This window comes from Phoenix dactylifera, unplaced genomic scaffold (genome assembly GCF_009389715.1).
Source record: "Phoenix dactylifera cultivar Barhee BC4 unplaced genomic scaffold, palm_55x_up_171113_PBpolish2nd_filt_p 000779F, whole genome shotgun sequence".
NCBI classification, from domain to species: domain Eukaryota; kingdom Viridiplantae; phylum Streptophyta; class Magnoliopsida; order Arecales; family Arecaceae; genus Phoenix; species Phoenix dactylifera.
In genome coordinates, this window is record NW_024068149.1 from 155720 (window position 1) to 218920 (window position 63201).

The window sequence follows — 63201 nt, forward strand, 5'->3', positions numbered from 1 at the left end:
CTGGAGAAATAAGAGCCGCCAGAAAACTTTCTCCCATGTTCTCTTTTCTCTTCCTCTTCTTCTCCACGAAAACCCTAGTTTGTGATTGTGATTCTCCATCTCTTCTTCCTTCTTTTCCCACGCGGCCTGACGCCCTAGGGTATGCCCTAGGTTAGCGGATATCAGGGATCCACACGCTTCCACACAGCGCCAACAATTGGTATCAGAGCAAGGTTTTGGTGTAGGAAAGAAGAAACGAAGGAAAGACATCAAGAGGAAAGCAGTCCGCTTATCTCCCTTCAAGGTGATTTTTCAAATCAGATTTGTGTTTATTTGTGAATGTGGTCTGGCCAATCATGAACAATAACATGAAGGTGGAGTTTGAGAAGTTTAATGGAAAGGGAAGCTTCTCTATGTGGAAGGTCTGGGTGGAGGATCTCTTGGTGCAGAACTATCTGGATTCGGTCTTGGAGGACAGGCTGGAGGGTATGACAGATAAGGAATGATTTTTTTTGGAGAAAAAGGCTTGCGCTGCCATCAGAGGATGTTTGGCGGATTCAGCCTTGTACAGCATCCTAGAGGAGAGACACCCAAGGGATTATGGACAAAGTTGCATACCATGTATATGGGAAAGAATATGTGCGACAAGTTGATGTTGAAAAATAATTGTACAGCCATCGGATGCATGAAGGTGGAGATATTTGATGACCCAAAGATTGATTCATAGATTGATTTTGATGATCACAAAACCTTGAAGTATAGATACTAATGTTTATGTTGCAAGGAGAAAGATATTTATTTTGCAAGGAACATAGCAAGTTGGGAGAACACAAGAAGGCCTCCAAAGCTCTCAAGTTGGAAGAAAGCTACAATTTATTGGCCCAAGCTTAAAGTTCAAAGGATTCAAATTGGAGGAGTAAAATCAAAGGAAAAATTTAAAAGAATAGTCTTCGAGTCGACTCCTGAGGAATTCGAGTCGACTCCAATGTTTACCGAGTCGACTCCGGAAAAGTATGAGTCGACTCCTAGGAGTCACAGGCAGAAAAGTCAGAGAGCAGTTTTCGGGTCTGAAATTCGAGTCGACTCCAGTGGAACGCGAGTCGACTCCGATGGTTGGCAGGTCGACTCCAAAGAAAGCAAGAGTCGACTCTCAGCGGTACATAAAGAAAAAATCAGAGGGCAGTTTCTGGACTCTGAGATTCGAGTCGACTCCCGCATTGCACGAGTCGACTCCGAGACACCGCGACCCCAAAGAAGACAGAAGACTAATTTGCTGACTCTGAGATTCGAGTCGACTCCCAGACAGCTCGAGTCGACTCCAAGGCAGCACTTCACCAAAGACACAGAAGACTAATTTTTAGAAACTGAGAGCCGAGTCGACTCCAAGGAAGTTCGAGTCGACTCCAAGACTGGACGAGCCAAAAGACAGAGGATCGGGAGTTCGGGCTCTGAGATTCGAGTCGACTCCCAGGACAGTCGAGTCGACTCGAGAGGACAAAATTCAAAATTCGATCCACGGACTTCAGTGGATGAGCCGACTCCGAAATTGCCAAGTCAGCTCCAGAAGTTGGCGAGTCGACTCCAGGTTAAGACGAGTCGACTCCCAGTCGAGGCAAGCACATTAATTCAAATTTGGAACAGTGGCCGAGTCGTCTCCGGTAAAACACGAGCCGACTCCCGCAACAGGCGAGCCGACTCCTGATCGCGCGAGTCGACTCCGATCCCAACGGTAACATTGTCAGGAAATGCAGACTGTGTCAAACGGCTCTTTTTCTTGTCTCTAACGGCTATATTCTTGTTTCCACGCCATCTAAAGCTATAAAAACAAGAAGAGAGCTAGGGGAGAACTCATGGAAGTGGGAGAGATCATCTAGGAAAGAGATCTCAAAGAGATTACAAAGGAAATCTCCCATAAGCACAAAAGGGCCATCCAAAACGAAATAGAGAGAAGAAGAGCATCCAAGTGAATCCGAAAGCTTCCTCTCCATCCGTGTGCTGCCTCGGGGATCCTCTACTTCATGCCAAATCAGAGGAGGATCAAGTAAAGAAGAAGCCGAGCTCCTCCATCTTCAAAACTCGTTTGAGGGCTTCTCTTTACTCTATTTGTTTATATTGTCATATTTGCTTGTTTAAGAAGCTTTGTTTTGTTTTATACTTTGTTTTAATATCTTGTAACTTGATTCAATCAAGGGATTGAATCAAGGGGTTAAGGTTTGTTGGTGAGCCAAAGAAAAACCAACGGTGTTAAGGTTTGTTGGTGAGCCAAAGAAAAACCAACGGTGTTAAGGTTTGTTGGTGAGCCAAAGGGAAAACCAACGGTGATAGGTTTGTTGGTGAGCCGAGGGTAAAACCAACGTGTAAGGGTTTGATTGTGATCCCGGGAAAACAATCGGGGAGGTTCTAGTCGGTGAGCCTGGGAAAACCGACCGAGTTCGTTGTGCGCTCGTAAAACAACAAGTTGGGTTGTGAGCTTGTAAAACAACCGGCTGTAATCGGTAGGATTATAGTGAAATTCCCAAGAGGTCTTGGGGAGTGGATGTAGGTGCTGGGGTGCACTGAACCACTATATGTCCTTTGTGTTTGTAATGCCTCTAGTTATTGTCTAACTAACATACTTACTTACTTAGATAAATTGCTTGCTTAATTCTTATCCGCACATCCTTTAGTTGCAAGCATATTTAATCAAGTCGAAGTCTATACATCAAACCCTTGCTAAGTTTAACTTTCACTGTGCATCTATACAACTTAGCATAGTTAATCAAAAAGTTTTAGAAGTAGCATAAAAGTTTTAAAAGACCCAATTCACCCCCCCTCTTGGGTTGTATCTACTGGGCAACAAGTGGTATCAGAGCAGGTGCTCAAATATTATTTGTAGTCTTAACCGACTAGAGCCAAAGATCATGACAACTCAAATAGATAGTTTTCTAGGAGAAGGACAATCAATTGATACACCTCCACTATTTAATGGCATAAACTATACACATTGGAAAATACGCATGCGCACATTTTTATACAATCAGTTGATTATAATTTATGGAGCATTATAGTCAATGGAACACACACAAACACTAGTCATAATGAGAAAATGGCTCAACAAAATTCAAAAGCCATGAACCTACTATATTGTGCACTAGATAGGAATGAGTTTAATTGCATATCTTCTTGCATGACTGCTAAAGAAATATGAAATATGCTTGAAGACAAATATGAATGCACTAACAAATCTGAAACATCATGTGTAGAAGGAGAGCAGTATCACATTGAAAATCCATGCTTGGTGGCACAAGAGGTACATGCTGAAACTGAAAGCAATTTTACATTTGATGAACTCCATGATGCCTTTTCTGATTTGTATTTAGAATATAAGAAACTTATTTGTAAGAACAAAAACTTGAAGATTGAAAATCAAATTCTAATAGATGAAAAACTGAAACTAACCAGTAAAACTGAAATCTTAATTAAAGAAAATCAAGTACTAAATCAAAGAGATCAACTTCTCACTGAAAGTCATGATAAACTTAAGAAAAACAATGAGTTACTTTCAGAAGATAACGGAAGATTAACTAAAGAAGTTGACAGATTAAAACCTGTTGTTGAAAGATTTACCCTCAGCTCTGAAAAATTGAACCTAATGATAAATAATCAAAGAGCTGAATTTGATAAAGTTACATTAGGATATCAACCTTGGTACACCCAAAAACCTTTTAAGAATATGTTTGTTAAAACAGTTTTTAATTACTCTAAAACAGATTCTTATAAACAAAAGCTAAGTAAAATCTCTTCTGTTGTTCCTAAATCTATACATTATAAATTTGATGAACCAAAAAGGGAGAAACAGAAAATTAAAAGTTTACCTACTACTCATGTTCGATCTAAGTTTGTTAAATTCAAAAAGAAGATACAGAAATACATCCCTTGTAATCCTAAAATCTGTAAATTCATGGACAAAATAGCTATTAAGAGAATATGGGTTCCAAAAGGAACAATTATAGCTAACCTACAAGGACCCAAAAGAGCTTGGGTTCCTAAATTGAAAATATGATTATTCTTTCAGCATGCATGTCTAGCTATCCAAGGTTCTAATGAAAGATGTTATCTAAACAATGGGTGCTCTAGACATGTGTTAAAGAATTGAATTTAAAATGTAATTTAAAAGAATGATTTAAATGAAAGAAAGAATGAAATAAGTAATTCTTACATCTTCTCGTATTGAAATTACTTTATTAGTTGATTAAAACATAACTTGAAAGTATTAATCATTTTTGTGATATAAGTGATTTTTTTTTTCTTGGGTATGAAAAGAAAATATATTCAAATCACTTCATTTTTATAGTATGCTCCACTCACTATTGGATAAGTTGCTAAATGATTAATTAATTTATTAAGAATAACTCTATGAATTCTCTATATGCTTGATTAAGAATTTGTATCCATGGCATTATTGTTTATTAATCATAAATATGATAATGTGTACTTGGTATGCTTTGGAATATATGCACTATGAATACCAAGATTAAAGAAACCATCTTTGGCATATAAAATCAACTCATGCTAGTATGTACTTAATCTCAAAAGACCTTGCCATAGGCTTACTTAGATTATCTACTTAAAGGTCAAAGTTTTGCTATGCATGCTAACTAAGGAAACAAACAAAAATTATTTCTAAATCTAAAGATGTTGTTTCCATCTCCAAGTTTTTCAAAAGCTTACATTGGATTTATTCTTGAAAAATAAAACTGAAGTATTTTTCTGTATTTACTAAATCTTGTAAAAGTGGTTCAAATGATAAAGGTTTCCAAACTGTGAAGATAAAGAGTATCATGGCACAGTATTGAAAACCAAAATCCTGATAAAGGTTATACAGAAAATAATATTAAATCCAATGATTTCAGCAACAAGGACACCATAAGCAAAATAGGATTAATAGAATTCTTGAAGAAATGAAAAAGACAATTATGTATGATAGTCATCTACTTAAATAATTTTTAAAAGACTATCATCACTGCTTGTCATACATATGATTTCTATTTTTGATGAAAATTTTGATCTTCTGAAAAATGGAAAATGAACCATTGCATATCTTTCATATTTTTCAGTCGTACATGTTATTATGAAAATAATGCCAAATCTGATAGAGATATGTCTATCCTTGGATATCATTCATCAAGCAATGCATATAGAATATTCAATGAAAAGATTTTAGTTGCAGAAATATCAAGTCATTTTATTCTTTATGAGACTAATGATTTATTATCAAGATACTAAGATCAAATTATATATGTATATGGTTAATCTTTTACATATAACAATCTAAAAATATGTTAATAATTAGAACCAAATTGAGTTTTTCAGAAATGCACTTAATGAAGAAAAATTGATGACTACTAAAAGACTAAATCAAGAAAAGATGAAATAGATCTTGATGAAATTTTTGCATGATTAGAAGTAAAGATCACCATCATCGTTTGCTTGCTTTATGAGCTTTATAGTCCATCAAATGAGTGTGTAGAATGGACTCCTATGTGCTTACTTTATTAAAGAAGATATATGTTAAATAACCACCATATTTGAAAACACTCATTACAAATATGATAAAGCAATATATGATTTCAAACAAGCATCAAGAGCATGATACATAAAAGCTTAAGTAACCTTTTTGATAGAAAGTAATAGTGATAAATCTATGCATCAAAAAGATGAATTTGTGATATCTTATTTGCTCAAAGTATGCATTGATGACATCATTATTGGTTCTACTAATGAAGAGTTATATTGCAAAGTGAGTTTGAAATATGATGAATGAATTAACATCTTCTCTCAAACTCCAAATTAAGACAAACAGGAAAGGGGATCTTCATTGACCAACGTTAGTCCACAAGAAAACTCTTATAGAAGATTGGCATGAAGAAGGTATATCTATGACCCCATCTTGTAGAATTTGAAAAGGATGAGCAAAGTAGATCTATTGTGTTAAAGCTGTATTGAAGCATGATAGAATAATTATTTTATCATACAACTAGTAGACCAGATTGTATGCTCATTATGTGACCTTGTGCAAGACTTCAATCTAACTTTAATTAATCATATTTTATTGATAACAAATAAATCATAATCTGAATTTTGATAGAAACAAATGTTTAAGATAAATTGATTAAAACATAGTTAACATATCTTATTGATAATTATCTTAAGCAAATAGAATCTAAACTAAATTGACTTGAACTATCTTGGTTAATGAATCTATCTCTTTAGTTCAAATGATATGTGCTTGCTTATATTTAGGCAATCTCTTGAGTAAAGTGACTCAACATGCAACTATTGTCATATCTTATATTGAGTCATCTAGTTAAAAAATATATATGTTGGGTGAATGCTTAGTATCTTAAAGAAACTAATGACCTTCCTTCAAGAAAGAAAAATGAGAAATTTCAACTTGAAGGATATCTTCATGTAAGATACACTAAACATTCACATGCAAACAAGAGAGAGGATCTTCTTCAGCCAAAAGTTCACACATAAGAAATCTAGTTTGGCTTGAAGAACATATAATGAATAGGTAATTTAGATACCTTTCTCACAAATTAGTTGAGCAAAGTCAGTAACTTAAATCTTATTATGGCATGATTAAATTCTTTAATTATTAATTTTTGATATCATGTCTATATGTGTATTGACTGACTTATACTTTTAGAAATTATTTCATGGTTTGCCCAAACTAAAATATATCTTTGCCTATGTCATAACCATGAAATACACAAGTATATGCTTAAAATGTTGATGTAAAATAACTTGTGAGAAGTTATGAATCCTTGAGCATAATGAAAATGTTGTTTGCATGATATACATATATATGATACGTAAGATTAATTCTCTATTCTGCTCTCTCATGAAAATTACTTGAGAATAACAAAAAGAGAGAGAGATAAAGAAAAGAAAATGGATATTATTCAAGAGAAGTAAAATCCAAGTAGAGGCAAACACTTCAACCTTAAGGAAAAGCAAAACAAACTTAATATATTCGACACATTTGTGAGACTTGTGTGAGCATTCTTTTGGAAGGGATAAAATCCATAATTAATTACACTTAAACAGGGAGGTTTTGAAGTAAACATTTTAACCTTTCTATATTGCTCATCATAGGGATGGTGCCAATGGGGAGGCTAGTGGTAGTACCCGGCACTATTTGACCCAACTATTCGGTGTAGGGCATATTAGGGACGGCACAAGAGGGAGGCTAGTGGTAGTACCTCGTGCCCCTTCCCAACTCCACCGGATAGGGAGCAAATAGAGTATAGAGCATAAGAAAGTTATAAATGAAAAACAAAGTAAATGAAAGTAGAATTAAGTCAAATTTTTAATCACTTGAAAACACACTTTAAGGATGAAATCATTGCAAGATTATATTTAAATAGGGGGGGTTTATTTGAAAAGAATTGATTTTGATCCTTGACATTCTTGTTCTTAGTATTTTAATGCATGACTTAACACATGGTATATTTTGCATATGGTATGATGTCTTGATTTATGGGTTCTCAATATTTTGTAATGTTTCATACTTGGACAATTTGATTGAATGTTTGAATTGCTACATAACATCTTTTGTTTAGTTTTATTGAAAAGAAATTTTAGATTTGTCATTCACAATCATTGTTAAAATCTGAAAGCTAAATAAAATTGTAGAAAGGAGAAGAGAAGAACATCTCTATTTAGGAAAAATAAATTGATATTGATCTATCTTTCTACTTGCCTAACTTTGATACATAATGTCCTAATACTTGTTAAAATATCCTTTATTTTGTATCGAAACTCAAAATTAAACACAAAGATTCTGAAAGTGCTTTAATGTTATTGAAATATGTATTTTTCAATCGTAATAATTTAAGATGAGCTATATTGTGAAAGATACATATCTCATATTATGACTTAGAAAGCTTCTATTAAAAATCCTATGTAATTCAGAATCCGATTTTGTATAAAAGTTTAAACTCCATATGATTACTAAATAAAATGTTAATGTAAGAAAAACAGAATTTATTTTGATTGCTCCGATACGCATCCGAAACATATCATTTCTTATCTTCAAAGTATACTAATTTTGATTCAAATGATGTGTCTTACAATGATCTTGATTGCAAGTAAATATTTTTAAAATATATGACTTTATTTTAATATTTAAAAATTTATTGAGCTTCATGTATACATCGCTGAAAAACTATGATTAAGAAATTGAGTTCTAAAAATATATATACCTCAATGATCATCTATATGTTTTTTCTCGCCTACATTCTTAAAGATTTCCATCAGAATATATATAGAGTGAATGATCTAAAAGCTAGAAATATTTCACCTCACTCAAATGACTCTAAAAGAAAGAAAATGTAAATGCTGTTGAAAGAAACTGAGCGTCAAATGAATCATTTTCTGATTAATATTTCAGTACATTTTCTCAAAGATTAAGAGGAAGCATAACTTGTTCTTGATAGATTAAAAAGGGTGATTGCTATAAATTTTGAATAATTCTTGATCACTCTCCATTCTCGATATCATAGAATTTCAGTTCTATTCACGTTTGTCATTAAAATCTGAAATTCAACAAAAGAAAAGAATGATTAAAGAAGTATGCATCTTTTGAGGGGGAGCTTTAGATATTCAGTATCTTATCCTAAAGTTACTTCAATTTGATGTATACCTTAAATCTTATGGATTGATTTTTATGAACTTCCTTATATTGCAAGACATGCTTTAAATTACCTTGAGATGAGTTCTATAAAGGTTGTCTTATCTCAAACCTTGAGTCTTATGAAAATAAGCTGAAACTTATAGAAAATATATTTTTGAGATTGACAATTTTATTGAACATTATCTTAGGATTCTAAACTCTTAAATGGAATGATCAATTGAGGGGGAGAAAGAAAATTTCAGAAGGAGAGGTCTTATGGAACTTAATCGTATAAATCTATAACTAAAGGAGAGAGAAAGAATACTAAATGAAAAGTAATTCTAATACTCTCCAATATGTATCATCTGAAATTTAAATCTGAAAATCTTTATGATACACCTTGAGGCGTGTTATTTGGTTAGTATATCTCATGCATCACTCTTGAACCAAATTGCAAATCTTAAGAGCCTCTAATTTAATGAAAAAGGAGGAGAATAATGTGTTAAATTTTCTTGAGTATCTCTTAGAAAATCTATTTTTTTTTAAACTTCACTAATGAGCTCTAATTGGCTTGCTTTTTGGAACTTCAATTTTGTGCAAATTCATTATTTTATGTATCAAATTGTGCTTATTTTCTAAAGAAATAAAAGAAAGTCTTTAAAAGAGCTCTAAGATGTATCAAAAATTGCATGAATGTATATTTTGATATTTGTGCCCCAATGCTCCTATTATCATAAAAGAACTTTGAAGTCATTAAGAGAATTAATTAATTTGCTCTCATGGTTGATAAAATACTTAATAGATTGGGCAAAAGGTCCTAAATGAAGAAGCTTTCATACTTATTATTGAAGAGAGGTTAGATTTCCATTCGTGTGGTACTTCTTGAATTAACTTAAGAAAGATTCCGCCTACACTTGCTTAGAAAACTATCTGTGGTATCACATTCGATGTGTTCTGCTCTGAAATTATCTTAATTGGCTCTGATCTATGCTCATTAATCTGATTCTAATATTATTGCCTTGAGTTATATGATTCATATCCTTGCAATAATTTGACTTGCAAATCAGAGTACAATAAGGAAAAGAAATATATGAGCATTCTGATCTTTGTGCTTAATGTTTCACTATCTTTTTGATGTTGTCAAAAAGGGGGAGAAATATCTAAGTATATGCTCATAATGCCTTTATGCTTTGAATTGAATACAAATCAGCTTAAATTGAAATATGTTGATTGTGTTAAGCTGATTAAATCTAAAGCATTATCATGAAGTATGTTTTTTAAATATATATGTTTTCTACTTCATGCAACTTAGCTATGTATTACTTCTAGAAAACAATATCTTTTATATTGCATATACTCCAAGTTTTGTCATCATCAAAAAGGGGGAGATTGATGACCCAAAGATTGATTCATAGATTGATTTTGATGATCACAAAACCTTGAAGTATAGATACTAATGTTTATGTTGCAAGGAGAAAGATATTTATTTTGCAAGGAACATAGCAAGTTGGGAGAACACAAGAAGGCCTCCAAAGCTCTCAAGTTGGAAGAAAGCTACAATTTATTGGCCCAAGCTTAAAGTTCAAAGGATTCAAATTGGAGGAGTAAAATCAAAGGAAAAATTCAAAAGAATAGTCTTCGAGTCGACTCCTGAGGAATTCGAGTCGACTCCAATGTTTACCGAGTCGACTCCGGGGAAGTATGAGTCGACTCCTAGGAGTCACAGGCAGAAAAGTCAGAGAGCAGTTTTCGGGTCTGAAATTCGAGTCGACTCCAGTGGAACGCGAGTCGACTCCGATGGTTGGCAGGTCGACTCCAAAGAAAGCAAGAGTCGACTCTCAGCGGTACATAAAGAAAAAATCAGAGGGCAGTTTCTGGACTCTGAGATTCGAGTCGACTCCCGCATTGCACGAGTCGACTCCGAGACACCGCGACCCCAAAGAAGACAGAAGACTAATTTGCTGACTCTGAGATTCGAGTCGACTCCCAGACAGCTCGAGTCGACTCCAAGGCAGCACTTCACCAAAGACACAGAAGACTAATTTTCAGAAACTGAGAGCCGAGTCGACTCCAAGGAAGTTCGAGTCGACTCCAAGACTGGACGAGCCAAAAGACAGAGGATCGGGAGTTCGGGCTCTGAGATTCGAGTCGACTCCCAGGACAGTCGAGTCGACTCGAGAGGACAAAATTCAAAATTGGATCCACGGACTTCAGTGGATGAGCCGACTCCGAAATTGCCAAGTCAGCTCCAGAAGTTGGCGAGTCGACTCCAGGTTAAGACGAGTCGACTCCCAGTCGAGGCAAGCACATTAATTCAAATTTGGAACAGTGGCCGAGTCGTCTCCGGTAAAACACGAGCCGACTCCCGCAACAGGCGAGCCGACTCCTGATCGCGCGAGTCGACTCCGATCCCAACGGTAACATTGTCAGGAAATGCAGACTGTGTCCAACGGCTCTTTTTCTTGTCTCTAACGGCTATATTCTTGTTTCCACGCCATCTAAAGCTATAAAAACAAGAAGAGAGCTAGGGGAGAACTCATGGAAGTGGGAGAGATCATCTAGGAAAGAGATCTCAAAGAGATTACAAAGGAAATCTCCCATAAGCACAAAAGGGCCATCCAAAACGAAATAGAGAGAAGAAGAGCATCCAAGTGAATCCGAAAGCTTCCTCTCCATCCGTGTGCTGCCTCGGGGATCCTCTACTTCATGCCAAATCAGAGGAGGATCAAGTAAAGAAGAAGCCGAGCTCCTCCATCTTCAAAACTCGTTTGAGGGCTTCTCTTTACTCTATTTGTTTATATTGTCATATTTGCTTGTTTAAGAAGCTTTGTTTTGTTTTATACTTTGTTTTAATATCTTGTAACTTGATTCAATCAAGGGATTGAATCAAGGGGTTAAGGTTTGTTGGTGAGCCAAAGAAAAACCAACGGTGTTAAGGTTTGTTGGTGAGCCAAAGAAAAACCAACGGTGTTAAGGTTTGTTGGTGAGCCGAGGGTAAAACCAACGTGTAAGGGTTTGATTGTGATCCCGGGAAAACAATCGGGGAGGTTCTAGTCGGTGAGCCTGGGAAAACCGACCGAGTTCGTTGTGCGCTCGTAAAACAACAAGTTGGGTTGTGAGCTTGTAAAACAACCGGCTGTAATCGGTAGGATTATAGTGAAATTCCCAAGAGGTCTTGGGGAGTGGATGTAGGTGCTGGGGTGCACCGAACCACTATATGTCCTTTGTGTTTGTAATGCCTCTAGTTATTGTCTAACTAACACACTTACTTACTTAGATAAATTGCTTGCTTAATTCTTATCCGCACATCCTTTAGTTGCAAGCATATTTAATCAAGTCGAAGTCTATACATCAAACCCTTGCTAAGTTTAACTTTCACTGTGCATCTATACAACTTAGCATAGTTAATCAAAAAGTTTTAGAAGTAGCATAAAAGTTTTAAAAGACCCAATTCACCCCCCCTCTTGGGTTGTATCTACTGGGCAACAATATTGTTCTTCATATTCAGAGGTTTGACCAGGTTTGCAATGACTTGCAGACCCTTAGGGTGAAGATGGAAGAGGGGGATAGATCTCTACTCTTGCTTTGCTCGCTGCCAGGTTCTTATGATCCTTTGGTTACTACTTTGCTGTATAGGAAGGAGACGCTAAATTATGAAGACATACTTTTTGTGCTAAGGTCCAATAAGCAAAGAGAAAGATTGACAAAGGATGGAGTTCCTCAGGAAGGTCTTACTATCGGAGAGAGGCCTGGGAGAGGGAAGGAACGGAGCAAGCAAAGGGGACGTCAAAGTCCAAGAAAAGCAAGAAAGAGTTCAGATGCTACAAGTGCAATGAAGCAGGACACTTGAAGCGGAATTGTCCGCTTTGGAAGAAGCTTCAGGGAGAGAAAAATGGCAAGGATTCAGTCAGTGCCGTGACTGATCTCAAGGTGGAGGATGACCTTTTGGTAGTTTTGGATGATCACAGGAACAACACGGATATCTGGACATTGGATTCAGCCTGCTCTCATCACTATACACCAAATCGGTCTTGGTTTGCTACATACACCAAAATCGATGAGGGGAGTGTGACATTAGGAGATGATCATCCTTGCAAGGTGGCCGGCATTGGGACCATCAAGGTGAGGATATTTGATGGGATGGTGCGGACTCTTACCAATATAAAGCATGTCCCGAATCTGAAAAAGAATCTAGTGTCACTTGGCTACTTGGAGAAGAACGGTTGCAGCTTTAGTTGCCGTTCCAGGAGTGGTATTTTGAATATATCCACAAGAGCCATAGTTGTGATGAAGGTGAGGAGGTTGGAGAATAATTTGTACAGGATGGAAGGGTCCGTGGTGTGTGGGGGATCTGAAACAGCAGCAGTGGCACAGAGCCAGCAGGAAGCATATCATTTGTGGCATTACCGCTTGGGCCACATGGGAGATCGTGGTATGAAGATGCTGAGCAAAGATGGACTGATATCAGATCTGGATGGAGGAGTTCCAAAGATGTGTGAGCCTTGCCAGTTAGGAAAGCAACACAGGGTGAAGTTTTCTACCAGTACTACACGCAACGGTGGTCCCCTAGAGCTAGTGCACACGGATGTTTAGGGACCGGCCCCGGTCATAGCCAGGAATGGAGCAAGATATTTTCTAACCCTTATTGATGACTTTTCAAGAAGAGTTTGGGTGTACTTTTTGAGGAAAAAATCAGAGGTCTTCTCTAAGTTCAAAGCCTGGAGGGCAGAGGTAGAGAAAGAGAAGGAATGCTGCGTGAAGTGTGTGCGATCCGACAATGGTGGCGAATTCACAAGTAAGGAGTTTCTGAAATTTTACGAAGATTGTGGGATCAAGAGGCAATTTTCAGTGAGGAAGACTCCTCAACAAAATGGGGTGGCCGAAAGGATGAACAGGACTCTCATGGAGAAAGCTAGATGTATGAGATTGCAGGCAAGGCTTTCCAAGGTGTTTTGGGTGGACACAGTAGACACAGCCTGCTACATGGTGAATCGATCTCCTCATACAAAGCTAGATGGGAGAATTCCAGAGGAGCTATGGTCTGGAAAGAAGGTGGAGGTTGGCCATCTTAGAGTATTTGGGTGTACGACATTTGTGCACATTGATCCCAGTGAGCGGAGCAAGTTGGATGCCAAGTCACGAGAGATGGTGTTCATAGGATATCCGCGTGGAGTCAAGGGTTATTGGCTGTGGGATCCCTTGGAGAAGAAGACTACTATCAGTAGGGATGTGGTCTTTGATGAGAATTCAGTCCTAAAGATGCAAAGGGTGAAAGAAGAGCGGGTGGAGAACCAACCAGATAGGGTTGGACAGTTAACTTCTTATTCAGTTTTACCTTTTGCAAGTGCACCAGAAGGACATGAAATTCAGGTGGAGCCCCAGTCAGAGGTGCCTCCACATGTGAGGATGAGCGAGATGTTAACTCGGAGATAAGATGTGCAAAGGAAGGAACAAGATCCCAGCAGAAGCATCGGAGTCGCACTGCACAAGCCTAAGCGGATTGTGAGGCAGCCAGAGAGGTATGGTTTTGGCGAAATCATGTCTTATGCATTGGTTGCTGTGAATGGAGACTCGGAGACCTATGAGGAGGCATTGGCACGCTAGGATAGCGATAGGTGGATCCAAGCTATGGCAGAGGAGATGCAGTCTCTCCAGAAATATCAGACTTGGCGGTTGGTGCAGTTGCCAAGTGGAAAGAAGCCCATTGGATGCAAGTGGATGTTCCAATGCAAGGAAGGACTTTCAGATAGAGAAGGCATCAGATACAAGGCCAGGTTAGTGGCTAAGGAATACTCCCAGAAAGAGGAAATTGATTATAATGAAGTATTCTCCCCAGTTGTTCGACATACTTCTATTCGGATGCTGTTGAGCATTGTTGCCATCCAAGATTTGGAGTTGGAGCAAATGGATGTTAAACAGCCTTCCTCTATGGGAATTTGGAGGAAAAGATTTATATGGAGCAGCCAAAAGGGTTTGGTGAGCCAGGGTCAGAAGGAAAGGTATGTTTGCTGCAGAGATCACTCTATGGGTTGAAGCAATCATCAAGGTAATGGTACTTGCGGTTCGATCCATATGTGAGGAGCATTGGCATGACCAGATGTGAGTATGACCCTTGTGTCTATGTGAAGACTCTTGAGGATGAGTCTAGATTATATCTACTCTTGTATGTAGATGACATGCTGATTGCTTGCAAGAGTAGAGAAATTGTGGAAGACTTAAAGGTAGCCTTATCTCGAAAATTTGAGATGAAGGATTTGGGTCCAGCCACGAAGATTCTAGGCATGGAGATTCTTGGAGATAGAACTAAGAAGGTGCTGCATTTATCTTAGGGAGGTTACATCAGAAAGGTATTGAGGAGATACGGCATGGATGGAGCGAAACCGGCGGCATTACCAATATCCGGTCCTGTCAGTCTTTCGAAGACAATGTCACCACAAACTGAGGTGGAAGCTGAGGAGATGAAGAGCATTCCATATGCTTCAGGAGTTGGGAGTTTGATGTATGCCATGGTTTGTTGTAGACCAGATCTTGCATATGCAGTTAGCCAAGTCAGCAGGTTCATGGCTAACCCTGGCAAGGAGCATTGGAGAGCACTGAAAGGTGTTTTTAGATACTTGGTGGGCACAGTTGGAGTTGGTATTTGCTATGTGTGGAGTGATTGAGTAAATCCCTAATTGATTTTGATGAGCTCAAAGCATTTGAGTATATTCTATGTTGTACTAATGAATTCAATCTAGTGTTTCAGGTAAATATGTGTGAATTTCTGTTTAAGTGCCTCGAGCTTTGGTTCAAAGTAATTTGGCTAAGTGTTGGACTCAATTTGAACCAAAGTCTGCATCATGAGTCGACTCTGGAACTTTGCGAGTCGACTCCGGATGGTTTAACATTTCTGGCACAAGCTCGAGTCGACTCCGGAACTCTTCGAGTCGACTCCGACTGAGAACAGACAGAAAGATAGAACGATGGATTTTAGACCCTGTTAACGAGTCGACTCCCGATGGTCCCGAGTCGACTCCAAAGGGTAATAGACAGAAAGACAGAACGATGAATTTTAGACCCTATTATCGAGTCGACTCCGACGCTTGGCGAGTCGACTCCCAGTTTGTCCGAGTCGACTCCCAGAGGAAAGCAGCCTGAAAGACAGAGAACCAATCTCAGAGACCCTGTGAACGAGTCGACTCCAAGTGTTCCAGAGTCGACCCCCAAGTCAGCCAAGTCGACTCCAACAAGGCCCGAGTCGACTCCAAGGCAGATCAGTTCAAAAGACAGAGAATCGGTTTTCCGGTCTCTGAGAACGAGACGTCTTCCGAAGATCTCGAGTCACCTCTCAAGACAGCCGAGTCAACTCCAAGAAAACTCGAGTCGACTCGAGGAAGAAAAACAGAAAGATAGATTTCTGGAACCCTGAGAACGAGCCGACCCCTAAGTGCCCGAGTCATCTCCAGATGTTGGCGAGTCGACTCCAGTTTTGGTCCGAGTCGACTCCAGGATGAGACAAGCACTTTAATTCAAATCCTGAACAGTGGGTGAGTCGTCTCCAATAAAGCGCGAGTTGACTCCAGCAACAGCCGAGTCGACTCCAGATCGCACAAGTCGACTCCGATCCCAACGGATACATTGTCAAGATGTGCAGACGGGACAGAGCGGCTCCAAATCTCTCTCTAACGGCTAGTTTTCAAAAGGAACCACTTAAATAGCCAGAGTGAACAGTAGTACAAGTAAAGAGCTATTCTATCTGAGCATTAAAGCATTTCAACCACCAAGAGCTTTCGTAGAGTAAATCCAAAAAAACGAAGGAAGAAGTGCATTCAACTCAAACCGAAAAGTGCTTCCTTCGCATTCAAGGCTCTACTACTGTCCTCTATCATTCAGCACATTCAAAAGGAGACTCAAAAATCGAGAAGCCCCCACTTCTTCATCTAAAATCTATTTGAGGGCTTCTAACTCAACTTTGTTTATATTGTCTCACACTTGCTTTTTAGAAGCTTTCTTTGAGAACTTTCAAACTCTTATTTTGTATACTTGATTCAATCAGGGAATTGAATCAAGGGTTATAAGGTTTGTTGGTGAGCCAAAGATAAAAACAACGGTGTAAGGTTGTGGTTGGTGAACCGAAAAAACCAACTAGGTTTGATTGTGAACTCGGAAAAACAATTGGGTGGTTCTAGTCGATGAGCCTGTCAAAACCGACCGAGTTCGTTGTGACCTCGTGAAAACAACAAGTTGGATTGTGAGCTTGTAAAACAACCAGCTGTAATCCTAGGAATTATAGTGAACTCCCAAGTGCGGCTTGGGGAGTGGATGTAGGAGCAAGAGTTGGCTCCGAACCACTATAAATTCTTTTGTGTTTGTATTGCACCTTGTCTCTTTCACTCTTTTCACTCATTGCATCTAGTGATCTAACAATTCACTTGCAATTTAATTAGTTAATCACTCACCTTATTTTTAATTGAGCAATAATTAATTAAAACCCAATTCACCCCCTCTTGGGTTGTCTCCTTGGGCAACAAGTGGTATCAGAGTAGGTGCTCTCATATCGATTGGTGTTCCAATCCTTAAAAAGAGTAAAAAATTAAGATGACAACCCCTTTTGGATCTTCCCTTAGTGAGGGACAATCCACCAATAGGCCTTCATTGTTCAATGAAGCTAACTATACCTATTGGAAGGTTAGAATGAGGATATTTATCCAAGCTCAAGATTATGATGTTTGAAGCATCATAATTAATGGACCATATATTCCTTTTATCTATGTTGATAACATTGCTATACCCAAGCTTGAAAAAGATTGGGATGATAATGATAGAAGGAAGGCACAACTAAATGCCAAAGCAATGAATGTTCTTTATTGTGCCTTGGATCCTAATGAATTTAATAGAATCTCTACTTGTAATTCTGTAAAAGAGATATGGGATAGACTTGAAGTGACCCACGAGGGCACAAATCAAGTCAAAGAATCTAAAATTAACATGCTAGTTCATAAATATGAACTATTTAAAATGGAGTCTAATGAAACCATTTCTTACATGTTCACAAGATTTACTGATATTGTCAACGGCTTAAAAAGCCTTGGCAAAAGTTATACTAACAGTGATCTTGTCAGGAAAATTCTTCACTCTTTACCAAGGTCATGGAAAGCCAAGGTCATGGCAATCCAAGAAGCAAAAGACTTGAACAAGCTGCCACTCGAGGAGCTTCTTGGATCTCTAATGATGCATGAGCTCACAATGAAACAACACAGCGAAGAAGAATCCTCCCATAAGAAAAAGGGAATTGCCCTCAAGTCTACTTCTTCTAACAAGGATCTTTCTTGCAGTAGCAGCAGTGAAGAAGAAGACAATGAGGAAGATGAAGAAGAGGCTCTTCTTGTGCGAAAATTCAGAAGATTCATCAATCGGAAGAAGCCCTTCCATAAGAAGAGAGTTCCCTCGAGTTCCTTCAACAAAGATAAAGGTAAGAAAAGGAAAAGTAAGGGAACCGGATGCTATGAATGCAAGAAGCCGGATCATTTCAGAGCCGACTGTTCCTTACTGAAGAAGGGCAACAAGTATAAGAAGAAAGCTCTTGTCACCATCTGGACTGACTCCGATAAATTATCATCATCATCGGAAGAGGAACAAGAGAAAAAGATCAATTTCTGCTTTATGGCAAACGAAAATGAGGTAATATCTGAAACATATTTAGATTTTACCTTTGAAGAATTGTATGATGCCTTTAATGAACTAATGGATGAATATAGGTCAATAAACCTTAAAAACAAATAATTGAAGCTAACTAATCAATCATACATTCATAAAAATAATAAATTGATTAAGGATAAGGACTCTATCGTCAAAGAAAACTTAGAACTTAAAACTCAAAAAACTGGTACCTTAATTAAAGATAAAGAAAGACTAACTAAGAAAATTTCAGAACTTAAAAACAGTAATCAAACTCTAAAAAATAACTTTACAAAAGAATTAAACTTACTAAAAACAGAAAAACTGAACTTAACAAAAGAACTTGAAAAATATAAATCTATTGTTGAGAAGTTTACCTATAGTTCTGAAAAACTAGAAATGATTCTTAATAGTCAAAGAGCTGTGTTTAATAGAGCCAGTTTAGGGTATAATCCTAAGAACAAGCAAAAATTTCTTAAAAACTTCTTTGTAAAAGCTGGTGAAAGTAAAGCTAAAGATGTAACCTATTTTTGTTGTGGTAAAGTAGGACATAAAGCTAATATATGTGACCATAGAAAAACAAAAGCTAAAAGAAAGATTAAAAAGATTTGGGTTCCAAAAGGAACCAACATAACTAACCTTGAAGGACCCAAGAAAACTTGGGTACCTAAGATTACATGATTTCTTTGTGTAGGAGTGTTTTGCAGCCAAGCTCAATAAATACTGTTGGTACTTGCATAGTGGCTACTTAAGACACATGACGGATGACAAGGAGCAATTCTTCATCCTAGAGTCTAAAAAGGGAGGTGCGGTGACTTTTGGAGACAATAACCAAGGTCACATCATTGGTATCGGTAAAATACAAATCACACCTTCAACCTTTGTTGATAATGTTTGGTTTGTAGATGGTCTTAAGTATAACTTACTTAGCGTTAGTCAATTATGTGATAGAGGTTTTGATGTTCTGTTTAAGCCATCTTTATGCATCATAACCAACTCAATGGACAATAGCTTAGTGTTCAAAGGACTAAGACGTGGCAATGTTTATGTAGTAGATCTTGAAGATCTTGCCAAAAATAGCCGCTGCTTAGTAGCTAGTGATACTTCACATGGATCTTTTTGGACCAACTAGGACCACAAGCCTTGGTGAAAATAAGTATGGTCTTGTTATTGTAGATGATTTTTCTAGATACACATGGATCATGTTTTTAGCTCATAAAGATGAAATATTTTCAGTATTTAAGAAATTCTATAAGGAAGTGACTAATGCAAGAAATGCTTCAGTTATAGCTATTAGGAGTGATCATGGAACGGAATTTGAAAATCATCTATTTGAAAAATTTTGTAGTAAAAAGGGGATAACTCATAATTTTTCTGCACCTAGGACTCCACAACAAAATGGAGTGGTTGAAAGAAAGAATAGAACCCTAGAGGAAATAGCTAGGACCATGCTATGTGGAAGTGATCTTCCAAAGCATTTTTGGGGTGAAGCTATTAATACATCATGTTATATACTAAATAGAATTTTATTGAGACCTATTATAAAGAAAACACCTTATGAACTTTGGAGAGATAGAAAGCCCAAAGTAAACTATTTTCATGTTTTTGGTTGTAGGTGTTTTATTCATAATAATGGCAAAGACAACTTAGAAAAATTTGATTCCAAATCTGATGAAGGTATCTTTTTGGGATACTCTACATCAAGTAGGGCATATAGAGTCTTCGACAAAAGAACTCTTGTTATTGAAGAATCTATTCATGTTGTTTTTTATGAAACTAATGATGCCTCTTCTAGCAAGAGAGTAGCGTTTGATGATGATACAGGGATACTTGAGGAAAAGATGGATGACATGACTTTACAAAAGGATGAACCGAAGCAAATTGAAGAGACTTTAATAAGCCAAGAGGTAATTGCTGAACATGGACTTACAAAAGCTTGGAGGTATGCTCACGGTCACCCTAAAGAGTTAATCTTAGATGATCCATCTCAATCTGTTAGAACTAGAGCCTCTTTTAGAAACTTGAATAATCATCTAGCATTTGTTTCACATTTAGAATCCAAAAACATTGAAGAAGCTGAAAATGATGCAAATTGGATAAATGCTATGCAAGAGGAACTAAACTAATTTACAAAAAAAGAAGTATGAAACTTAATAGAAAGACCTTCTGAATACTCAATAATTGCAACTAAATGGGTGTACAAAAATAAACTTGATGAAAATGGAGTTGTGGTTAGGAACAAAGCTAGACTAGTAGCAAAAGGCTATAATCAAGAACAAGGTATAGATTTTGATGAGACCTTTGCTCCTGTGGCTAGACTTGAGGCAATTAGATTGTTACTAGCATTTGCATGTTTTAAATATTTCAAATTATTTCAAATGGATGTAAAAAGTGCTTTCTTGAATGGGTATATTAATGAGGAGGTTTATGCAGAACAACCTCCTAGTTTTGAAAATCATCAATACCCCAACCATGTTTATAAATTAAATAAAGCACTTTATGGTCTAAAATAAGCCCCTAGAGCATGGTATGAAAGACTTAGCAAATTTCTATTAGACCATGAATTTTCTAGAGGAAATGTTAATACAACCTTATTTTTGAAAAAGAAGAACAAAGATATGTTAGTAGTGCAGATTTATATAGATGATATTATTTTCGGTGCTACTAACAATCGTCTTTGCGAAGAATTTGCTGAATTAATGCAGAGTGAATTTGAGATGAGCATGATGGAAGATTGAACTACTTCCTCAGACTTCAAATCAAACAATCTAAGGAAGAAATTTTCATCAATCAAGCTAAGTACATCAAGAAAATGCTAAAGAAATTTGATATGGATGGAAACAAGTCAATTGGCACTTACATAAGCTTATCATGCAAACTAGACAAAGATGAATCAGGTAAGTCAGTAGATCAAAAACTGTATAGAGGTATGATCGGATCATTATTATATCTTACAGCAAGTAGACCTGATATCATGTTTAGTATATGCATGTGTGCTAGATATCAATCTAATCCTAAGGAATCACACCTAATTGCAGTTAAAAGAATCTTTAAGTATCTAATAGGAACAAAAAACATAGGGTTATGGTACTCTAAAGAATCAAGCATAGACTTAATAGGATACACTGATTCTGACTTTGCTGGTTGTAAACATGATAGAAAAAGCACCAGTGGGTCATATCAATTTTTAGGAGAAAACTTAATCTCATGGTTTAGTAAGAAACAAAACTCGGTTGCACTATCTAAGGCAGAAGCCGAATATGTTACTGCCGAAAGTTGTTGTGCTCAAATTTTATGGATCAAGCAACAACTTGAAGATTATGGCATTAAACAAGATAAGATTTCCATAAATTGTGAAAATACAAGTGCCATAAATTTAACTAAAAATCCAATTCAGCACTCAAGAACTAAACATATTGAAATAAAACACCACTTCATAAGAGATCATGTGTTAAATGGTGATGTGATGTTTGAATTTGTTTGTACTGATGATCAACTTACTGATATCTTCACAAAACCATTAAGTGAAGATCGATTTTGTGTTCTTAGAAGAGGTTTAGGATTAATGGATCCATTTCTTTGATTCTTGTCTCTCATTCATAGATCTTGATCATTAAGTTATGTTTGTTATAGTATTCCACGTTTATGATCATCAAAGCATTCTTTAAGATCTAAAGATTACTACCTCTCTCTCTTTTGGCATGTTTCTAACTTAGATTTTGATGTGTGCCAGAGCTAGAGTCGGATATTTCTAAGAGTCGACTCGGATGATTCTGAGAGTCGACTCGTTGTCGAGTCGACTCGCGAACTTACTCGAGTCAACTCGAGGTCGGGAATCCGACTTTTAATCCTAAACAAAATAATTTTTTCCAAATCATTCTTTTCGGCTGCCACTATTCCAAAACCCTCGAGTTGTCTCCCCCGATCGTCTCCGCCCTCTCTCTCCCTTTCTCCTTCGGTTTTTCCCCCTTTTTCACGCCTCTCTGTTCTAGGGTAGGTCAAAATACCTAGGAAAGTTGTTGTACCTAGCCGGAAGAGACCCCTTGCAGCGGGCGGCGCCGAGAGACGGTCCAAGGTGCGGAATGAACCCGTGAGGTCACCACCTTCGGTTTTCTCTCCGCCTAGGCCGACTCCCTCGCGTTCGTGCGCCGGGAGGGTCGTCTCTACCGAGAGGAAAATAGATTTTGACTTCCTCTCCCGTGAAGGGTTCACATTAGGGCATCATCTTAGGGCCCAAGGTTTAGAATACTTTAGTGTTAGATGTATGCCCTAGAAGCCAATCTGGCTAACACATTGTTAATTCTAGGACATAATTTTGTACTTGACTATTTATTATTGAATAAATAAAAGGCATCTTTTTCCTTCATATTGTTTATGTATCTATGAATCGTCCAAGAATTAATAAGATGATGATGCATATTCTTAAGAGTTAAGAATTTGAGCCATGCATCATTGATGATTAAATTCTGAATGCTCATGATCAATGGATCATCACGAGGATGGTGATTGATCCGATGAGATCAGTGCACACATTGCTTTCCTTATGGATGGACGAGACTCGAGTCCACAGTATGGCGACACTGAAGTAATAGTGCAGGTGCTTGTTAAGAACAAGGGTACTGAGCGTGACCAAGACAAGAAGTCACTTGGATGTCTATCCACTCGTCAGTGACTTGCTTGATGTTGCAGTAGTGTGACTGGTCCTTTGACCTGCGGTGCTTCGGCTACTCACACTGAGGTTATTGTAGTTTGACTGCACATATACATGGTCTCTAGACATACGGGTCCATGCAGTATAGATTGGCTGCAATAGGTTCACTGTAGGAGTAGGGTATGCACCTATATGGAATCTATCGATCTTGGTAGATAAGGAGAGATCCTATGTGATTTATAAGACTGAGTTCGTAAGACCTCGGCCGGGGCAGTATGCACAGTGGAGAAAGAGTTTTCCACTCTCGAACATAAGTCGAATAAATCTTGACATATGACATGCGATGGGGTTTGACGAGTTGTCCATGACCTCCGCCCTGTAGGGATCCACGATAGAAGGACTGTATCACACGATAACTGCACCTAGAGGTTCATCATTCTATTCTGCTGGGTAGCCACTATATGCTGCTAGGTGTCACTGGTGGATGGTGGGACTCACAGGGATTATCTCGATGATCGATAAACCCTAATGAGTAGAGTTGGAATCGTTCCGACCCATTGAAAGGAGTTTTCAATGATATTGTGATAGAGATCACAATAAATCTCACTAGCAGTCAGATAGAACCTATGGGGTCACACACACTAGAGGCATTAACCGATCCGATGGTTGAATCGTGATTAGGAATCACAAGTAATCAATTCGATTGATAATCAGTTGAAGAAGGAACAATGGAATTAATTAATTGGACTTAAACACAAATCCTACTTCAAGTAGAATTCTTAGAGTCCTAATTGGATTAGGACTGGGAATCCAATTTGGAGTAGGACTGGGATTCCTACTTGGAGTAGGATTCCTACAATCCTAATTAGATTAGGAGTTTTGAATTAAATTTGGATTCCTACTTGTAGTAGGATTCCTAGAGTCTTAATCGGATTAGGACTTCGGATTCAAATTAGAGTCCTAATTGGATTAAGGCTAAAATTAAATAAGTCCTAATTGGATTAGGATTTCTTAAGTCCTAATTAATTATTAATCTCATGAATCAACATGACTCCTAATTGGGTTAGGATTGAAAAGTTCAATTGAGTCATGGTTCATTCAAGTTCTAATTGGATTAGGACTAGTATAGATTGAACCCAATTGATTCATAATTTGGTTAAACCCTAATTGGATTAGGACTAAACCAAATAGGGGCTAGGGCAACACAAGAAGGAGGGGCTCACGCCCCTCCTCCTTTTCTTTCTTGGTGCGGCAAACAAGAGGGGCCGGCGCCCCTCTTGGAATATGATCAAGGAGCTCCTAAAAGTTAGGAGCTCCACTTCCTTTATAAAGAGGTATGGGGCGGCACCCTAGGGCATTCAAGCCCTCTTGTTTTCAGTCGTGGCCTCCTCCTCTTTCTCCTTGGTCTTCAGCCGCAAGCAAGGAAGCAAGAAAAACCTCTTGGCGGCCTCCTTCTTCCCCCTCCGTTTGGGATCCAACGCAAGGGAAAGCAAAGGCTGCATCTAGCTTTTTGGATCTTCTCCCTTGATCCCTTCATCTTCTTCCTCCTCCCTCTAGCATTCAAGGGTTGATTGAAAGGGAGGTGATCAGCCATCAAAGTTGTCTCTGCAAGGGAGCTAGCACCCCGGGGAGACAAAGAAGCTTGGATCGGTTTCTGTTTCGTGTGGATATCCGTAGAGGCCGGACATGTGTACGACTTCAAGCGAACCTTCATCCTAAACCACGAACTTCAGTTTGCGGTGATCATCTACCCGCACAAGGTGAGATCTAATCTTCATAATTAGTTTAAAAGTTTTGAATTCTAATCTATCTACGAACGGTTATTGAACAACGTTCATAGGATGAACGATTGATCCCGCTTATTTCTCTTCCGCTGCATCTGAAATTTTTTTAAATTTTCTGCGGCATGGGCGGGTTCCCAACAGTGGTATCAGAGCTTAGGATTCGTAGATTAAGATTAGAATTAATTATAAACAGGCATGTTAGATCTGAAATTTAAAAGGTTATGTGTGCTGAAATTTTCTGCATGCAGAATTTTTCAGGATTGCTGATTTTTGCATTCTGATTTTTATGTGATGAATTGATGATTCTAATTGCATTGTTAATGAGATTATAAAGTTTAGAATCATATTTAGCATGATCAGCAACCCATGTCATAAGATAATCAATTAGATTTCAGATCTGAAAATTATAATTGTTGCATGTGGTGATGATCATTGGATTCAAACCCTTTTGGTATCAATTGTAAAGACCTGCAATATGATCTGCAATGTCATGTAATTTTTCAGATGCTTGCATGCATCTTATATGATATTTTGAGAGGCCTGCGTGCCTCCTAAAAGGGATGTAATTTATTATTATATATCTGGTTGTATTTCTTTGATGTGATCTACGTCAACGATCAAGTCAAAGACAGTACATGAGATGAACGGCGAATGTGAGCGGTTGATGACGATTGGGTCAAGAGTTGATCAGGGATCGAATCAAGAGGGCTCGGGACCAATTCAAGAGTTGAAGACCAGTTGATCGATTAACGTGCATGTGCTTGTAATATGACCTAATTAGAGTCCATGATCATCACCTATTTAAAATTCTGCTTTTATTTATTGCTGTAATTATAACTGCCTGTGATGTGCTATTTGCATGTGATGCGAATGTGAGCGGGGTAGATAGGTTTACATATGATGCAAACTATTAGACCAATCCCAATGAAACCTAAACTAAAACCTCCTCAATCAAGTCGAGAGTGAACCAACATGAGCGAGTCGTATTAGATTAATTGATCTAATTGGTGTCTAAGAAAGCATAAAAGGTGGTTACTTAATTAGGACCTTACTCTCTGAGTAAGGGGAGCCTCCCACCTGCTTATCTGGCCAATTGTTCGATTACCTCTTATGAAGAGCTCAAGTTGCAAACACTAAGACCTGATTAACCGATATTAAGTCCATAGGTCTTCCACCGTAGTAGAGCTGCTAAGGTCTTTCTGATGTTGACTTGTCTCGGCTGGACACAGTGGGCAAGTTGCATCGGAGGGCTGGACCTCTCTATAGACATGTGATGTTGTAGGGATAAAGATGGGGTTGGGCACCAGTAACTGTTAGGTGAGGACCCAATGACAACTTTATTTCTACGGTTATACGGTGGGTCTGACTTAACTAAGGAATGGGACCAATAACTATTAGGTGAGGTCTTCGTGACTTAGAGACCAAGTAACACTGCAACATGCTTGGAAGCATTGTACAAGAGTTGTACACTCATCTATTTATGTGTCACCAATAACTGTTAGGTGAGGTGGCATGTAAATTGGTGGGACCGCAGTACCCACTAGAAATTCTAGTTGTGTAGGATTTCTATTTTCCTACCAGAGGAGTGTGAAGAATTCGAGAAAAATAGTGGAAGGTACATTTGTTCTAAAAGATCCTAGAACAGATTAGGATCAAGTACAAAAGTCTAACTAGAATCTTTACTCTCTGTAGATCATAATGTCAGCCTCAAATCCTTTGACCCGTATTCTTGAGACCAACCGATTGACCGGTACCAATTACAGAGACTGGCTTAGAAATCTCAAAATTGTTCTGAGTTGCGAGAAAATAGGCTATGTGCTCGACAATGATATCCCCACATTACCAACACGTTCGACCACTGATCAGCGTGCGACGTATGAAAAGTGGACAGACGATGATATTAGAGTCAAGTGCTACATCATGGCATCCATGTCCAATGAACTCCAATGCCAGCATGAGAAATTGAAGACTGCTAGGAACATACTGGTACACCTGCACACCTGCAAGAGTTGTATGGTGAGCAGAGTCGCACAGCTCGTTTTGAAGTGTCCAAGAGACTTTTCAAAGCAAAGATGCGCGGAGGTAGTCTGTCCATGATCATGGTTTGACTATGATCAAGGATCTGGAGGAGCTTGAGAAGCTCGGTATGAACATGCACAAGGAATTGCAAGTAGATCTGATCCTTCAATCCCTTCCTGATTTATTTAGTCAGTTTATAGTAAACTACCACATGAATAAGATTGAATGCACTAAGACTGAACTGATAAATATGTTGGTAACTGCTGAGGGAACCTTGAAAGGTTCAAGGGGCAATATCCTTGCTGCTGAGTTGACTTCTAGTTTCAAGAGAAAGTCTACTTGGAAGAAAAAGAAGCCTGCTAAGAAGCAGAAGAAAGACAAGAAGCCAAAGAAGGAAGTTCAAAAAAAAGGCTAATGACAAAGAAAAATGTTTTCCACTGCAATGTCGACGGCCACTGGAAGAGAAACTATCCTTCATACCTCGAGAGCCTGAAGAACAAGAAAGGTGACACACCTTCAAAAGGTATAGACTTGCTCGTAATTGAAACTAATCTAACGGTTTCTTCTACTTCTAGTTGGGTTATAGATTCTGGTTCTAGTGCTCACTTGTGCACTACTATGCAGGGTCTAAAGAAAAGTAGAAGGCTGGTGGAAGGTGCGGTAACCCTTCGGGTTGGCAACGGGGCAAAAGTTGCTGCTGTGGCTGTGGGCACCTACCCTCTGCGACTACCGTCTGATTTTAGTTTATTACTTAGAGACTGTTATTATGTACCTGTCGCTAGAAGAAATTTGATTTCTATTTCATGTCTAGCACAGAAAGGTCATGTTTTTACATTTGACAAAGACTGCTGTTCTATTTATTTCAAAAATAAAATAGTCGCACGTGGTTTTATGATTGACAGTCTCTATCATTTGCATATGGATGTATTTGTGGCACCTCAGGCTTGGCCATATTGGAGAGGACGGAATGAACAAAATGGATAAAGATGGACTTCTCGGCTCATTGACTTCCGAGTCATATCCAGTTTGCGAGTCCTGTCTTCAAGAAAAAATGGCTAGATTGCCCTTTGTAGGACATGGGGAGAGGACCACTGAAATACTTACCCTGGTACATACAGATGTATGTGGCCCATTCGATGTGCAAGCTAGGGGACGTTATTCGTACTTCATTATCTTTACCGATGATTATTCACGGTACGGGTATGTGTATCTTATGAGACACAAATCTGAATCTTTTGAAAAGTTCAAAGAGTTCAGAAATGAAGTAGAAAAACAAACTGGAAAACTCCTTAAGGCTCTTCGATCAAATCGAAGAGGAGAATATCTTAGTGGAGAATTTCGGGACTATCTCAAGGAGAATGGCATAGTCTCACAATGGACTCCTCCGGGTATACCTCAACTCAACAAGGTGTCAGAGAGGAGAAATCGGACTCTATTGGATATGGTCCGGTCCATGATGAGTTTACCTATGTTTCTTTGGAGAGAAGCCTCACTAACCGCAGTATATCTACTGAATAGAGTTTTCTCTAAATCCGTTCCTACCACACCGTATGAGATATGGCATGGTAAGAAACCAAGTCTTGGTCATCTCAAGATTTGGGGATGTCCGGCCCACGCCAAACGACTACAGACGGACAAGCTAGAGGCTAGGACCATAAGTGCTCGTTTTATAGGATATCTTAAAGAGTCATTAGGATATAATTTTTACGTCTCAGAGGATCACAATGTATTTGTGAGCCGACATGCCATCTTCTTGGAAAAACAGTTTATCCTTAATAGAGGTAGTGGAAGAAAAATTGAGCTTGAAGAGAAAGTCTCTGAAAAGCAACGAGTCATGGATCCTATAGAACCCATTCATACAGAGCCAGTACACGTTCCACCTCGCAGATCTAGTAGGGTCTTCCATCCTCCTGATAGATACTTAGGTATGCTTGGAGAGGATACTAAGAAAATGTTCCTCATGGGAGATAGGGAACACATAGAGGATCCCAAAACCTACAATGAGGCGATATCAGATATCGATTCCGAGAAATGGTTAGAAGCTATGAAGTCAGAGTTAGACTCCATGCATTCCAACCAAGTCTGGACCTTAGTGGATCCACCAAAAGGTATTGTACCCATTGGATGCAAGTGGATCTACAAAAGGAAGATAGGTTCAGATGGAAAGATAGAGACCTATAAAGCAAGGCTAGTGGCGAAAGGGTATAGTCAGCGCAAAGACATTGACTATCAGGAAACCTTTTCACCTATAGCCATGCTGAAATCCATCCGAACATTGCTTGCCATTGCAGCATTTCATGATTATGAAATTTGGCAGATGGATGTGAAAACAGCTTTCCTGAATGGATATCTTGATGAAGATATCTACATGGAGAAGCCTTTGGGTTTCACTTCCAGTGATAGAGATCACAAGGCCTGCAAGCTGCAAAGGTCCATTATGGACTAAAGCAAGCAACTTGGAGTTGGAATACTCATTTCGATGATGCAATCAAAACGTTTGATTTCATCAAGAACGAAGAGGAACCGTGTGTCTATAAGAAGGTTAATGGGAGTGCTATCGTATTCCTCGTACTGTACGTAGACGACATCCTCCTGATAGGGAATGATATTCCTATACTAACCTCGGTCAAGGTTTGGTTGTCAAAAGAGTTCTCCATGAAAGATCTTGGGAAAGCATCCTATATTTTGGGGATAAAGGTCTATAGAGATATATCTAAAAGGATGCTTGGCCTATCACAGAAGATGTACATAGAGGAAGTGCTGAAAAGATTCAACATGGAAAACTCTAAAAGGGGTCTCTTACCCCTAAGGCATGGAATTCATCTCTCCAAGAAGATGTGCCCCAACACATCTGAAGAGATTCAATGCATGAGCAAGATCCCTTATGCATCGGCAATAGGGAGCCTCATGTATGCCATGCTGTGTACACGACCTGATATAGCCCATGCTGTGAGTGTCACTAGCAAATATCAGTCGAATCTAGGTGAAGAGCACTGGACAACTGTGAAGAATATTCTTAAGTACTTAAGAAGAACTAAAGATTTATTCTTGGTCTTTGGAGGAACATCAGAGTTAAAAGTAGAAGGGTACACAGATTCAAACTTCATGACTGATGTCGATGATAGAAAGTCTACATCTGGATATGTGTTCTTGTGCAATGGTGGTACGGCGAATTGGAAAAGTTCTAAACAACCGATCATTGCTGATTCTACTATGAAAGCTGAATACATCACCGCCTCTAAAGCTGCTAAAGAAGGCTTTTGGTTCAAAAAATTCATTGCAGAGTTGGACGTGATGACATCGGATGCCATAACACTCTATTGCGATAATAATGGCGCCATAGCTCTTGCTAAGGAGCCAAGGTCTCATCAGAAGTCCAAGCATATAGAGCGGCGTTTCCACCTCATATGCGACTATGTTGAGAAGAAGTATGTTGAGGTGCAGAGAGTATACTCCACGAACAACGTGGCAGATCCATTCACTAAACAACTGAGTCAACAAAAGACTGAAGCCCACCTTGAGAAGATGGGACTTAGATATATGACTAATTGGGTTTAGTGCAAGTGGGAGATTGTTAGATGTATGCCCTAGAAGCCAATCTGGCTGACACATTGTTAATTCTAGAACATAATTTTGTACTTGACTATTTATTATTGAATAAATAAAAGGCATCTTTTTCATTCATATTGTTTATGTGTCTATAAATCGTCCAAGAATTAATAAGATGATGATGCATATTCTTAAGAGTTAAGAATTTGAGTCATGCATCATTGATGATTAAATTCTAAATGCTCCTGATCAATGAATCATCACGAGGACGGTGATCGATCCGATGAGATCTGTGCACACATTGCATTGCTTTCCTTACGGATGGACGAGACTCGAATCCACGGTGTGGCGATACTAAAGTAATAGTGCAGGTGCTTGTTTAGAACAAGGGTACTGAGCGTGACCAAGACAAGAAGTCACTTGGATGTCTATCCACTCGTCAGTGACTTGCTTGATATTGCAGTAGTATAACTGGTCCTTTGACCTGCGGTGCTTCGGCTACTCACAGTGAGGTTATTGTAGTTTGACTGCACGTATACATAGTCTCTAGACATACGAGTCCATGCAGTGTAGATTGGCTGCAATAGGTTCACTGTAGGAGTAGGGTATGCACCTATATGAAATCTATCGACCTTAGTAGATAAGGAGAGATCCTATGTGATTTATAAGACTGAGTTCGTAAGACCTCGGCCGGGGCAGTATGCACAGTGGAGAAAGAGTTTTCCACTCTCGAACTTAAGTCGAATAAATCTTGACATATGACAGGCGATGGGGTTTGACGAGTTGTCCATGACCTCCGTCCTGTAGGGATCCACAATAGAATGACTGTATCACACGATAACTACACCTAGAGATTCATCATTCTATTCTACTGGATAGCCGCTACATGCTGCTAGGTGTCACTGGTGGATGGTGGGACTCACAGGGATTATCTCGATGATCGATAAACCCTAATGAGTAGAGTTGGAATCGTTCCAACCCATTGAAAGGAGTTTTCAATAATATTATGATAGAGATCACAATATAACTCACTACCAGTCAGAATAGAACCTATGGGGTCACACACACTAGAGGCATTAACCGATTCGATGGTTGAATCATGATTAGAAATCACAAGTAATCAATTCGATTGATAATCAGTTGAAGAAGGAACAATGGAATTAATTAATTGGACTTAAACACAAATCCTATTTCAAGTAGGATTCCTAGAGTCCTAATTGGATTAGGACTGAAAATTTTATTTGGAGTAGGACTGGAATTCCTACTTGGAGTAGGATTCCTACAATCCTAATTAGATTAGGAGTTTTGAATTAAATTTGGATTCCTACTTGGAGTAGGATTCCTAGAGTCCTAATCGGATTAGGACTTCGGATTCAAATTAGAGTCCTAATTGGATTAAGACTAAAATTAAATAAGTCCTAATTGGATTAGGGTTTCTTAAGTCCTAATTAATTATTAATCTCATGAATCAACATGACTCCTAATTGGGTTAGGATTGAAGAGTTCAATTGAGTCATGGTTCATTCAAGTTCTAATTGGATTAGGACTAGTATAGATTGAACCCAATTGATTCATGATTTGGTTAAACCCTAATTGGATTAGTGATAAGTGCTGAATAATTTATAATTTAGTTATCTTTCCATAGCACTTTTCAATGTTCTTAAACTGATAAATACATATTTTACTATGAAATTGAATAATCATTGAAATAAATTTAAATTATGGTAAGAAGTAAATACTTCTTTTCTTAAACCAGACTCTGAACTTGTCTCTCTCTTGGTTGCGATCTTTCATAAAAACTATAGGAAAACATATAAGGAGGAGATTGTGTTGACCCGGTTCGGTAACCTGATGGAATTGTAATCAAACTAAGGGTATAATTAAATAGATTTTGGTCATGATTAGATTGAAAGTTATAATTAATTATTTTTGTATGGGAAAAAGGTTTGAGTAACCCTTTTTATTAAGTCACAGTCTTGTTTATTTTATCTAGTCAAGTTTGGTCTGAAGCAGTTTAGCAAGAATTAAATTTAAATAACATTGGGCTCGAGAACAAGTTCAAGCAAATCAACGATCATGACCCACCTCAAATCCAAAGCCAATTCCCAACCAATTCCGTACCTACCTTCGTATAAAATTTATAATTTTAAAACTAAAAAAAATAATTAAATATCCACAGTAATTTCGGGAAAAATTACTGGAATCACTGTTCATATGAACAGTGTTCCGTGAAAAATACTGTTCATATGAACAGTGTTACAAAAATATATATATATAATATAATCCATTGTTTATCTTCTTCCTCCCACAGTGCATCACGGTCGTCCACCTTCCTCCCGTCGATCCCGCGACCAGATCCGCCGCCCGTTCTAGCCGCATCAGCTGCATGTCTTCCGCATCCAGGTAGCTGCGGCATCGTCGTCATCCCCAGGTGTTCCGCCATCAGTCGATGCAGCCAGCGACCACTCCTCTGCGATCCCAGCCGGCTGCAATCAACGAGCCGTTCCAACCGCCCAGCAGCCGAGATTCACGTCCTCCGATCAGCCCATTCCAGCCAGCGACCGAGTGGAAGACCAATCTCCTCCGCGATCATCTTCCGCCCAGCCACCAGCTGCCGAATCATAGAAATGGCGTTCCGTCTCTTCCTCTTCCGTATTCCTATCGATCCTCCGATTGGCTCCTCCCAGCGTATCCCCTACATCCGTGAAGGAAATCCCAGCAGCCGGTGATTCAGCCCTCCTGCATCAAGCCAAGGATCACGCATCCAAATCGGTCCTAGGGAGAGTACCCCAATCGCCCATTGAGGAGATTTTTGCAAATCAGCTCTCCGCTAAAATACGCCTCCTACTTAGTATTATCTCCCGCACCCTCTTTTCCAAAATCGGTAGATTTGATTTTATTTCCGAAAAAGACTTAGCCTTAATGTTCAATATCCTACATGGAATTCCTCTCAACTTCCCAAAATTTATTTACAGTTATATTAGTGAGCCCCTAGATAAGCCTGGATTGAGTCTCCCCTACGGTATGCTCTTCACTTTGATCTTTAGAAAATTAGAGGTTCCTATCCCTGAGGGGGAACCCTCTCGCTCACTTCAATACACAGACCATATGGGTGAGGAGACTCTCCACAGAATGGGGTTTCACAAGGTGGAGGGTGTCTGGGTTAGGAAAACTTCTTCATCCACACCATCTAACCCCACTGTTCCTCACTCCCCTACTTCTGAACATGAGCCAGATATCTCTACAGATCCCTCTACCTTTCCATCTGCTGCTGGCCCTTCATCCACTGTCGGCCCCTCGTCCTCTGCTGGACCTTCATCCACAGTGCCACTGCCTCAGCAGCCTCTAGAGGTCAGAATTAGTCCTGAGCAGCTCCGAGAATTGAGGGATGATATTGTGAGGGAACTCAGAGGTACCTCCAGTACACCTTCCACTGAGTTGACTCCCTCCACAATAGCAGTGTCTGTCATGGTAGCTAAGGTAAAGGAGGAGCTGTCCAGTCTGAGGAGTCTAGTTCAGGGTCAGTACTTGAGCCTCACAGCTATTAAGGAAGACACGAAGCAAATGCAAGATTCTATAAGATCCGAGCTGCCAAGGCTAAATCAAGGAGCAAAAAGGATTGCAAATGTACTGATAGATAAGCTTGATACAATCAACGAAAGCGTAACCCAACTGACTCGGACTCAAGCTAGGACTACTTCAGAAATAATTGCGCAACTGAAGAATCTTTCTGAAGCAGTTAGTTTGGTTTTGTAGTGTCACCGAATAAATCTGGGAGCTTCATCTTCTTCTTCCAGACGTCCTTAGACTTGTATTTTGTTTTATTATCATTTAAAGTCCTTTTGGACTTTCAATCATTGTACTCAAATTTTGTAATACTTACAATGAATTGAAGTCTTTTTCTAAAAACTTGTGTACATTGTGCTTTCTGTATTACGAGTATTGTGTTATGAGCATTGTCTACAGTGCTTGATTGATATTCCACCTTTTTGCTATGATGACAAAAAGGGGAAGAACAAATGATACATTATAAATAAAGGGAATCACTAAACAAGAAAACCTTTAAGCAAAATATGATTTGTTCACAGTGGATTCGATACCTCGAGGCTCATTATCTCTCTGTTGGGGCTCCTCAAGAAGTAATCTCCAGAATCTATTCAAGGAATATTGATGAGAGCACAAAAGTGCGATCTAAGTACCAATTAACTTAGCCTAATGCTAGCAAAATAATGATAAATAATAGGTGTTAACATTTACATGATTAAATATTTTATCCTTAGCACTTATTATAATTTTTATCATTATATAAATTCATCTCTTCCCAGCTGTAGAGCAGAGCCTAGATTCAGCCGTTCATAAGCACTTCAGCATCCTTGACGTGTCCGTGAGCCACATCAGCCCTCGCAAGACCCGTCCGCGTCTCAAGATTCGTGATCAAATCATGCCGCGATCAGCCTTTCTCCCAACTCTTGGAACCTGCGATCAAGTGTTTCTCTCGTGCATCCACGAAGCATCCAGCACCCCGTATCTGTGAAGCCTTCCCAGCATCTCGTGAGAACCAGCTTCTTCTGCATCTTAGCCCAAGCGCCAGCAGTCCGTCTTCTCCGCTTGTGAAGCCATCTTGCATCCGAGTCCCAGTTCATAGCAATCTCCCGAGTTCCAGCCACATCAGCTTCTCAGACCCCGTCCGCATGTGATCAGCTCCCATCATCCCACGAGCATCTCGCGTGTGATCCAGAGCTTCCCAGTCGAGTCCACGTCTTGATCTTCCGGTTCGGCTCCCACGCAATCAACGTTCGCTTCTGCCGCAGGTTCCGCGTCGAAGCCCCATTCTCACGTGTTCCCAGCTCTCAGCACGCAAACCGCCCGCGATGCAAGTGATCGCGATCTTCCGAGCGCGTCCGCAATCAACGCGCCTCCCAGCCGTTCACGAGCGTCTTCCCATCCGTCCGCCTCCTAGCCGTCCACGTCCGAGCTCCCACGATTTCGCGTATGGGGGTATCTTGCAGCTGGCATGAGGAATTCATGGGGGATATAAAAGGCTTCTCGCTGGGCTGAAAGGAAAGGATCTTCATTCGGTGAAAACAGAGGAGGCCCTCTGTCAAAAGAAAAAAAAAAGAAAGGGAAACAGGGTCTCCCCTGTTTTCGAAAAGAAAAGAAAGAAAGAAAAAGGGGAGAATGAAAGGGGGACTCATTTTTAAAATGAGTGGCTGATTTCTTAGGGAGGGAGATGGAGGAACCTTTGATGTATTACTCTTTGAAGTAAACTCTAAACTTTTGCCTTGAATGAATTATATTTACTGGAAAAAAAATTAAAAAAAAAAAGAAGAGAAAGGGAAACAGGGGATGCCCTGTTTCCGAAAATAAAAAGAAAAAAAAAAGAAGGAAGAGGAACAGGGGAGTTCCTTTTATGTTTATGGCCGGCTAATTTCTTAGGAAGGGAGATGGAGGAACCTTTGATGTATTGCTCTTTGAAGTAAACTCTAAACTTTTGCCTTGAATGAATTATATTTACTTATATGTTTTTGATCCATGCATAGTTATTTCGTAGATAGCTCTTTAATGGATTATGATTATTGATATATGGATTGCTTTAGTATTTGATTCGTCGTAGACGTAGAAAGCACGACGAATGCTTAGAAATTGAGTTCATATGTTCATGAAACATATACCATGATTAGATCTATCCTACCACTCATTTTTAATCAAGAACCATAGAGTTTATTTCTTGGATGCAATATCGTCAAGGGGGATTCCAGATCCCTACCATCTTTATTTTATTGAACTTTGTTTATTGCTATATTGTTCTCCGATTTTAATTTCTGAAAATCAAAATACAATTTTAATCCACAAATTTATTGAATTAATTAATCTAAAATTATATTAAATAATCTCATATATATTTCGTTCCCTGAGGATTCGACCTCGGACTCCCGAGAATTTACTACTTGTGCGATTCTCCTGCACTTGGGAGAACAATTTTGTTTTTGCATCAAGTTTTTGGCGCCGTTGCCGGGGAGCGGCTGATTTATTAGTATAATTTTAGAGTTAATTTTTAGTTGATTTGTTAGTATTTTTCTTTTGAAAAAAAAAATTTTATTGCTGTTTTTTATTCCCTGCACAGTCTGCATCAAACTCTGATATCAAAGTAATTAACCGTCGGATTGAACTCAAATTTGGTCGTCAGCTGAAGGACCTGTGTTTCTTTCATCGGAACGGTCTGATTGACATTCTGAAACTTTTAAAACTATCAGATTAATACGAAAACTTGCTGCTGTCTGTTTTGAATTTTCTGCATTTAATTGTTTTGAATCAGAATTTTATTGTTAACATATCTCATTAACCCTTGTTGCTAATTAAAAATTTAAAAAAAAAAAGAAAAACCTAAAATTTCAAATTTTAAATTTCAGAATTCAAATTTCAAACTTCAATTCATAAAATTTAAAAAAAATAAATAATTTGCTTGATCACCTATTCAATGAAATTTAATGTCATGTCAGAAAATATTAAAAAAAAAATCTCTTGATTGTTGCATATAGTATAAGGCATCAGCATAAAATATTCTAAGGGCTGAACCTATTTAAAAAGATAAGGTCGGGATTTCATCACTCGTCCTTAGCCCAAAAATCACCCCATTGCATAAATATCCTAAGCTTAATTAAAATCAACTAGACGTTGGCCCCTAAGGACATTCGAGCTCAATAGGACGAAAACCACCGAAAGTTGCACCAATTTCGCTCTGTGGCTTAGTTGATGTCTAGGCAAGCTTTGTCCCTATAAGGGAGACAGTTCATCTGTTCGAGGCAAGTGGGTTTTAAGTGGGACCTTTGCGAACGCATCGTGACCCCTCCACTTACCTGGGAGCTTACCTGGTCAACTCGGTTCATTAGACCGGATTGGAGGCTTAGGTGCCCTCTTCAAACTAGTTAGGAGCTATCTAGAAATTTAGAAAAAACATTAGAAATTGAGGTGTAATGTTTAGTTGCATGTTTGATTGTGAATAGATTTTTATTTTAGGGTGTAGTTTTAGGGTATCTTTAGTTGGTACTTACATTTATATTTATTTTTTTTTAAAAAAAAATTTAATTAAATTTTGTATGCTAGGTTGGAATAGGGACGACACCGGTCGATTAAGTCGTACAACTTTAGATCATTCCTTAGGACACATCCTTGAAATTCCTTCGCAGTATCTCACACCTTGTGAGATGGCAAATTTTCCTGATGATGTAGGAAGTCACCATGGAGATAAAGGTAGACCCCCAGTTATGACATTTCGACAATACTTACATCCCACTAGGACTAGTCAACCTTCATGCATGATTATTCCTGAAAATGTAGGATACTTTGAAATCAAACCAGGAGTAATTCAATTGCTGCCCAAGTATCATGGGATGGAATCCGAGAACCCTTATCTTCACCTTAAGGATTTTGAGGAAATTAGCATCACATTTAGAGTGCCAAATGTATCGGAAGATGTCCTTAAATTGACCTTGTTTCTTTTTTCCTTAAAGGATAAAGCCAAAACATGGCTGAACTCCTTGAGACCTAGATCGCTAGGAACATGGCATGATATGCAAAGAGAATTCTTGAAAAAATTCTTTCCCGCACAAAGGACTAACTTTTTAAAACGACACATTAGTAACTTCCAACAAAAAGACCATGAAACATTTTATGAATGCTGGGAGAGATTTAAAGATTTGCTTCTCTCTTGTCCTCATCATGGGTTTGAAACATGGAGAACCATTAGTTTCTTTTACGAAGGATTGTCTCCACAGTTGAAACAATTTATAGAGACTATGTGCAATGGTCTGTTTCTGGAAAAGCAACCCGATGAGGCATGGGACTATTTAGACTCTCTCGCAGAGACTGCACAATTATGGGATACAGGGGATAGAGTGAATAAACCTTTGCCTAAGCCTACTAGCATTCCACACGGGGGCCTTTACAACCTTAGTACTCAGGATGATATTCAGGCTAAAATGGCAGCCCTTACTAGGAAGGTAGAGAAAATTGAACTTAGAAGGATTGAACCCGTCAAGACCGTAGAACATAACAGCGAGTCTTGTAGGATTTGCGAGATGCCTGGCCATCTCATCACTGATTGCCCTACAATACCCGCATTCAAGGAAGTCTTGCACGATCAGGCCAATGTTATGAATACCTATCAAAAATCTTTCAATAATCCTTTTTCGGGTACTTACAACCCTGGATGAAAGAACCATCCAAATTTCAGGTGGAGGAATGACCAACCTCAACAAGTATATAACCCAACTCCTCCACCTCCGCAATCTCATTATGCACACGCACCCCCTCAAAAATCTAGTCTCGAAGAAACTTTGCAATCTTTCATGCAAGGCCAAGCTAAAATCAATGATGAATTAAGAAATCAACTGACAACGTTGACCACTGCTTTAAGTGCTCAAGAGAAAGGTAAGCTACCAGCTCAACCACAACCTAATCCTCAAGTCTATGGCGGTAGCAATGCATCATCATCAACTTTGCATAAAGAACAAGCGAAGAGTATAATAACTTTGCGAAGTGGAAAGGTTATTGACCGACCAGTCCCAAAACAAACACAAGTCATACCTGATTCTGACCATCCCAAGACAAAAGAAAAGGATAATGAAGAAACTGAAGCACCAACATCTACTGAAAAAATTGAATATCCTTTTCCTGCACCATTTCCACAAAGATTAAAGCCCTTGCAAAAGCTTGAACCAAACTCCGAAATTCTTGAGCTTTTTAAGCAAGTAAAAATCAATGTACCTCTTCTTGATGCAATCAAACAAGTGCCTTCCTATGTAAAATTTTTAAAAGATTTGTGCACTGTCAAGCGTCGTTTAAATGTCAAGAAGAAGGCATTTCTGGCTGAAAATGTGAGTGCAATTTTACAACATAACATTCTTCCTAAATATAAGGATCCAGGTTGCCCAACTATCTCGTGCATCATTGGCAATTTTAGGATTGAGCGAGCATTGCTAGATTTAGGAGCGAGTGTGTGGAGTGATTGATCATAACCCTATTTGATTTTGATGAGCTCAAAGCATCTGAGTATATCTCTTGTTTACTAATGAATTCAATTGAGTGTTTCAGTGAAAATCTTGTCTAAAGTGTTTCTAGACTTGGTTCATAATATTTTGGATAAGTTAAGAAGTCAGTTTGAACCAAAGTCTAAGACTCGAGTCGACTCCAGAGTATTACAAGTCGACTCCAAGCGTATCAGAATCACTGGCACGGGCTCGAGTCGACTCCGGATCATTACGAGTCGACTCTGACTGAGAACAGACAGACGAGCAGAAAGCATCAACTCAAAACCTGTCAGCGAGTCAACTCCTGAAGTGCGCGAGTCGACTCCGATGTTTACCGAGTCGACTCCGGAGTAGTATGAGTCGACTCCAAGGAGTTACAGATAGAAAAGTCAGGGAGCGATTTTCGACCCTGAGATTCGAGTCGACTCCTGTGGAACACGAGTCGACTCCGATGGTTGGTAGGTCGACTCCAAAGAAAGCGAGAGTCGACTCTCAGTGGTTCACAAGGCAAAAGTCAGAGAGCAGTTTTCGGACTCTGAGATTCGAGTCGACTCCCGCAATGCGCGAGTCGACTCCGAGACAGCGCGACCCCAAAAAGACAGAAGACCGATTTACTGTCTCTGAGAGCTGAGTCGACTCCCAGACAGCTCGAGTCGACTCCAAGGCAGCGCTACACCAAAAAGGCAGAAGCCTATGTTTCGGAAACTGAGAGCCGAGTCGACTCCGGAGAAGTTCGAGTCGACTCCAAGACTGGACGAGCCAAAAGACAGAAGATCGGGAGTTCGGGCTCTGAGCGCCGAGTCGACTCCCAGGATTGTCGAGTCGACTCGAGTGGGCCAAGTTGAAAATTAGCTCCATGGATTTCATGAGATGAGCCAACTCCGAAAATGCCAAGTCAGCTCCAGAAGTTGGCGAGTCGACTCCGGGTCAAGACGAGTCGACTCCCAGTCGAAGAGGCTACTTTAATTCAAACCCGGAACAGTTGCCGAGTCGACTCCAGAAAAGCATGAGTCGACTCCCGCTACAGCCGAGTCGACTCCTGATCGCGCGAGTCGACTCCGACCCCCAACGGACATATTGTCAGGTTGTGCAGATTGTGCAGAACGGGCAGAAAAAGGTGTCTAACGGCTAGTTTCCATGGGGGATGGCTTAAATAGCCACAGAGGACTGTAGCAAGGTAGAGACGCACCATTTTATTCAAAGTAATCAAGCATTCATTCTCTGCAAGTGGTTTTTCAACGAAAAGAGGGAAGAGCGCCATAACTCCATCCAACTACCTCTTCCCAAACATTGAAAGAGATCTCCTCCTGCATTCAAGTCGACCAGACATTCAAGAGGAGACCCAAAGTTCAAGAAGCCCTACTCTACTCCAACTCAAACGTGTTTGAGGGCTCTTAACTTCTCTCTAGTTTATATTATTATTTATCTGCTTTTGAGAAGCTCTGTTTTTCTGTTTGTTGTCATTATTTCCATCTTGTCTTTGCTTGGTTCAATCGGGGGATTGAATCAAGGGTGTAGAGGTTGGTTGGTGAGCCGAGTGTAAAACCAACGTGTAAGGGTTCGATTGTGATTCCGGGAAAACAATCGGGGTGGTTCTAGTCGGTGAGCCAGGGAAAACCGACCGAGTTCGTTGTGAGCTCGTAAAACAACAAGTTTGGTTGTGAGCTTGTAAAACAACCGGCTGTAATCCAAGGGGTTATAGTGAATTCCCAAGTGAGACTTGGGGAGTGGACGTAGGAGCAAGGGTTAGCTCCGAACCACTATAAAAGCCTTGTATTTGTGATTGTTTGTCTCTTTCTTTTACTCTCATTTCATTCACAGCACATAGCAATTAATTAATCATCTTGGTAAAGCATTAATTAGTCATCCACAACGTTTTAATTGCAAAATTATTTTAAAACCCAATTCACCCCCCCTCTTGGATTGTCTATCTGGGCAACAAGTGGTATCAGAGCCTAAACTCTTCTACCCTAAGAGTAAAAGATCAAAATGACAACCCCATTTGGATCTTCCCACATTGAGGGTCAGTCCACCCAAAGACCCCCATTCTTTAATGGATCCGACTACTCATATTGGAAGGCTAGGATGAGAATATTCATCCAAGCCCAAGACTATGAGATGTGGACCATTGTAGTAAATGGACCATACATCCCATCCATCTATGTAGAGGGTGTCACTGTACCTAAACTTGAAAAGGATTGGGATGAACATGACATGAGAAAGGCACAACTCAATTCTAAAGCAATGAATGTGCTTTACTGTGCATTAGATAGGAATGAATTCAATAGAGTCTCTACTTGTAATTCTGCAAAAGAGATTTGGGACAGACTTGAAGTGACCCATGAGGGCACAAATCAAGTCAAAGAATCCAAAATAAATATATTAGTTCATAAGTATGAACTATTTAAGATGGATTCTAATGAGACAATCACTAGCATGTTCACTAGGTTTACTGACATTGTCAATGGCCTAAAAAGCCTTGGCAAAAACTATACTAACAGTGATCTTGTCAGGAAAATTCTTCGCTGTCTACCAAGGTCATGGGAAGCCAAGGTGACGGCAATCCAAGAAGCTAAGGACTTGAACAAGCTTCCACTTGAAGAGCTCCTTGGATCCCTAATGACTCACGAGCTAACAATGAAGCAGCACAGCGAAGAAGAGTCCTCCCATAAGAAAAAGGTAATAGCTCTCAAATCTACATCATCTAACAAAGATTTGTCTTGCAGTAGCAGCAGTGAAGAAGAAGATCATGAGGGAGATGATGATGAGGCTCTTCTTGTGCGCAAGTTCAGAAAATTCATCAACCACAAGAAGTCCTATCATCAAAGGAGAGGCCCCTCAAATTTCTATCGCAAGGATAAAGGTAAGGAAAGGAAAAATGAGGGGATTGGGTGTTATGAGTGCAAGAAGCCGGGGCACATCAGAGCTGAGTGTCCCTTACTAAAGAAGGGCAGCAAGTACAAGAGGAAGAAGCCCTTGTCCCCACCTTATCGGACTCCGACGCATCATCTTCATCATCGGATGAGGAACAAGAAGAAAAGGCCAATTTCTGTTTCATGGCCAATGAAAATGAGGTAACATCCAACACGCATCTCAATTTTACCTTTGATGAATTGTATGATGCATTTAATGAATTAATGATTGAATATAAGGCCATAAATCTTAAGAATAAAGAACTAAAAATAGCTAATCAATCTTACCTACATAAATACGATAAGTTAGTTAAGGATAAGGATTGTATCACCAAAGAAAATGCAGAACTTAAAACAAGCAACCAAATCTTGATACAAAAGAATAATAACTTAACTAAAGAAAATGAAAGGCTGAACAAAGAAACATTAGAACCCAAAAACCATAAACATATAAATGAGAGTATTACAAAAGAACTAAATGATCTAAAAGCAGAAAAACAGACACTAACTAAAGAACTTGAGAAAAACAAACCCTTGGTTGAAAAATTTATATATAGTTCTGAAAAATTAAATATGATACTTAATAGTCAACGAGCTGTATTCAATAGAGCAGGTCTAGGATACAAACCTAAAAACAAGCAAAAACTTCTTAGTGACTTCTTTGTTAAAGCAGGAGAAAGTAAAATTAAGAAAATAACCTGTTTTTGTTGTGGAACTGTAGGACATAAAGCAAATGTATGTGACTATAGGAAAGAAAAAACTAAAAAAAAAATCAAAAGGGTATGGGTTCCAAAAGGAACCAACATGACTAACCATGAAGGACCCAAGAAAACTTGGGTACCTAAAATTATATGATCTGCTTGTGTAGGAGTGTCTTGCAGCCAAGGTCAACAAAAATTGCTGGTACTTGGATAGTGGCTGTTCAAGACACATAACGGGTGACAAGGATCAATTCTTCACCCTTGAAGCTAAGAAGGGAGGTGCTGTGACTTTTGGAGACAACAACCAAGGTCACATCATTGGTATAGGTAAAGTACAAATTACTCCTTCTACTTTTATTGATAATGTTAGATATGTTGACGGTCTTAAGCATAATTTATTAAGCATTAGTCAATTATGTGATAAAGGTTATGATGTTATGTTTAAACCATCACTATGCATCGTAACAAACCCAAATGACAATAGTTTAGTTTTTAAAGGAATAAGACGTGGAAATGTGTATGTTGTAGACCTTGAGGATCTTGCCAAACACAACCCATGCTTAGTTGTTAATGAAACTAAGGACAATGATGCTAGTTGGTTATGGCACCGTAAGTTAGGTCATGCAAGCATGGACACAATATCTAAACTAGTTAAAAGAGATTCGGTGATAGGTTTGCCAAAATTAAAGTTTGAAAAGAATAAAATATGTGAAGCATGTCAATTTGGCAAACAATCAAAGAACCCCTTTAAATCTATAAATTGTGTCTCAACCTCTAGACCTCTAGAACTACTACACATGGACCTATTCGGACCAACTAGAACCACAAGCCTAGGTGGAAATAAATATGGTCTAGTTATTGTAGATGATTATTCTAGATACACTTGGGTCATGTTCTTAGCTCATAAGGATCAAGCTTTTTCAGTTTTCAAGAAATTTCATAAAAAGTAACCAATGCTAGAGATACTTCAGTAATAGCTATTAGAAGTGACCATGGTACCGAATTCGAAAATCATTTATTTGATGAGTTTTGTAGTAAAAAGGGGATAACACACAATTTTTCTGCATCTAGGACACCACAACAAAATGGAGTTGTGGAGAGGAAAAACAGAACTCTAGAGGAAATGGCTAGAACTATGTTATGTGAAAGTAACCTCCCTAAGTACTTTTGGGGAGAAGCCATTAATACTTCTTGTCATATATTAAATAGAGTTTTATTGAGACCTATTATAAAGAAAACACCTTATGAACTTTGGAAAAACAGAAAACCAAAGGTAAACTATTTTCATATCTTTGGATGTAGGTGTTTTGTTCATAATAATGGGAAAGATAATCTAGGAAAATTTGATTCTAAATCTGATGAGGGCATATTCTTAGGGTACTCTACAACTAGTAAAGCATATAGAGTCTTTAATAAAAGAACCCTAGTTATAGAAGAATCCATACATGTTGTCTTCGATGATTCTAGCGATATCTCTTCTAGTAAGAGAGTTAATTTTGATGATGATACGGAAATTCTTGAAGAAAAGATTGACGAGATGACATTACAAGATAACAGTCAAAAATTAATTGAAGATGCATCATCAAGCCAAGAGACTATAGTAGATCATGGGCTAACTAAAGCTTGGAGGTATGCTCACGGGCATCCTAAGGAATTAATTCTAGATGATCCGTCTCAACCTATTAGGACTAGAGCATCCCTTAGAAACTTAAACAATCATCTAGCTTTCGTTTCACATTTTGAGCCTAAATGCATAGAAGAAGCTGAAAAAGATGTAAATTGGATAAATGCAATGCAAGAAGAATTAAACCAATTTACTAGAAACAAAGTATGGAATCTAGTTGAAAGACCTTCTGAATATCCAATTATAGGTACCAAATGGATTTATAAAAATAAACTTGATGAAAATGGAATTGTCATAAGGAATAAGGCTAGACTAGTAGCAAAGGGCTATAATCAAGAAGAAGGTATAGATTTTGATGAAACCTTTGCTCCTGTAGCTAGACTTGAGGCTATTAGATTATTATTAGCATATGCATGCTCTAAGGACTTCAAACTATTTCAAATGGATGTAAAAAGTGCATTTTTAAATGGGTATATTAATGAGGAGGTATATGTAGAACAACCCCCTGGTTTTGAAAATCATCAATACCCTAATCATGTTTATAAATTGAACAAAGCACTTTATGGTTTGAAACAAGCACCTAGAGCATGGTATGAAAGACTTAGCAAATTCCTATTAGAACATGAGTTCTCTAGGGGTAATGTAGATACAACACTATTTCTGAAAAAGCAAAACAAAGATATGTTATTAGTGCAGATTTACGTTGATGATATTATTTTCGGTGCTACTAACAATCGCCTCTGCGAAGAATTTGCTGATTTGATGCAGAGTGAATTTGAGATGAGCATGATGGGAGAGCTGAACTACTTCCTCGGGCTTCAAATCAAACAGTCTGAAGGAGGCATCTTCATCAATCAAGCCAAATATATCAAGGAAATGCTTAAAAAGTTTGATATGGAGGGGAACAAGTCAATCAGCACCCCCATGAGCTCATCATGCAAATTAGACCAAGATGAATCAGGTAAATCTGTAGATCAGAAACTATATAGAGGTATGATAGGATCTTTATTGTATCTTACTGCAAGTAGACCTGATATCATGTTTAGTGTTTGCATGTGTGCTAGATATCAGTCTAATCCTAAGGAATCACATCTAATTGCAGTTAAGAGAATCTTAAAATACCTAATAGGAACTAAGAATATAGGTTTATGGTATTCTAAAGAATCTAGCCTAAAATTAATAGAATACACAGATTCAGACTTTGCTGGATGTAAACTTGATAGAAAAAGTACCAGCGGGTCTTGTCAATTTCTAGGAGAAAACTTAATCTCATGGTTTAGCAAGAAACAAAACTCGGTTGCATTATCTACTGCTGAAGCTGAATATGTTGCAGCCGGGAGTTGTTGTGCTCAAATCTTATGGATCAAACAACAATTAGAAGATTATGGCATTAAACAAGATAAAATACCCATTAATTGTGATAATACAAGTGCCATTAATCTAACTAAGAATCCAATTCAGCATTCAAGAACTAAACATATTGAGATAAGACATCACTTCATAAGAGATCATGTACTGAATGGTGATGTGACACTACAATTCGTTTGTACTGATGATCAATTAGCTGACATTTTTACAAAACCCCTAAGTGAAGAGAGATTTAGTGTGCTTAGGAGGGGATTAGGAGTAATTGATCCATCCTAGTGGTATTTTCCACTAGATTCATTTGATTTTGATGATTAGATTGTGATTAATATAGAGTTTCGTTTCAATGATCATCAAATCAGATCATAATTTAGTGATATTCCCTCATTCGGCACGAACATAGCATGATTTTTAGGTGCGTGCCAGAGTTCGAGACGACTCGAGCAAGTTTCAGAGTCGGCTCGTAAGGGGGAGTCGACTCGCGCATTTGCGGGAGTCGACTCGAGATCGATGGCAGCAGAGGGGGAGTCGACTCGCATACAGACGGGAGTCGACTCGAGGTTAACAGGCACATAAGGAGAGTCGACTCGCGCCTATTTTGGAGTCAACTCGAGGTCGAGTCGACTCGCGACTCAGAGGAGTCGACTCGCAGTCGGGATCAGACTTTTTAACCCTAACTCCATCGTTTAGAAAACACTTATTTTCACCGCCGCCACTGTTCAAAACCCTAGAGCCGACTTCTAGATCGTCTCTGGCCGTCCCTAAGCCTTTTTCCGTCGACCTTTCACCGTCCATTAGCGTTTTACTCCATTCTAGGTCGACCATGCCTCGTAAAACTGTTGTCCCAAGCCGGAAGAGGCCCCAACCCGCAACCGGCACCGAGCGACGTTCCAAGGCTCGGAACGATCCCGCGAGGCCACAACCTCCGGCTCGTTCCCCGCCGAGGGCGGTTCCCTCGAGGCCGTGCGCCGGGAAGGCAGTATCCACCGGAAGATACGTCGATTTCGACTATCTCTCCCGGGAGGGCTTTACGATAGGAGAGAGACTTAGGGCCCAGGGCTTAGAGTATTTCCTCACCTTAGATCTCCCCACATACCCTGGACTAGTTAGGGAGTTCTACGGTACCGTCCACAGGGGCGATGGGGGTATAGAGGGCACGGTAGCCGGTGTCTCATTATTCATTTCGGAGGATATCATTGCTCAGGTCCTCCATCTTCCCCAAGTTGGGGTGGCACCCGCACACCCTGAGGATAGGACTGAGGCCCTTACGGCCATTCTAGGGCATCCACCCCAGTCCCCCTTGGATGAGGTATCTGCTAGCTCACTTCCAGTTGAGGTGCGGATCCTCCTGAGCATCCTGTCTAGGTCCCTCTTCCCGAAGACTGGGCGCTTCGACTTTGTTTCTGAGAGGGACCTCGCCCTTATGTTCTATATTCTCCAGGACACCCCAGTCAACTTCCCAAAACTTATTTATAGATATCTATGTGAGCCACTAGATAGACCTAGGCTCACCCTCCCCTACGGCATGATGTTCACCCTTTTGTTTAGGGAGGCCGAGATTCCCATTCCTGACGGAGAACTCTCTCGCGCATTGCGATGGACAGATCGCATGCGTCCGGGGACCCTACGCAGGATGGGGTTTCGGAAGGTAGAGGGGACCTGGGTTAGGAAGTCTTCCACCTCCACACATACCACCAGACATTCCCCTAGTCCTGAGCCAGACTTAGATTATCCTGACTTTCCCTCCACTTCTGCTCCTACCACCTCAGCCGGACCCTCCTCCTCAGCTCCTCAGGTCATGGAGGTCCGGATCGCTCCTGAGCAGCTCCGGGAGTTGCGGCAGGAGATTGTCTGAGATCTGCGAGATGATCTACTTCGGGAGCTCCGGGGTTCAGTGCCTGCTCCCACTCCTGCACCTTCGTCAGCATTGGTCCCTTCCTTGACAGCCGTGACTGAGATGACGGCCCATGTGCGGAAAGAGATTTACAACGTCCGGAGCCTGATCCAGGCTCAATTCTCCAGTATGAGTGAGGTCACGGGCATCACTCGGAAGATGCGCGATGACATCCGGAAGGACATGAGCACCACTACTCAGGGGCCGAGCGCTTGTCGAACGTGCTCATCGACAAGCTGGACGCACTTCAGAAGTCGGTGACCGAGCTCTCCACTACACATAGCAGGGCTACTTCGTCCATTATCTCTCAGCTCGGGCATGTTACAGATGCGGTCACCCTCCTCATGGAGCAAAACAGATTGAGAGGAGGAGCCACATCCTCGAGAGGAGGAGCCACATCCTCGAGGAGACCTTAGCTGCTTTTTGCTTTATTTTGACATGTATTCCTTTTTTTTGCTTTACTTATTTCTCAAATGTATTTACATACACATCAATACAATGAGTAGACATATTCTCTTCAATTGTGTGCACTTTGATCTCTAAGTGATTGTTTGTTCTGCTTACCTCCTTTTTGATATGATGACCAAAAGGGGGAGAAATAGTTAACAGATATGTAAATGGAATCAACATAAAAGGAATAATGAGAATTCAAATATAATTTGTTCTTAGTAGATTTGGTACCTCGAGGCTCATTATCTCTCTGTTGGGGCTCCTAATGGAGTAATCTCCAGAATCTATTCAAGAGATATTCGGAGATTAGTTGAATCCAACTCAAGAACAAATTGTCAGATTTTCCCTCTAAAAACCAAAAAATTTCAGTTCAAAAACTTCAATGCATTAAAAGGAAATTCAGAGAATCAAAACAAAGTTGAATGCATATGTTGAGGGGGAGAATCTGAATTTTTAAGAAAGCTAAATCATTAAATATATATAAGCCAAACAATTGATTGCATAATATGAAGGCTTATATAATTCCAAATGAAAGGGGGAGCCTTAACTCCAAAATTTATTGTTTCACACCTTTCAAGATTGGATAAATCAAATAACCAGACACTTGAATTCATTTATGGATTTTATTTCCTTGTTTATTGAGCAATTCACTTTACATATACTCAATGTTTTGTCATCATCAAAAAGGGGAAGATTGTGGAGTGATTGATCATAACCCTATTTGATTTTGATGAGCTCAAAGCATCTGAGTATATCTCTTGTTTACTAATGAATTCAATTGAGTGTTTCAGTGAAAATCTTGTCTAAAGTGTTTCTAGACTTGGTTCATAATATTTTGGATAAGTTAAGAAGTCAGTTTGAACCAAAGTCTGAGACTCGAGTCGACTCCAGAGTATTACGAGTCGACTCCAAGCGTATCAGAATCACTGGCACGGGCTCGAGTCGACTCCGGATCATTACGAGTCGACTCCGACTGAGAACAGACAGACGAGCAGAAAGCATCAACTCAAAACCTGTCAGCGAGTCGACTCCTGAAGTGCGCGAGTCGACTCCGATGTTTACCGAGTCGACTCCGGAGTAGTATGAGTCGACTCCAAGGAGTTACAAACAGAAAAGTCAGAGAGCAATTTTCGACCTTGAGATTCGAGTCGACTCCTGTGGAACGCGAGTCGACTCCGATGGTTGGTAGGTCGACTCCAAAGAAAGCGAGAGTCGACTCTCAGTGGTTCACAAGGCAAAAGTCAGAGAGTAGTTTTCGGACTCTGAGATTCGAGTCGACTCCCGCAATGCGCGAGTTGACTCCGAGACAGCGCGACCCCAAAAAGACAGAAGACCGATTTACTGTCTCTGAGAGCCGAGTCGACTCCCAGACAGCTCGAGTCGACTCCAAGGCAGCGCTACACCAAAAAGGCAGAAGCCTATGTTTCGAAAACTGAGAGCCGAGTCGACTCCGGGGAAGTTCGAGTCGACTCCAAGACTGGACGAGCCAAAAGACAAAAGATCGGGAGTTCGGGCTCTGAGCGCCGAGTCGACTCCCAGGATTGTCGAGTCGACTCGAGTGGGCCAAGTTGAAAATTAGCTCCATGGATTTCATGAGATGAGCCGACTCCGAAAATGCCAAGTCAGCTCCAGAAGTTGGCGAGTCGACTCCGGGTCAAGACGAGTCGACTCCCAGTCGAAGAGGCTACTTTAATTCAAACCCGGAACAGTTGCCGAGTCGACTCCAGAAAAGCATGAGTCGACTCCCGCTACAGCCGAGTCGACTCCTGATCGCGCGAGTCGACTCCGACCCCCAACGGATATATTGTCAGGTTATGCAGAGTGTGCAGAACGGGCAGAAAAAGGTGTCTAACGGCTAGTTTCCGTGGGGGATGGCTTAAATAGCCACAGAGGACTGTAGCAAGGTAGAGACGCACCATTCCATTCAAAGTAATCAAGCATTCATTCTCTGCAAGTGGTTTTTCAACGAAAAGAGGGAAGAGCGCCATAACTCCATCCAACTACCTCTTCCCAAACATTGAAAGAGATCTCCTCCTGCATTCAAGTCGACCAGACATTCAAGAGGAGACCCGAAGTTCAAGAAGCCCTACTCTACTCCAACTCAAACGTGTTTGAGGGCTCTTAACTTCTCTCTAGTTTATATTGTTATTTATCTGCTTTTGAGAAGCTCTGTTTTTCTGTTTGTTGTCATTATTTCCATCTTGTCTTTGCTTGGTTCAATTGGGGGATTGAATCAAGGGTGTAGAGGTTGGTTGGTGAGCCGAGTGTAAAACCAACGTGTAAGGGTTCGATTGTGATCCCGGAAAAACAATCAGGGTGGTTCTAGTCGGTGAGCTAGGGAAAACCGACCGAGTTCGTTGTGAGCTCGTAAAACAACAAGTTTGGTTGTGAGCTTGTGAAACAACCGGCTGTAATCCAAGGGGTTATAGTGAATTCCCAAGTGAGACTTGGGGAGTGGACGTAGGAGCAAGGATTAGCTCCGAACCACTATAAAAGCCTTGTGTTTGTGATTGTTTGTCTCTTTCTTTTACTCTCATTTCATTCACAGTACATAGCAATTAATTAATCATCTTGGTAAAGCATTAATTAGTCATCCACAACGTTTTAATTGCAAAATTATTTTGAAACCCAATTCACCCCCCCTCTTGGGTTGTCTATCTGGGCAACAGAGTGTGAACTTGTTACCATATACGGTATATGAGCAACTCGGTTTGGGTGAGTTGAAGCCAACAACTGTGACCTTACAATTAGCTGACCGGTCAGTGAAGGTCCCTAGAGGGATTATCGAAGATGTGTTGGTCCAAGTAGACAAGTTCTATTTTCCTGTCGACTTTATCGTACTGGACACACATCCGGCTTTCAATTCACCATCTCAGATTCCAGTCATCTTAGGACGTCCATTCCTTGCAACTTCTAATGCATTGATCAATTGTAGGAATGGTGTCATGAAGCTTTCTTTTGGCAATATGACTTTGGAACTGAACGTCTTTAGTATAGGCAAACAACCCAGTGATCATGAAAAAAGTAAAGAGGTTGAATGGGTTGAAACCATTGCGGAAGAATATCTGTTAAAAGAAGCATTTACTGAATCAGCCGATAATAGTTTGATAGATTGGTGTTCTGAAGGTACTACTGATGATGTGGTCCCACCTGTTTTAGATAATTCGGATGTCATGATGGTCAATGGGTGGAGACCGAGAATAGAGGAATTTGAACAGTTGCCATCTCGAGAAGCAAAGATAGTACCATCCCATGAACAAACACCTAAGCTCGAGTTGAAACCTTTACCGAAGGAACTCAAGTATGCCTTTCTTGGACCCGAGGACACTTTCCCTATAATCGTCTCATCTGATCTTGATCATGCCCAAGAAAGAAAATTACTTGGTGTTCTAAAGAATCATAAAGGAGCTTTAGGGTGGTCTATTGCCGACTTGAAGGGAATTAGCCCTTTGATTTGCACGCACCGGATATATTTGGAGGATAATGCCAAAACCACAAGGCAAATGCAACGCAGGTTGAACCCTACGATGAGAGATGTGGTTAAAGCAGAAGTCCTCAAGTTGCTTGATGTGGGTATTATTTACCCAATTTCCGATAGCAAGTGGGTGAGTCCTACTCAAGTCGTGCCCAAGAAAGCAGGTCTGACGGTAGTCAAAAATGATCAGGGTGAACTAGTTCCAACTCGTGTTCCGACGAGTTGGCGCATGTGTGTTGACTACCGAAAATTGAATTTGGTCACTAGGAAAGATCATTTTTCCCTACCCTTCCTAGACCAAGTTTTGGAAAGAGTTGCAGGACACAAATTCTATTGTTTTCTCGATGGCTATTTCGGATACTACCAAATCGAAATTTCACCTGAGGATCAAGAGAAGACTACCTTCACTTGTCCTTTTGGCACATTCGCTTTCCGTCGGATGCCATTCGGGTTGTGTAATGCACCTGCAACATTCCAAAGGTGTATGCTCAGCATTTTTGAAGAAATGAACGAGAAATTTTTAGAAGTGTTTATGGATGATTTCTCTGTTTTTGGCGATTCATTTGATGATTGCCTGTCACATTTACAAGCAGTCTTAGCTCGATGCATGAAAAAGAATCTGATACTGAATTGGGAGAAATGCCACTTCATGGTGCCAAAGGGAATTGTCCTAGGACATATTGTTTCATCGAAGGGCATGGAAGTTGATAGAGCTAAGATTGACCTAATCGCCAAGCTACCTGCACCCAAGACGGTTAGAGATGTTAGATCATTTTTGGGTCATGCCGAATTTTATAGGAGGTTCATCAAGAACTTTAGTATCATAGCTCGACCATTATGTAACCTCCTATCCCTTGATACACCGTTCAATTGGACCGAAACCTGCCAAGAGGCATTCGAAAAGTTGAAGTCTATGCTTAGCACTGCACCCATCGTGCGACCACCTGATTGGTCATTACCTTTTGAGATCATGTGCGATGCTAGTGACTATACGATAGGAGCTGTCCTAGGACAATGCAAGGATAATAAGCCATATGTCATCTACTATGCAAGCAAAACCTTAAATGATGCTCAAATGAATTACACCACCACCGAGAAGGAATTGCTTGTAGTAGTATTTGCATTAGACAAATTTCGTTCTTATATCCTTGGTGCTCCTATTGTTATCTTTACAGATCATGCAGCGCTAAAATATTTATTAGATAAGAAAGATGCCAAACCACGCTTAATACGATGGATACTTTTACTCCAAGAATTTGACATCACTATCAAAGATAAAAAGGGAGTAGAAAATGTAGTTGCTGACCATTTATCACGGCTAGTTTTTAATGATTCGGTGCCACAGTTGCCCATCAAGGACTCGTTCCCTGAAGAGCAATTGTTTGCACTTTCTACTATGCCATGGTTTGCTGATATTGTAAACTTTCTTGTCACGAACCGGATGCCGGATCATTGGGGATCGAATGATAAGAATAATTTCTTACGTGAAGTAAGAAGTTATTATTATGATGCCCCTTATTTGTTCAAGTATTGCAATGATCAAATCTTTAGAAGATGCATTCCGGATCATGAGATACAAAGTGTACTCTCTTTTTGTCATGCCAGTGCTTGCGGAGGACACTTTGCATCTAAGAAAACAGCAGCTAAGGTGTTACAATGTGGTTTTTATTGGCCTACACTATTTAAAGATGCCCACGAGTTCTGTAGGACATGTGACCTATGTCAGCGTGTTGGAAGTCTAACTCGTAGGCAAATGATGCCTCTTCAGCCCATTACTGCTATTGAAATTTTTGACATGTGGGGTATTGATTTCATGGGTCCGTTTCCACCATCTTTTGGCCATGAGTATATTTTAGTTGGTGTTGAGTATGTGTCAAAATGGGTAGAAGCTGTTGCCTGTAGAACTAATGATCACAAACCTGTTTTGAAATTTCTAAAAGAAAATATTTTTTCACAATTTGAGATGCCCAAGGTTATAATTAGTGATGGGGGAAAACATTTCTGTAATAAGCCTTTTGAGATCCTATTGCGAAAGTACGGTATCACTCATAGAATTGCAACTCCTTATCACCCGCAGACTAGTGGCCAAGTAGAGTTAGCCAATCGGAAAATTAAACGAATTTTAGAGAAAACGGTGAATCCGTCACGCAAAGACTGGTCTTTAAAACTTTCTGACGCATTGTGGGCTTACCGTACTGCTTATAAAACTATTCTTGGTATGTCCCCGTATCGGCTAGTCTATGGAAAAGCATGTCATCTACCTGTTGAAATAGAGCATAAATCGTATTGGGCCATTAGAAAATTAAACTTTGAGCTGTCAGATGCTGGTTTCGCTAGAAAATTACAATTAAGTGAATTGAATGAAATTCGTCGGGATGCGTATGACGATGCTAGACTTTGTAAAGAACGAATGAAAATTAGGCATGATAACTCAATTCTAAGAAAATCTTTTGAACCTACACAAAAAGTTCTTTTGTATGACTCTCGCTTACATCTGTTTTCTGGAAAGTTACGATCAAGATGGACAGGTCCTTTCATTGTAAAAACTGTTTTTCCACACGGGGCAATTGAAATTGAGAATCCACAGGATGGCAAAATTTTTAAGGTTAATGGACACAGATTAAAACCTTTTCTTGAAAATTTTGCAGATGAAGAGGACTCCTTTTCCTTGGGGGAGCCTTCTTATGACTGAACATGAAGGCCAAGGTATGTGTATATTAGTTAGAATTATTATTTTTTCTTTTATTTCTAGTTTTCTTCTTATTTTGTAGGTTTTCTTTTCTGAAAATCAACAGCTCAAGGTATTCTTCTTCTCTCTATTATTTTCTCTATTGTCTCTCATATATAGTTTTCTTGCATTTTTTTTTTTACATTGAGGACAATGCAATGTTTAAGTTGGGGGGAGGGAAATATTTTGATCAAAGAAAAAAAAAACTTGTTTTTGCATTTGATTTATTCTATTACTTTCTTTTCTGAGCAAATGCACATATATTTTCATATTGAGTGTATACAACTATTAAGGCAAGGAACACATGCATACTATGACTGTTCAGAGACCTATTATTAGATCCCCACACGTGTACTTAATGACAATAGGAAGGCCTCAGGAGTTCATATTTGTTAACTGCATTTTTGTTAGCCTTATCCATAAAAGAAGTATGAGTATCCTTGTTCGTACCATAAGGTTCAGGATTTGGTTTTCACATAAAGATAGAGGTTGAATATCCCGACTAGATTACTTAGGTGCCTTTTGATCCGACTTTGGTTGACCTATAGTCACGATGCAGTCACATATATAATAAAAATATTTATATGGTTCAGTCTATCATTTCTTTTCTTGCATAATTATTATTCAAAAAAAATACTTATGATGACAAGTCTAGCCTCGTGGCGTAGTCTGGTTCGAGTAATTAAGTCCGAGGGATGTTTCACCTAATGTCTTGAGCCAACTGGATCGGGGGTCATTGACTGAAAGCTCGCTACATAGACCTTACTAGAGCCTAATGGGGTTGGATAGCTGTAGTTGTCCTGTGTATTGAAAAAAAAAAATTAAAAAAAAATGAAATAAAAATAAGCATGAATGAGTTGGTTAGGCTGAACCTAGTGACATGTGGTAATGGCTGGTTTGACTCCATTGTATTGGATCTCTGTGTACCCGGGTTGTTTAGTTGAGATTGATAGCTCTTTCTTTACATGCGAACCATTCTTGACAAATTTATCAACATGTGATATTCTGAAAATTTGATGGATCAGGTTCTAATAAATTGTAGAAAATACTTTTGAACTTGAGTAGTGCACCTAAAACTCAGGCGGTGCCCTGTTGTGGTGGAGGTATTAGTACTCTGAGAAAGTCATGCGATTTGATGCACACTACACTTTTATATTTCCTTGCTTTGACAGTTGCCATGCTTGAAAATATATCAATTAATTACATGTGTAATAGCTTAAGATTTATTTCATATTTCTATTAGAATCTCATGTCATATAATTCATGATGTTTGTGGGTAACATCCCTGAAAACCCTCACGAGACAACACTCGTCCACTAGGGTAACCTAGGGGTTTAACGGCTTGTTGCACGTGCTAAGTGCAATCGTGATTCCTACGAAAGTGAGTGCTTATCTTAATTTTATGCAATTAGTTCAAATAAAACATCAAATGATCAACCAACACCTTTTGCACTCTCATTTTATTATCTGCTCGTTAATTGCTAGAGACTAGCAATAAGCTAGTTGGGGGGTGTGATGAGAGCACAAAAGTGCGATCTAAGTACTAATTAACTTAGCCTAATGCTAGCAAAATAATGATAAATAATAGGTGTTAACATTTACATGATTAAATATTTTATCCTTAGCACTTATTATAATTTTTATCATTATATAAATTCATCTCTTCCCAGCTGCTGCAGAGCAGAGCCTAGATTCAGCCGTTCATAAGCACTTCAGCATCCTTGACGTGTCCGTGAGCCACATCAGCCCTCTCAAGACCCATCCGCGTCTCAAGATTCGTGATCAAATCATGCCGCGATCAGCCTTTCTCCCAACTCTTGGAACCTGCGATCAAGTGTTTCTCTCGTGCATCCACGAAGCATCCAGCACCCCATATATGTGAAGCCTTCCCAGCATCTCGTGAGACCCAGCTTCTTCTGCATCTTAGCCCAAGCGCCAGCAGTCCGTCTTCTCCGCTTGTGAAGCCATCTTGCATCCGAGTCCCAGTTCATAGCAATCTCCCGAGTTCCAGCCACATCAGCTTCTCAAACCCCGTCCGCATGTGATCAGCTCCCATCATCCCACGAGCATCTCGCGTGTGATCCAGGCTTCCCAGTCGAGTCCACGTCTTGATCTTCCGGTTCGGCTCCCACGCAATCAACGTTCGCTTCTGCCGCAGGTTCCGCGTCGAAGCCCCATTCTCACGTGTTCCCATCTCTCAGCACGCAAACCGCCCGCGATGCAAGCGATCGCGATCTTCCGAGCGCGTCCGCAATCAACGCGCCTCCCAGCCGTTCACGAGCGTCTTCCCATCCGTCCGCCTCCTAGCCGTCCACGTCCGAGCTCCCACGATTTCGCGTATGGGGGTATCTTGCAGCTGGCATGAGGAATTCATGGGGGATATAAAAGGCTTCTCGCTGGGCTGAAAGGAAAGGATCTTCATTCGGTGAAAACAGAGGAGGCCCTCTGTCAAAAGGAAAAAAAAAGAAAGGGAAACAGGGTCTCCCCTGTTTCCGAAAAGAAAAGAAAGAAAGGAAAAGGGGAGAATGAAAGGGGGACTCATTTTTAAAATGAGTGGCTGATTTCTTAGGGAGGGAGATGGAGGAACCTTTGATGTATTACTCTTTGAAGTAAACTCTAAACTTTTGCCTTGAATGAATTATATTTACTGAAAAAAAAAATTAAAAAAAAAAAGAAGAAGAGAAAGGGAAACAGGGGATGCCCTGTTTCCGAAAATAAAAAGAAAAAAAAAGAAGGAAGAGGAACAGGGGAGTTCCTTTTATGTTTATGGCCGGCTAATTTCTTAGGAAGGGAGATGGAGGAACCTTTGATGTATTGCTCTTTGAAGTAAACTCTAAACTTTTGCCTTGAATGAATTATATTTACTGATATGTTTTTGATCCATGCATAGTTATTTCGTAGATAGCTCTTAAATGGATTATGATTATTGATATATGGATTGCTTTAGTATTTGATTCGTCGTAGACGTAGAAAGCACGACGAATGCTTAGAAATTGAGTTCATATGTTCATGAAACATATACCATGATTAGATCTATCCTACCACTCATTTTTAATCAAGAACCATAGAGTTTATTTCTTGGATGCAATATCGTCAAGGGGGATTCCAGATCCCTACCATCTTTATTTTATTGTTGAACTTTGTTTATTGCTATATTGTTCTCCGATTTTAATTTCTGAAAATCAAAACAAAATTTTAATCCACAAATTTATTGAATTAATTAATCTAAAATTATATTAAATAATCTCATATATATTTCGTTCCCTGAGGATTCGACCTCGGACTCCCGAGAATTTACTACTTGTGCGATTCTCCTGCACTTGGGAGAACAATTTTATTTTTGCATCAGATATTCGGACATTAGTTGAATCATATTCAAGAACAAATCGTCAGATTTTTTCTTCTATAATTAAGAACTTAAGCTCAAGCTTAAAACATTAAAAGAAAATTCAGAAAACTTGAACAAAGTTCAAACAAAATTGAATGCACATGTTGAGGGGGAGAATCTGAAATTCTAAGAAAGCAAATTCATTAAAAACTTATAAGCCAAATAATTGATTGCATGATTTGAAGGCTTATATAATTCCAAATGAAAGGGGGAGCTTTAATTTCAGAGTTTACAGATTCATACCTTTCAATTTTTGGATACACTAAATGACTAGACATTTGAATTCATTTCGAAACTTTACTATAAATCACTTCTTGAATGAGCAATTCACTTTACAAATACTCAATATTTTATCATCATCAAAAAGAAAAAGATTGTGGAGTGATTGAGTAAACCCCTAATTGATTTTGATGAGCTCAAAATATTTGAGTATATTCTATGTTGTACTAATGAATTCAATCTAGTGTTTCAGGCAAATATGTGTGAATTTCTGTTTAAGTACCTCGAGCTTTGGTTCAAAGTAATTTGGCTAAGTGTTGGACTCAATTTGAACCAAAGTCTGCATCACGAGTCGACTCTGGAACTTTGTGAGTCGACTCTGGGTGGTTTAACATTTCTGGCACAAGCTCGAGTCGACTCCGAAACTCTTCGAGTTTACTCCGACTGAGAACAGACAGAAAGACAGAATGATGGATTTTAGACCCTGTTAACGAGTCGACTCCAAAAGGTTGAGAGTCGACTCCGATGCTTGCCGAGTCGACTTCCGATGTCCCGAGTCGACTCTAAAAGATAACAGACAGAAAGACAGAATGATGGATTTTAGATTCTATTACCGAGTCGACTCCGACGCTTGGCGAGTCGACTCCCAGTTTGTCCAACTCGACTTCCAGAGGAAAGCAGTCGGAAAGGCAGAGAACCAATCTCGGAGACCCTATGAACGAGTCGACTCCAAGTGTTTCTGAGTCGACCCCCAAGTCAGCCGAGTCGACTCCAACAAGGCCCGAGTCGACTCCGAGACAGATCAGTTCAAAAGGTAGAGAATCGGTTTTCCGGCCTCTGAGAACGAGACATCTTCCGAAGATCTTGAGTCGCCTCTCAAGACAGCCGAATCGACTCCAAGAAAACCCGAGTCGACTCGAGGAAGAAAAACAGAAAGATGGATTTCTAGAACCCTGAAAACGAGCCGACCCCTAAGTGCCCGAGTCATCTCCAGATGTTGGCGAGTCGACTCCAGTTTTGATCCGAGTCGACTCCAGAACGAGACAAGCACTTTAATTCAAATCCTGAACAGTGGGTGAGTCGTCTCCAGTAAAGCGCGAGTCGACTCCAGCAACAGCCGAGTCGACTCCAGATCGCACGAGTCGACTCTGATCCCAACGGATACATTGTCAAGATGTGCAGACGGAACAGAACAGCTCCAAATCTCTCTCTAACGGCTAGTTTTTAAAAGAAACCACTTAAATAGCCAGAGTGAACAGTAGTAGAAGTAGAGAGCTATTCTATCTGAGCATTAAAGCATTTCAACCACCAAGAGCTTTCGTAGAGTAAACCCAAGAAAAAGAAGGAAGAAGTGCATTCAACTCAAACCGAAAAGTGCTTCCTTCGCATTCAAGGCTCTACTACTGTCCTCCATCATTCAACACATTCAAAAGAAGACTCAGAATTCGAGAAGCCCCCACTTTTTCATCTAAAATCTATTTGAGGGCTTCTAACTCAACTTTGTTTATATTGTCTCGCACTTGCTTTTTAGAAGCTTTCTTTGAGAACTTTCAAACTCTTATTTTGTATACTTGATTCAATCAGGGGATTGAATCAAGGGTTGTAAGGTTTGTTGATGAGCCAAAGATAAAACCAATGGTATAAGGTTGTGGTTGGTGAACCGGAAAAAACCAACTGGGTTTGATTGTGAACCCGGAAAAATAATTGGGTGGTTCTAGTCGGTGAGCCTATCAAAACCGACCGAGTTCGCTATGACCTCGTGAAAATAACAAGTTGGGTTGTGAGCTTGTAAAACAACCAGCTGTAATCCTAGGGATTATAGTAAACTCTCAAGTGCGGCTTGGGGAGTGGACGTAGGAGCAAGAGTTGGCTCCGAACCACTATAAATCCTTATGTGTTTGTATTGCACCTTGTCTCTTTCACTCTCTTCACTCATTGCATCTAGTGATCTAACTAATTCACTTGCAATTTAATTAGTTAATCAATCACCTTATTTTTAATTGAGCAATAATTAATTAAAACCCAATTCACCCTCCCTCTTGGGTTGTCTCCTTGGGCAACACTATGGACAGGAAGGTAGCAAGGAGAAGAATTCCAACATGACCAAGGAGAACCAGAGCTGGATGATTGGTTTTGTGGATGCTGATTACGGAGGAGACATGGACACACGGCGTTCTACCATAGGTTATGTGTTTTGTTTGAATGGAGGTCCAGTGTCATGGAGATCAAGCTTGCAACCAATCACAGCATTGTCTACAACGGAAGCGGAGTATATTGGCATCACAGAAGCTGCCAAGGAAGCTCTATGGTTGAAAGGATTGGCATTGAAAATGGGATTTGTACAGGAGGCTGTCAGGGTGCATTGTGATAGCCAGAGTGCATTTTGTTTGGTTCAGAACTCGGTCTATCATGCGAGGACCAAACATATTGACATCAGGTACCACAGGATTAGGGAGTTGGTGGAAGAACGTGAAGTAGAGCTAGCCAAAGTTCATAGAAGGAGAACCTGGCAGATGCACTGACCAAGACTCTTCCAAGGGATGGCTTCCTTAGGTGTACGCTGATGGGATTGATGGACCAGGAGAAGCTTGCAGAGGCTTTGGAGCGCCAAGGTGGAAATTGTAGGCTCATGTGTAACGCATCCAAAGGAAAATCAGCTCAAAATTCAGTTTCTGCAAGGATGGGGTCGACTCATGGAAAGCTGGGGTCGACCCATGAAGAGCTGGGGTTGACCCCAGTGAAGAAAGGGTCTACCCCAAGAAGTCACAGGGAGACGACAGAGAGCACTTCTCTGTCGGTCTCAGGTGGGGTCGACCCCAATGAAGGAAGGGTCGACCCCAGGAAGTCACAGGGAGACGACAGAGAGCTATTTTCTGTCGTCTCAGGAAGGGGTCAACCCCAGGGGTCGATCCTAGTGAAGGAGGGGTCGACCCCTGTCTGTGAGGGATCGACTCCTGAAGTATTGGGATCGACCCCTAATTTGCAGGGGTCGACTCCAACGTCGTGCCAGGCGTTCCATTCAGTCAATGATGGAAATTTTTGGTCTTTAACTAGCTTAGGAACTTCATGATTTATGTTCCTAAGGGTCTAAGTCATTGTTGGGCTAGGTTTAGACTCAAGGAAAGAAAGCATGTAAGTCATGGACTTGGGTTGAGTGCTTTCTAATGTGGCTTAGGGGGAGATTGAGTTGGCTTGGGATTAGACTAAAATTGAGAGCCTATATAAAGGATTGATGTAATCAGTTTTAGGGTTATCACTTATATTATTTCCTGGAGAAATAAGAGCCGCCAGAAAATTTTCTCCCACATTCTCTCTTCTCTTCCTCTTCTTCTTCACGAAAACCCTAGTTTGTGATTGTGATTCTCCATCTCTTCTTCCTTCTTTCCCCACGCGACCTGACGCCCTAGGGGACGCCCTAAGTTAGCGGATATCAGGGATCCACACGCTTCTGCACAGCGCCAACAAAGGCATGGCAATTATTTGAAAATCTCAATAACAATTTCCTCCACCATGCCTCCTCCGCTCGTCAAGCACCCCCGAGTTCCCAAAGAAAATGGACCATATATGAAGTTAGCCAGTCCATAGGCCTATCTGACAAAGTAGATGCACTATCCCACAAGTTGGACCAATTAATGTCTGGAGAACAGCTTCCAAACTTTCTCCAAGTATAAGTGTGTGCCCTCTATTCTAGCCTGTCTCACCCTGTTTTTGAGTGCCCTTCGGCAGCTCAATTCCCTAAATTTGTGCAAGAACAAGTTAATACTGCCCAAATACAGTTCCGACCAGGTAATGATCCATATTCCACCACTTGTAACCCGGGATGGCGTAACCATCCGAACTTCTCTTGGAAGCAGCAGACTCCCAGTACTACCCAACCTCATTTTTAGCCCTTCCAAAATGTTTATCCAAATCGTCCGTCTACTCACTATTCACAGTTTCAATATGTCTCTCCTCCACCACCCCAAAGAGATACTGCTTTTGAGCAGAAAGTATTAACTGCTCTTCAAGGATTGGAAGCTAATACATAACTGTTGCACTCACATACTCAGTCTATTGCCAAATTAGAAACCCAGCTAGGGCAGCTAGCTAGTGCACTGAATAAGAGAGAGAAAGGCAAGCTTCCAAGTCAACCAATGAGTAATCCGAGGGGGCAATACATGGCTCAAGAGACTCACCCGAATTATATTCACCATGAACAAGCTAATGCCATAACTGATGCAAAAATAAAATTGTTCTCCCAAGTGCAGGAGAATCGTACAAGTAGTAAAATCTCGGGAGTCCGAGGTCGAATCCTCAGGAAACGAAATATTTATAAGATTATTTAGTATAATTTTAGATTAATTAATTTAATAAATTTGTGGATTAAGATGATGTTTTGATTTTCAGAAATTAAAAGCAGAGAATAATAGATTAATAAACAAAGTTCAATGAAATAAAAATGGTTAGGGATCCGGAATCCCCCTTGACAATATTGCGTTCAAGAAATAAACTCGGTAATTCTCGATCAAGAATCATTACAATAGTTCCAATCATGAAATATATCTTTTGAATATATGAACTCAATGTCTAAGCATTCATCGTGCCAGTTATGTCTACGACAAATCAAATATCAGAGCAATCCATGCATCAATAAATATAAAACATGATGAATCTATCTAATAAAAAAATATGAGAGAATCAGAACATATGAAAAGATGTAAATCCATTAAAACCAAAGTTCAGAGTTTACTTCAAGAAAGTAACAAGTCAAGGGTTCTCCCATCACCCTTCACCGAAGGATTCAGCCCTCCATTAAAATATTAGCCTCTCCCTCTTTTTTTTTCTTTTCTTTTCGGAAGAACAGGGCATCCCCTGTTTCTTCCTTCTCTTTTTTTTTTCTTTCAAAATGCTAGAGGCCGACTCCTCTGTTTTCCTTCCGCATGAGGGATTGAGGCTCTGTTTCACCGAATGAGCGCTGATGATCCTCCCCCCAGCCGAGAGATATATTAAGCTCCTTCCAGCCCTCCTTCCTCGCACGCGGTGGAGATCCGTCGGCTGAAATGAAGCTGTGGATGCGGGAGATTCGGACGCAGAAGCCTGAGATCTGGGATTTGGATGATTGCGAATCCGGGAGAGGTT

General features: G+C 39.8%; 1 pseudogene; it reads right to left on the bottom strand.

Moving 5' to 3' along the window:
• Nucleotides 1-37924: 37924 nt before the first annotated feature.
• On the bottom strand, nt 37925-38024 carry LOC120107160 (annotated as a pseudogene).
• Between the last annotated feature and the right edge of the window lie 25177 nt (nt 38025-63201).